Source organism: Chelmon rostratus, chromosome 18 (assembly GCF_017976325.1).
Source record: "Chelmon rostratus isolate fCheRos1 chromosome 18, fCheRos1.pri, whole genome shotgun sequence".
Taxonomy (NCBI): domain Eukaryota; kingdom Metazoa; phylum Chordata; class Actinopteri; order Chaetodontiformes; family Chaetodontidae; genus Chelmon; species Chelmon rostratus.
The window spans coordinates 16,430,735-16,502,823 of NC_055675.1; the positions used below are offsets into that span (position 1 = coordinate 16,430,735).

At 41.0% G+C, this 72,089-nt stretch overlaps 2 protein-coding genes across 3 annotated transcripts; both read left to right on the forward strand.

Moving 5' to 3' along the window:
• The first annotated feature begins 7,824 nt into the window (after positions 1-7,824).
• slc35f6 (solute carrier family 35 member F6) lies at positions 7,825-15,314 on the forward strand. The gene is made up of 6 exons (XM_041958829.1): positions 7,825-7,983; positions 10,263-10,335; positions 11,026-11,197; positions 11,564-11,779; positions 11,951-12,061; positions 12,861-15,314. The coding sequence occupies exons 1-6, from the start codon at positions 7,907-7,909 to the stop codon at positions 13,346-13,348; spliced, it is 1,137 nt and encodes a 378-aa protein (XP_041814763.1). The 5' UTR covers positions 7,825-7,906; the 3' UTR covers positions 13,349-15,314.
• An 8,001-nt stretch (positions 15,315-23,315) lies between these two features.
• On the forward strand, positions 23,316-27,154 carry hlx1 (H2.0-like homeo box 1 (Drosophila)). 2 transcript variants are annotated; one of them, XM_041958969.1, is made up of 4 exons: positions 23,316-23,869; positions 24,375-24,563; positions 24,728-24,912; positions 26,303-27,154. In XM_041958969.1, the coding sequence occupies exons 1-4, from the start codon at positions 23,425-23,427 to the stop codon at positions 26,627-26,629; spliced, it is 1,146 nt and encodes a 381-aa protein (XP_041814903.1). In that variant the 5' UTR covers positions 23,316-23,424; the 3' UTR covers positions 26,630-27,154. The 2 variants fall into 2 exon arrangements, with proteins under 2 accessions (XP_041814903.1, XP_041814904.1); XM_041958970.1 differs by lacking the exon at positions 24,375-24,563.
• The last annotated feature ends 44,935 nt before the right edge of the window (positions 27,155-72,089 follow it).

The window sequence follows — 72,089 nt, forward strand, 5'->3', positions numbered from 1 at the left end:
ACCTCACTTGTGTTGCTGCAAGCTGCACTCTGTCATGGAACAATGGAGAATAATATCTCAAGCATTTGAAATTCAAACTTCCATAGAAAAATGTGAGTTTTCCGTTCATCCTTTGGCCACAGATTTGCAACCTTTTGAACTTGATTCCTGCATTAGTTCTGTCTTAATTTAATCTCTCAAATGGAAAGAATGATATTTAAAGCAATAGCTCTTCCTGGAAGTCTTGCTTTGTGTCCGCAGAATTCATGGTAGCTGTTGTTTATTCTATTAGGGTATTTACAGCTCATGCAATAAATTTCAGCCCATTAAAATGACATAAACAATGGCAGTAATGGTGCCAGTAAATGTGGCAGTTTTTCAGCAGGGCAGGCCATACTGCCGTCACAGGATGACTGCAAACATCTGAACGGTTCCACAAATCACACAACTGACAGTTACTCATCCTGAACTACAGTGGATTCCCAACCAGGACAGTTTAAATAGCTAAATGCGTGGATTAACACTTGAAATCATTGGCTAAAGGTAGTGGGGAAACAGTTGAAATGATAAAAATTCTGTTTAAAAAGTTAAAATAAATACAGTAAAGTGTTCCAATAGTTAGTTAGAAGTAATGGACAAATAATTAAAATTGTTAGCTAAACATATTGTATGGATAAACAGTTGTAATAGTGAGATAAAAATAACAGATAAAGAGTTGAAATAATAAATATTCATTTATCACAGTAACCTATAGGTTCTAAAAATGGAAAAGAGCTGAAATTACTAAAAAAGTAATGAACCAATCATTTATATTGTCAGTGGAAAGTATGAAAACAGTTGAAAATATTAGCTAAAAGTACTGGATAAACAACTGAAATAGGCTAATGAATATTATGTTAAAACAGACGTACAGTAAACAGTTAAATTGTATGCTGAAAATAACGTACAATTTAAATTGTTATTTTGAAGTAACTAAAATTATTAATCTTGCCACGACATAAAAATACTCAAACATAAAAGTCCTGCATTCAAAAAAGGACAAAACACTAGCAGCAAAAGTAGCAAACGTAAAAGCAGGCAATAGAATTCCAAAATATTATAAATTATATTACCGGATTATGACGATTGATGCATTACTGTATTCATCACTTTAATGTTGCAGCTGGTAAAGGCGGCGTTCATTTGAATTACTTTTTGTACTGTGAGGTAGTACAAATATAATTACTGTGGCATGTGGTCAGGTGTGGGGGGATGTTTTAAGTATGGGGAGCTGCTAGCTAAATATACAATTCCAACAGCCCAGGAGCGGGCCATTGGAGAATTTATCATTGTTTGTTTTTCTTGCCGTCCATTTAAACAAAAGCCATTTTGCGTTAATATAAATATTATACACCGTTGGAAAGCTAAGAATTTCAAGATACAATCACAACTGGAGCCACAATAAACGCCAGCAGCAGACAGACAACCGTTATTAAAATTCAGGCAACAATGAGGCTAACTCACCGGCGAAGTCTCTGAGTTATTCACAGATTGATAATACTCCTACAAAAACGGTCTGGTAACATCGACAAAGGTCCACACGATCCATCGCAGTTAAAATATTTAGCCCAAAACATGATAATAATCTGGAGAAAGATGTTTTCTCCTTTCAAATTAACAGGTGAAGTGCTTGTCTTCTGTGTGTCAATGTTTTCAAACTCACAACTTTCGGAAACAGACCGGCACAGTCGTTGACTAATTATGATCTGCCAGGTGTAGCCTAGCAACCAGAGAAGCCAATTACAGTCTCAGTTGAAGAGGAGGGGCTCCTTCCCTTCTTCCATGTGAAGATTGAGCCAATCGCAATCGGGTTTGCAGATGACTGACACCTCGAATAGCCAATGAATTTCTGAGCACGCCAACATGTCTTTATGTTTACATACAAACATTAATTTTTCCGGTTTCTAGTTGCTTTATTTCTACTGTAAATTAGCTATCATAAGATGAGTTTGAGGGTAGGTTAAAAGTTTGGTTTTGTTGCCAGGAGATCTTCTTTCATATGGGGAAAGTAAAGATGTACTGTCTGTTTTTCCATTACTATCATTTGATTGCTTAATGGACAATAAGTATCATTGCTACTGTTGCAGCAGACAAAATGACCACTGGATCAATACATGATTCAATCATAACTTCAACAAAGTGGTCAGTTGCTGGCAATCAAATGAGACAGCAGCTGGCGTCATGGCATATTTCATTCTTATAACCCCCAAAATAACAGCACATACTGGTTAAAATAAAGCAATAGCAGCAATTTGTATCATTATTATTATCTCATATTTCTCTTGGGACCTTCACTAGTGGCCAAGTTACATAAGACCTGCAGAATCAAAGTCGTTGAAAAGGTGTTAAAAATAAAGAAAAAACAAACTGGCAAAAAAAGACATTTTTGTGTCGTTGTTATTGATTGCATCTTCTTGTCTTTAGACGTTAAAGGTTATTGCTCCTAATGGATAATATTGCACAACCGATGATCCTGCTGATCATAATGATAAATTAACTTATTTGCTCTTAATCAATATGGCTGCAGCTCTCCAGTGACCTCCAGATAATCCCGTCCAGAGTGGTGAGATGATTATTACATAACCATGTCAGAATCATGTCTGTTTAATGTAGCAGCATGAACATAAACCGTAGGGTGCTTTGGTGCTGTTGCATGGTGCCAATGTTCAGCAGCAGAACAAATGCAAACATGTGGTATTTCTTCTGTTTTTAGATAAAAATGGACTTTAAAGATGGAGCCAAACGTAGAAAAAAAAAACAGGAACAGAGTGCTACCACCAGTCACTTACTAAACATATAAAACTGTACCAAGCTCCTGTCAATGTACTGCAGTGCATGTGATTTTCCACTACAACTCATAGGCTCTACCCTGAAGCTTAATTCAACCACAAATCTGTATTTAACATGCATGGTACCCTAATTTCAATCTTTTTCAATTGAATGGAATAGGCTTTGTTGGGTTTTGCAGAGTTTCTCAGGTACCAATTAAATAGAGTACATTAAAATAAAATGGAAAACAACCATACAAATTAAATAAAGCCCATATACATTTCAATGACAGTTGTAAAGAATTTCTGTAGTATTGCTGTGGGAGTGTTCATATTTAGGTGAGATAAAAGATAGGACCTCAAAGTAAATATAAAGCAGAAAGCAATTTATGTTATAATACAAAACAAATGTAATATTGATTACAGAGGCTAGAAAAGTCATCAAACAGGTCTGGTAAGAGGTACAGTAGCTTAGCAACAGAGTTGATTAGGTTTTGTCCTCCTGTGTGTGTGTGCATGAGACACTCAACGACAAACAGCCCCAGAGCAGGGAACCTTTAAAAGTGCAGTGTGTAAGATTTAGTGGCATCTAGTGGTGAGGTTGCATATTGCGAACAATGGAATACCCCTCTCCTCAACCTCCTCTTCTACGCGTTTTGTCCGTTTTGGACAAATTGTGGCAGCTATGAACTTGAAAAACGTAAAATGCGCTCTTAAGAGCCTGTGTTTGGTTTGTCCATTTTGAGCTACCATAGAAAATGTGGAAGAGGAGCTCATTCAAAGGTAACAAAAACACAGTGATTCTTATTTTCAGGTGATTATACAGTCATGAAAACATAATTATTGAACATTATATTCCATTTCTGCCAATAGATCCCCTTAAATCCTATGCACTGGTCATTTAATTGCCATCTGCTTGCACACACTCAAGACCAGTTGTGACAGGTGATTTTGAGGGTCTCATTAGCTATTGATTGGAATGCTTGCAGTCTCTACAAGCCAAATAGGCCTCCGCTTCCCAGGTGTGCCACTCGAGCTTGATTTATTGACTCGGTGCAATCAGTATGAAGGTTTGGGATAGCTTGTTAGAGGATAAAACAACATCAGGATTGCATAAGCAACAATAAACCTTCAAATCAAGTGGTTAGACATATGTCTTTAAATTGTTGATGTGCTGAGGTGGTACTGCACTGCCCTAATAACACACATCATTGTAATACCTTATTTTTAGCATGAATGAGTCGTTTATAGGCAGTAAAATGGTTTCTAAGACACTATGGAGTTGTAAGCACATATAAGGTCATTTGAAGCATGCAGTAATGCATCTATCAACAACTACCCCTCATCATTTGCTCTTGTGTGTTATCATACTGTACAATCATTATTTATGGGTACAGCTATGTAATACTGTGCAAATGTGAAATTTTTACATGCAAAATGGTTCTCCACATGTGATAAACATAGTTGCTGATGACAGATTAATGAAAAAATGTGTTAGAAACATCTATTAATGGTTTATAAACTATTTGTAAATGCTAATAAGAGGCTAAGAGAAACTGTTGCCGGGTAGCTTTGACTCAGAACTTCTAGATATTATTCTAATACAATCAACATTATAATGATTTTAAATAAATGTGATTTTCGCTGTATTGCTCTTATTTGCAAGAAGAAAAATAATTCTGGGATATATATAGCTTCCGTAATCACAGAACACAACATTTTCCAATAAAGAAAAACAATCTAAATGTTTTCGGCTTCAAATCATTTACAAGTTATTAAAGAGAAGCAGTAAAAGGCAGAGATTTAGAGCCTTGCAGTGAATTACATCACTGATTGAGTTTGTCAGCAGGTGATGTTTGATCTGAACAGCCCTGTGTTTTGCTCTGCACGGAGCAGATGTACATGTTATATAACAGTAGGGAGTCACGGGGTCACCAGTGATATCCTGAGATATCCTGACATCGCCGAGCGGTGGTCATGAATAATTCTGCGCTCAGTTCGGTCTGGACTGTTCAGCTGCAGTGCAGGGAGGTGGACGTGAGGCTTTCCAGCAAGCTGTGGCCGACCTGCTCAGCTGACCACGTGACCTTTCAGTGGCCTCAGATGGGCTGCGCGCTCCCCCGTCACCTTTCCCTTCCCGCAGGTCCAACCTCACACCACTGGAGGTTGGCTGTCAATCAAATGTTTCCAGGCCATTCGGCGTGAAAGGATAAGTGGCTCCTCTCTACTCATATTTTTTTCATGGCTGCCACAGTTGTGACTCTTGAAGGACTCATTTTTAAGAAGCACAGGTTCACTGTAAATGATGTTTAGCTGCAGTACAAGCATTTAAAGGATGGTTATTGTAGCATTTAGCTGACCCTTACCTTACTTTTGTCTGCTATGGTGTCTGTGGACGATACCAAAAAAATATGGTTTTGATCTGATTCCAAGTAATGCCAGAATCATTAATATTGATGCTGATGCTTTTTATTATTTAAAGCGGCTGATGAATGTGGAGCAGAACAACGTGTCATTTTGGAGGTAGGTGCTTCATAAATAGGCTACTTATGCTGACAGTTTCATTGCTATTCTTTGTGAATCCTTCATGCAAAACAAAACTAGTGATGGAAAATAACCACGTACATTTACTCAAGTTCAGTACTTAAGTACAATTCTGAGGCATCATTATTTGCCATGAAATTGCTTCTTGATATTCATGATGCTGAATCTTAATGTTTTAAACTTTCTCTTTGAAATATTAAAATCCAATGGCCATATGAATTCTAAGGATGAACCTTTTCCTTCTCTAACACTATTTAGGATTTTGTAACACCACCCTCAGGTCAAAATGTGAACTTCGCTCTCATGATTGCTCCTAATCTGATCAAATTTCCATTAAATTTGCTGTCTGCATTCAAGCTCCAAAGAAGATAAACCATTTTTCAAAGGACGGTCATTGGTCTGTTGGTTTGTCCATCCACCACTTTGGTCCAGACTAAAATATCTCATCATCTATGGATGCAAATTCTGACGTTTTGACGTTCATGGTCCATAGAAGATGAATCCTGATAATGTGTGTTTTTGTTTTTGACTGAAATGTCGTGACAACTATTAGACTAATAACCAAATAAACTGATACAGACATCCATTATGCCCATTATATGTACGAAGTCTGCAGACCTAAATAATTTCTTATTGTGGTGTGTAATGCCAAATGCAATATCTGGACCCTATGAACTTTTAAATTATGGTTTCATATGTTTAATTTTATATGTTACATCCTTTGAAGTACTGATATAAACATCTGGCATTTTGTTTCATATATATGTTTCACAACCTGCTGCAGTAAAATGACCCAGTACTTTAAAGAGTCTAACTTCAAGGTATCTTCATTTCAAGTGCGACCCAATTCTATGAGACATGCACGTAGGAACTGCAGTCACAAGAACATCCAAGTCATGATAGTTAAATGTTAAGTGATGGTTTCCACAAGGTTTTCCAGCTGTCTGCAGGGAGAGGAAACACTTCGCAAAGAGTCACTGAGCAGATGATTCCTTGATCTCATCAACATTTTGGGAGGTCACCAAGAATCCCGTAAGCACCTGTAACACCAGAGGAGTGAAACAAGGAGAGGAGCTCATAATATGTCTCCAGCAGGGAAAAATCTCTGCACGATATCTTAGTTTCCTCCACTTTAGTGTGTGCAGTGCCACAGAGGATTAAAGGTATCAGAACACTGGAGTTAATTTTAATATCTTCTTTTTTCCCCCCTTCATGTTCTTGTGGTAACATTTATCTCGTTAACTTGAAATCTCGGTTTTCTTTCACTTTTCATTTGTAGGTTTTGAGAAGCCCGAAATTGACCTCATAAGTGCTGAGGGAGAGCATCCTCATGGAAAGTGGAGTGCATGTTCTAATTTTAAGCAACGTGAGGCCACAGAGGGGAAAATTTACTGTGGTCCCACTTTCAAATCCAAGATGGTCTATCTGGTCTTTGACTCCCCCTGGTGTTTGTCCATTATGCATGTAATGCTGCCTTTAACTACCCCTCGTAAACTGGAACTGCAGAAGGAAGCGATCACTAGTAGTATATTTTTCCACATCAGTTGTAAACTGATCAAAAAGTTTCGACTTAGATGGTTTTATCTAATTCGGATTTAATGTGGTTATGATCTGGGTAAGGATCTGGTAGGGGCTTAGTCCTGATCCAAAGCAGCGATAATGATTTTTACAGGCATAATAAACCAATTTTCTGCATATAACTCATCAAATTCGCAAATAATACACTAGTAATACTCACAGTTTCCACTGTGTCCATTTATTGGCTATTCTAGAGGTTTTAATCACGATCTTAGTCAGCAGATGGAGTTTGTCATGGAAATGTAGATCTCCAATTTTCCACTTCTTTCTGAGCTCTTTCAGAAGTTGATCGAAGTTAAAGAAATCAATTGAAATTAGTTTAACATCTACACATAAATATTTGATTTACTTATATACTGAACTCACACATGCTTAGTATTTTTTTTTTATTAAACTAACAATTGTTGTCCTAGTTCTAACACAATCACTAATTTCATTTAAATTTTTTACTAAAAGTTTCAACCATTGTTCATTTTACAAAACTATTTACAACTTAGACAGGAAGTACAGGCACACCAGAAGAGCAAAGGTATGATAAAATATATCAGTTAACACAAAGGCTGTAAATAAGATTAGAGTTTTCATAGCATTAAGATTTTTGGACGACTTTGTTGTATCATACCGTCCAGGTACTTGTTCAAATACAGGAATGAGGACAGCATTTGCTGAATTTACACTTTTGTACGAATAATGTGGCCATTAAAAATATTAACTATAAAATTCTACTTCCACCTACTTTTCATCTACCTCTTATAAATAGATCTTTAGTGTGTCTCTGAAATTTCACTCATACCCTCCTTGGGCTTGGTCGATCGTGTTACTTCCGACAGGACGTGAAGGCAGCGCGAGGAGTGCGTTGCAGTCAGCTGACTCTGAGCTGTCATGTGGCGTTTACAGGCAGAGGAGCGTCTGTGAATAACAACCTGGGTGTTAAAGTACAATAACACAAGTTGGTGGTCGTCTGTGCCCCTTTTCTTTGTCCCATTCACACGTTCAGCATGGCGTGGACGAAGTACCAGCTGTTCCTTGCGGGACTTATGCTCACAACTGGCTCCATCAACACATTATCGGCAAAGTGAGTAGATTTAATTATGTTTCTCTACTGGAGTCATGGGTTTATAGTTACTTTCAATTTGGGAAAATCACTGTGTGCTAAAACAGAGTTGGACCAGTGTTTTCATTAAAAATGTGAATAACCGTTAGCTGTAGTGCTTATTAGCAAATCAGTTAGCTATTTTATCGAGCTAAGTCGCTTATTACGTTTTTGTTTCACATTATTAGCATGTAACTAGTCCACATGTAGCTGTAGCTGCTTTATCTACTCGTAACGTTAGCTAGCTAAATAACAAGCTAATGCCTTGCTAGCTTGTTAGCTATACGATCGGCTCATTCAAACATCCTCATCCGCTTGGAGAAGCTGCTTTTTCCTGCTTGTCAGGAAGCTAATTTGTATGTGATAACACACATTTCAATGTTATTGACAAACTTGATAAGACTGCCGACAGGAAGCAACTTTTAATGCCTCTACAAACAGGTTTATCTAATGTAAAATGACACAGTTATCCTAAATAAACGGACTCGGCACCTGCATAGTGTCCTTATCATGAGCTATCTTTGATGGGACATGACTTAGATGTTCATGTTCACCGAGAGGTTAATTAATGGCCTAGTTCAGCCTGCTTTGTAGGTCTCAGGTAAATACAGTAGCTGTCATAAATAGTTAGTCGTTATATACTTTAGGGCTGCAACTAACCACAGTTTCCATTGCCATGTGGTCTTGAAAGCATCAGAAAATATAACAATCAGTCGTCCAAAATCCAAATATATTTAATTTGCAATGTTAGAAAAATTACAAAGCAACAAATCCTCATATCTGAGTGGCAGGAAACAGTGAAAGTTTAGCATATTCCCTTGAAAAGTGACAAATCGATTTCCCAGATATTTCAGGGCTGCAACCAACAACTATTTCCCCTCTTGATCAACCTGCAGATTATTTTTTCAACAAAATGATCTTTTGGGCTTTAAAACATCAGAAAATAGAGAAAATTGCCATTTAATAGCTTTAAATTGGTTGTTTTTATTAACCAACAGTCCTAAATCCAAACATTTTAATTTTACAATTATGGAAAACTGTAAAAATCATCACATTTGGCAGCTGGAACTGCGTAACATCTGTTTTTTTTTTTTTCCTTGACAGCTAAATTATGAATGAGCAGCTGATTCAGCACAAATGCATTCAAGTGCTCTTCTGTCATTGTCATGATGGGAAGAGGTTTCAGAAGTCCATCTTTTTTCTTCTTTTTTACTACTTCTCCAATAATCTGTGATGTCAGGTGTCTACTGCCTGACACACACTTCTCTGTCTTTCTGCGGGTTTGGTCAGCTGATCATTGTGTAGTGCTGATATGTCAGAATAAAACAGGCTGTGTCATGTTGCTCGAGAACGCAGCAACTAACGGGTTAAGTTTCACCACAGCGCTGCCTCGCTGGTTTTGAAGTCCTACAGCTGAGATCAGTTGCAGCATGTAGGTTGACAGTTTTGGTGCAAGTTCCTTCTTTCCTTTCATAGCTAAGCATGCACCGTACGAAGATATTTAATCCCAAACACAATCACACTCTAAAATAAGCGGGATAGGCTTGGCTCAGTCAACAGGCCCAGCTCGAGTTTCTCTCTCGTATTCATGAGCTCAGAAGTTGTTGCGTTTGAGGGAACTGCTGTGTCATCACCTTCACAGACCACATTCCCTTGTCTTGCTTTTTTAAATGCAGACAGGACACTCACATGCCGGTCATGCTTTCCCTGACTGTCTGACTTTAAAAGTCAGTGCACTTAATTACTCATTTACTTCATAGAAGTAGCCTCATCAAATCATGTGACTGTACAGTAGTAGAAGTATATGGGGCAGTGAATCAACTGCACCTTCAGTGTATTTAGTCAGAGAAACTCCTCACGCCAGCATTGAAATAATAAGAGAAAGAGGTTTGGTGCACAACAAAACTCAGTTCTAAACCCACAAAGTTGATAAAATAAGTAGACATATGGAGTGGGTATGGAGCTAATGGTAAGATTTGCAACTTAAAATTATTTTCATTGTCAATTAATCTGCTGATTTTAGTCTTGATTAATTAGTTACTTGTTTATGGGGCTGAACAATTAATCAAAGCATTATCAAAATCAGGATATGGCCTTGTGTAAATCGCAGCAGCTTCAGTTTTTTGATAAAGGTAAAATGTGTCAGAACACAATATAAATGAGGCATTGTGGTCCTACAGACACGACCCAGCCAATAAATCATATTCTCCAGATGTAAGGGGTCCATAATTAAGTTGTAATAACGTTCTCTTGTCTAACAGATGGGCTGACATGTTCTCAGCGAAGGGCTGCAATGATGACCCTGACCATGCCTTCTCTCACCCTTTTGTACAGGTAAAGTACACATGACTGTATTGGCCAAGATATGTCTGTAACACAATTGTCAAATGCTGTTAAGTACCAAAAACTGACCCAGTAATGATCTTGACTTATTTTTTCATCAAATAGTTGATAGTAGTATTTCCAAGCCCTGTTAACCAAAGGCCATAGATATGCACATGTGTGACTTTGCACTTTAAAGCTGGGTTTGGTAACGTTGGAGACACCAACAAGCGGAAGCTAGATTTTAAAAGTATGCAACCGAAAAATCCCATCCACTCCCTCCAAAGCCACTAGCCCAAAACACCAGAACACACACTTCCTGACTACAGCTGGAGGACGAGCCCACGAGAGAGGAGTGATGATGGGAAGACCAGTTCTTTTAATAAACACACAAATAAAGGACTCTGTTAAATGCCACAGTGATATAAACTATATATAATACTGCTCACTGCTGTGGGTGGATGCTTTGTGCTGCTGTGTTAACCGCTGAACGACAGCCTGGTCGCTAACTTAGCTGTTTACTGGAGCGCAGTGCATCATCATCATCGCTAACCACGCCCAATTATCATGCAACTATCTTATCATAATGAACATAGTCAGGCTAGCATGTTAGCATTGGCTGCCGTTCTTGTGTGACTATGAGTCAAAAAGTAAATGATACCATTGTCATTGTTTCCTGTCTCTCTCTGTCCACCTGTCCAGGCGGTGGGTATGTTTCTGGGTGAGTTAAGCTGTCTTGCAGTCTTCTACATCTTACTTTGCCACGACAGACGAAGCCCAGAGCCCAAGATGAACCCGGGCCAGAGCTTCAACCCTCTCCTCTTCTTCCCGCCCGCCATGTGTGACATGACGGCCACCTCCATCATGTATGTTGGTAAGTGACCTTTCGCCTTTGCCTGCAGGATGCTCAGGAACCTCGGCAGGCAGAAAACGTTTCTTGTGAGGCCTGTTGTTTTTGTGGTGTTTATGGTAGACGTGAGCTTTTGAAATCTTATGTGATGATCTATTCTGCCCCTCAAAGGTCAACTGTAGTGACTTAAGTGCAGCAAAGCAGAATGTTTATCTTCTGTTTACAGAATCCTTTCATCAGGAAAAGAGATAATGAGTCAAAGATAATCCTGTTTTTCTCAGTGTTTTGCAGCCACTGCCTTTCACCTTCATTAGGCAGCATGAGCTGTTTATGTGTCATGAAAAAGGAAGCAAACCAAACAAGTTAACCTGTTTCTTTGTTTGTTTCCAGCTCTCAACATGACCAGCGCCTCCAGCTTCCAGATGCTGCGCGGAGCCGTCATCATCTTCACCGGCCTGCTCTCTGTGGCGTTCCTGGGGCGGCGCCTGGTAGCCAGTCAGTGGCTCGGCATCCTCACCACCATCCTGGGCCTGGTGATCGTGGGCCTCGCCGACTTCTTCAGTGGGCACCGCGACGACACGCACAAACTCAGCGACGTCATCACGGGTAAGGTGGACTTCAGGTCTTGTGTGCATTGTTTTCTGCTGCATCCGGTCCACGGTGTCGCAGGACCGCAACATTAACTGCAACCTCAGTGCAACACGAACCTACATTAAAAATGCTGCGTATTTCCCTTAAGAAAGGAATCAGTTATACATACTCTCTTCTGTCCTGCAGGAGACCTTCTGATCATCATGGCTCAGATCATTGTTTCAGTGCAGATGGTCCTGGAGGAGAAGTTTGTCTACAAACATGACGTCCACCCTCTTCGGGCTGTTGGCACTGAAGGTACAGCGCCCGTTGTCCGTCTGCAAGAACAGCAACAGGAGAATTTTGACATAAGATCCTTTTGGTATTGGTGATGAACCTTTGGAGGTTGGATTTGTAGCCCTTCAACGTGCAAACACACAAAAGTCAATGTTAAAAGAAGTAAATCATGAGGAAGGCAAAGGTCAAACGTCAAAAAAACAACAGATAGGTGGTTTTATCATTGTTTTCCAACAGATACAGATGGAAATATCTATAAGAGAATCGTCACCTAAATGTGCGTTTCCTCTCAGCTCAACATGGCTTTTCAGCATGTTTCAGTCCATTCTTTGAGCTGTTTTGCTTCACTCTCAACGCTCAGTGGACGGTTTTAATGAGAAAAACCAACTGTAGCTAAATGCTCAGCACCAAGCGGCACATTGACAAATTTGTCAAGCAGCTGGTGAACACCTGAGCTGCTAAATGAGACCAAACCAGAGCTACTTTTATTCTGTGTCAGCTTCATGAGCAAATTTCTGCTTAAACAACCTCATATGGTAATAAGCCATGAAAAATCAATCAGTGCAGCTTGAAGTCGGAATATTATTGATTATAAACATTTAGATATGTTTGGCTATTATTAGTTTAAGCTTTTTTTCTTTTACTACTTTGTTTGGACATTTTATTTTTTTGTGACTGTCTTTAATGAAAATCTGCCATTTCTTTTATGTTATTGTCTGGATTTATAGGTCAGTGGTTCCCAGCCTGGGGGTTGAGACCCCAAGCTAAAACGGTCAGGAATCACTGTTGTGGGTCATTAAATTCTGTTCTCCATTTCCAGGTTTCTTCGGGTTCTTAGTCCTGTCGCTCCTCCTCATCCCCATGTACTTCATCCACGTGGGCAACTTCAGCGACAACCCTCGCCACGTCCTGGAGGACGCGCTGGACGCCTTCTGTCAGATCGGCCACCAGCCCCTCATCCTGTTGGCTCTGCTGGGCAACACCGTCAGCATCGCCTTCTTCAACTTCGCCGGCATCAGCGTCACCAAAGAGATCAGCGCCACCACCCGCATGGTGCTGGACAGCCTGCGTACGCTGGTCATCTGGGTGGTGAGCCTGGCGCTGGGTTGGGAGCAGTTTCACGGCCTGCAGGTGCTGGGCTTCCTGGTCCTGCTGGTGGGCGCGGCGCTCTACAACGGACTGCACCGCCCCCTGCTGGCCAGGATGCCGTGCTGCGCCGCGATGGTGAACGCAGGGGAGGAGAACAGCCCGGCTGAAAGGGAGAGACTGCTGGGTGACGGCAGCGTGCAGGCTGGTGACGAGAACTAGAGGTAACAGTGAACTGGACTGTCCTCCAGAGGCGCTGCACCTTTCACGTACGCTGTCACCGATAGTCTCTTTTTAAGTACTGTTTTTGTTCACACCTCAGATTTTAACTGACCTCACACAGTGTTGAAAGATGCGGGAGTGTGCAAGAACTGTTAAAGGAGTAGTTCCACATTTTGGGAAAATGGACACGAGTTCAAACAAGTTCCCAGATTGTTCAGTTATTCCTTCAATTAAACAGCTGGTAGTTTAGAAACAAAGCAGGAAATAACCTAAAGCCAGTGTCAACATTTACTCCTGACTCTCTTGTATATTTTTTATTTTTTAAAAAGGAACTTGAACTGACTTAGTGCTAAATCACGAAAGCAAAATATGAGAATGTACATATTACATCCTTTTGAAGGTTTATGCAGATTTTCTTAAATTGATGGATTAATGTCTTGAATGATTTTAGTGTCTGTTCAAATGGTCGTGGATGCAAACTTAATGGCTGGTTTCATTTTGTATGATTGTGCCAAAGTGTTTTCAGTGTGTGCACCGTGTGCCAGTTCACTGCCTTGTGAAGGCACGGCTATAGTTCAGCATTTGCTTTGTCATCAAACTGCATTTTTTCTTAATCTCACTGTAGGTGGACATCTCCTGTGAGCAGATTTTAAAGAACGCGTCTGTATATTTGCTCTCTGATTCGTGTGGATTTATTCGCACAGATGGACGTGTGTGAAAAGGTCAGAGCTCCTACATCCAGTGATTCACACTTGTTGTTGTAAATCCTGCTTCTCCTTCTCTATTTAGTAGTTTCAGGCGTCGGCTGTAACGCACAGTGAGAAAAAAAAAGGGAACTGTCATTAAATCTCGCTCGGTGCAGTGAAACCTGAGTTGACCTGCTGAAAACCACAGTGGATGTTCTGTAATCACAAAAATGAACGTTTTTTTTAAACCAATACACTTCTGCAACATCCCACAAAGTCTTAAAGTCTGTTCTGCATGATTTAGTTGGTACGATGTTGTGTTTCGAGCTGAATAACGTGTCCGTGGATGGATCAGTTGTCGTCACAGTTGTTAGTGGAAGCAAATAAGGTGAATATTCTGTTTCCAGCTTCTCAAATGGGAAGATTTGCTGCTTTCCTGTGATTTATGTCATTCTAGAGTGAATATCTTTGGGTTTTGGTGATTGTGCAACAAAAGATATTTCACAGGTTAATGTTTTTTACCATTTTATGACATTTTACGCTCTACAAGATTAATCTTTTAATTGAAAAAACAAACAACAGTTTAATTTGTATTGCAAGTGATCATTAGTAGTTTTTTAGGCGCCGATGTTTGCTTCTTAATACAGTTTGGATGGACAAAAAATGAGACTGTGATATATATGAACACCACAAAATTCTGTTTTTTAAATGCAAATATGTTAATCACACAAAACCTTCAGCTAACACCATTTCCTTACAGCCACTCTGGTTCCTATAAAGTGAAAAATCATGTGATGAAAATATGACAAAAGTCGGACTTTGAAGTTCAGAAAACGCCAGCTCAGCGCCGTGAGCAGCCAGTCAGGGCTCCATTGTCGGCAGGCCCCACTGCAGCAGCTGACACCTGCCTTCACTTCCTGAACCGGCCCACCATCCTCCCTGAAGACCGGTGTCATGCTTTCCTGGAGGTCGGAGGTTAAACCCAGGAGTCCCCCGAGATCTGCGCGCATGACCCCGTCCAGGAACAGGAGCTGGATGAAGGAAAATGTGTTAATTGAGCAAATACACGTTGATTTATGGATGTTAATTAACCACATGTACACGTTGATTTAGAGGCTGCAGATTTACTGATAATTGTTTTCTTTAATTGATGGGCCTGTTTAAAGAAAGAGTTGCTGCCTTCATTACAGGCATTTTGACGCAGAGCTTCAAGTTATTTTAACAAAACAAAAAGGCTCACCATATTCTTAAATATGTAATGCAGGTATTTCATTCGATAAAAAGGGGGCTGTTGGCTGCATAGATGGCAACCGTTGTGAGTTCTTGTTAATTTTATTTATTTATTTTCTTTTTGTTGTTTTTTTTTTTGTTGTTGTTTTTTTTTTTTACCCAAAAAGCAGCTGTTTTTCAATTGGGGACGCAGCTTTTGTTCCTAATCGAACAAGTTGTCCCCAATTAACTGACCTTTATTCTGAAATTTGTGCCAGAAAATATCGTATCAGACTCACACACGCTCACACACGCTCACACAGTCTCACACACGCACACACACTCACACACACAGCAGACCGGCTGTGAGTCTGTCACAGTGAAACACGACTTGGCCGCTAGATGGCAGCGTTCTGCTAGAAAATGACACCTCGGCCTCCAGTGCGTGTGTGTGGCTGGTTCTGGTTGAGGGCTGCTGTCTGGTCAAAAAAGACATCACATGATGTTGTCTACAGTAACACTATGGTCATAATGAAGAATGACTGTAAATATGTTTAAATTGGATATTAGTATATTAGAGTCTAAATGACTTGGAGGTAAACATGAAATATGTTGGGACAAACAAGGTTTACTACTATATGTGATGTTAAAGGAACATATAGAAACAGGACAGAGTCTCTATAACTGCATGATTAGGTCGCTTAATACAGAACCACATAAAAATATTATAACATTATACTGGCATTTTCTTTTCTTTTAGGGACATTTTAAATTGAAAAGGTAGTACGCAAATGTTGTTTATGGGGCAGACAGTTGGATCGTGATCTGCAGCCTCTGACATGAAAAATAGATAAATAAATAAAATAAGCCAAAGCAGAGCAGAAGGCACTCCTGGGACCGAGCGGAAAAACATTTCCAGTAGCTGTTTTCTGGACAAATTTGTCCCGAAGTGATCTGTCCTCCCCTGAGACAAGCTCATCTGCAGCAAAAATAAAGCCTGTGAGATAGATAGATAGATAGATAGATAGATAGATAGATAGATAGATTATTTTTTGTTATTTCTCTGCTACAATCTGCTTTTTTAAAAACATTTATTACACAATAATTACGCTGCATTGACTATAATCTTCCTCCTACCTTCATGTTTCCAGGAGACTTTCTCTGCTGTTCACCTTCAGACTTGCAGCTGTTTAGAGCCTCTCAGCTGATGAATCGTGTTTTTCCACCGCCGCAGTTAAACAGCAGTGGATTGATTTGGCCGAGATGTGAACCATTAGAGCGGCAGGCTGAGATGCTCTGCTCTGCATCAGCCTGTGCTGTGAACAAACCGACCTGAACGCATCTCCTGAAACATTCACACTCGTTTTTGTAGCTCTTATTTTTCAGAATAAAGGTGTTTTTTAAACCAGGTCTTTGATGCAGAACAAGTGCTTGAAATGCTTGTTTTTCCTGCCACAATTTAAAAGTAATAATACTATTCAATTCTCTTGTTAAATGGCTGCAAACTCCTCAATTATTCAGACAATAATTGGCGATAAGTGGAAGAAAACAGGCTAACTTTTTCACCCAATTAAAAAAAGATATTTCAAACATATCTGACATAAATGACTTGTGTTTGGATATATTTTTTGCAGCGGTTTGTGCTCTTCATGGCGGCTTTCCAGCAGCCCTAATGGTTTGTTATTATGACCTTTTGTGTTTCCATTAGTCTCTCCTGCTGCAGTATTTAGCTTACAGTATGTGATTTAACCGTGTGTACATTTACACACTGGAGCTGTAGACGGGGCCCTGAACCTGCCGCACAAGAGATGACTTTAATTTGTTTTAATGTAAACAGATGGTTTTGCTCAAAGGCACTGAGTCACCATCATATTTAAAAGCTTCCATTAAAGCAGCTCCTTCAGGTTGTTTACAGCAGAGGGCAGGCCGGGGTGAGTGTGATTAGTCTACCACTCCAATGTCCGGCTAATGACCACTTAATGTTTGAAACCCTGACTGTGCAGAGCGACGAGTAAAAAAAGAAGCTGCTACCACAAAAGGAAACACAAGGCTGTGAAGGGTTTATTCTCCTCAGTCACTCAGTCACATGATGTGAGTCAGTGGAGTCATTTTAAGTGTAATATTGGACCTTATGTTGAAGTGGAGTTAAAGAAAAGTTTTGTTGTTTGGGTAGATTAAATAATTTATCCTAGTAGTGGAATGCAATTAAATTAATTTACTCAAGTATTGTGCTGAAGTACAGCTGTGAAGTACTTGCACTTTATTTTATGCCACTTTTTACTCCAATTCATTTATTTGACAGCTAAAGTAATTAGTTTTCACATATTTAGAGTTGACATTAAAAATCACATATAAGCTTCTGAAATACAATAAACTGTTTAAAGATTTAACCTATGTTTGACCTTTTAGGCTCGCGACCTCTTAGTTGTTGCACCAAAGAGACATTTGACTTTAAAACTTGAAGAATTTAATAATTCATTTCATTTTAATAGCTGTTCGAGGTCCAAAAATCCTCCAATAGTGTACATAAAGAGAGCAAAGATGAGAGAAACGTCCAGAAAATGAACAGAAAATCAGCAGATCTTCAAGTTTTTGTTCTCACGTAAATCATCTCATGGCCCCCCAGATTTATTTGGAGACCCTTAGGAGCGGTCTGACCCCTAGGTTGGGGACCACTGGACTAAAATTTATAAAGTAGTAAAAAGTAGTTCCACCTCAACCAGCTATAACTGCAAAATGCTACATAATGCATCAGTATTACAGTATTAGTATTATATATAACTATACATCAGTCTCAGAGACCATTTTTCTGCAGAGTGAGTACTTTTACTTTTGCTGATTATAATGAATTAATAAATTAGGACAGTGATTTTGTCCCCACAGGCTACTCTCTGTTTATATTTACAATTACTTTGTTGCGTAATTGTAGATTTATTTGTCGTTTGTTTCAGTCCAAGTGAAAAGTACGGCTGTAAAAAATGAGAGGGTTTTGTCACTGGGGGGAGCTGCTTGTACATTTAGTGTCTTCATGAGCTCATTAATGTTTTTTTGGGAATAATCAGCGCTCTGTTTAACTGCACTGATGCTGCGTGAAAAATATGCATTTAATACGTATAGACTTAAAAAAAATATGCAGAGTTTTCAGTATGTGTTCTTTACTTGAGTTTTACTATTATATGGTACTTCATTCCATTTCAGAGGGAAATATTGTACCTTTACTCCACTATTTTACTATACAATTTCGCAGCTTTAGTTATTTTGTGTATTAAGATTTGAGTTTTTTTCTACGTTTTTTTAATATCTCCTCTCCAGTTTCTCTAATATCTCATTGTTTTTGATTTACTTCACAGAAATAGTTATTTTTCTTTCTCAACTGTGTGAACATGAATTCCCCTCAAATCTTTTCTTACAAAGAAAAACTTAATTTCTACTTAAACACAGAGAATGATGCATTGTTGCATCTTGTTACATCTTAAACTACGAGTATGAGGCTATGAAGTAGGTAAAATTAGCTCCACCACAACAATAAAATTTTGCTCAAAATGGTAAAAATATTGAGGTCATCTCCTGAATAATGGGCGCTCCTGCTTTTGGTGCATTTTCCTGATCAAACTTCTGCACTTTTACTTCTAATAGAGCATTTGTACATTGTGGTTTTTGTTATTTTTACAGATGTAAAATATATGAATTCTACCATAGTGCAGAATAAAACTAAACAGAACAAAGAGCTTTGTAATATGATTTATATTTTACTGCTTAGAGCATATAGTCAGGCATGTTTTTCATAAGAAATAAACAGAGTAGAAGAAGATAGATGGCAGGACCGTGCAGCCACGATTAATGTCCTACATGCATATTAAAAATCACCTCATCTCCACCTCAGAGAGGGAAATATATTGACTGCATTCAGGATCATATAAACGAGACGGTCTTGTTTTGAATTGACTTTAGACAACATCCCTCAGCTCTTTTTTACCCTCCCTCCCCTCTGTGTGGAGATGATGGCAGAGTGCCATACAGAAGGCTGTGTACAATGGCCCAGGTCCCATTAAATCTGCGAAAGTTCCTTCCTGAGGCAAACATTGCCAGAAATAGTAATCTTGGCTTAGAGCTGGAGTCTTACAGAGGGGGAGCAATAATTCTCAGTGTAATAATGGAAATCATTTAATTCTGTCCTGCAGCCTCTGATCCAGCGGCGCTCCAGCCTGAGGTGCTCCTTCAGCTTTCCTCCGCCTGATAAGGCTTCCTGAAAAACACACAGCGAGCAATCAGGCGACAACAATAGGCTCCGTCAAACGCTTTAAACTTCAGGTAGTCAACAGTGCACAGCAGCAGCAGCTTTGTGTTCATCCACAGCGAGCATGTGACTCCTAAATGCTTTGACTTTTCATTTCCACGCTGTTTGTTTGAGCATTGATTACTGCAGAGGGTCTGGACTGTTCAATCTGAGCTGATTAGTCAACCGATCAGTCCTTTTTATCACGTTTTAACAGGGAGGTGGCTGTTTGCTATTAGTGGAGAACAATGATTGCATCTCTTTCGCAACAAAAATGTCCATAAATGTGAATTTGTCGACAGGTTGGTGTAGATTTTAAGTACAGCACAACAATGCAAAGCTAATCCATTACAAGCATGTATGCATTCAAAAGTGGAGAAGTATCATCAGCAAAATGTACTTCAAGTATCACATTAAAAGTGGCTAACCTGCAGAAAATTGTCCCCTTTGAATGATAAATTGACAAATTAGATTATTAATTCTGACTGATCAATGCATAAACAGCGTTTTACTGTTGTAGCTTGTTGAGGATGAGCTGCTTTTAACTGCTTTTAGTGCAGCGGCTCCTGGCGATCGTTTTGAGGCCTCTCCAGCAGGTCACAGCATAAATGAGATGATGAAATGTTGCAGAATAAGAAAGTTCTGCCTCACATGCTTGTATTAGTCTTGTTACTTATCTATGAAAAATTGGATCCTTTTACCTTTTTTGGGCCTAAAACTGCAATTTAAATAAAACCATACTAGAAGTTTGGCTGGAAAATGTGAAAATGATTGACCCTTTATCAATGTAATTTATACCCTTATGATGTTTTTCTTATGGAAAATCTTAATCTGAAAAGTAACTGGTAACCATATCTGTCAAATAAATGTACTTTCCACTGCTGAACTGCAGTGCATGAATGTGCTCCTGCATGAAGGGACAGTAATACTGGAAAAACACAGTCATAAAAAGACTATGAGGTGACTAACAATTTATTATGACGATATTCTGTTTCCAAACTACTTCAGGAGAAGAGAATCGGACAGATTTAGGCTGAATGTTCCTGAGGACAGCTTCAAGTCTGGCAGTCCTTAAACCAGAGACAGGAGTCGCTGGCACTGGCAGTGGTCCCACCTGCCATCAGTTATACAGCTCCGCAGAGGGCCGCCTCGGAAAAGGGAAATAAAGGTGAATAATAGTATCCAGCAGGGCTCCGGCTGAAAAAGTAATATTTCAGTTTTCGCAGGTGATTTGTGGATCAAATGTGCGCTTTTTAGAATATTAAAGTTTCAGACTTGAACTTCCACAGTGTGCATTGAAGGGAAGTCAGGCGCAAGTCTCAGGTTTGTTATTATGTGCATTGGAAAACTGCACTTTGTGCTGCAGGTTCTGATGCAATGAAATGCCTCTCTCCTCTAAGGAGCATCCATAAAACACACACACACACACACACACACACACACACACACACACACACACACACACGAAACAGTGTGATCACACTGCACGATCAGCGCACAGCTTCTGTTGAAAACTGTCTCTGTAGCCGCTCGTGAGAAATTCTGATGTTTTCATGAGCACAATTCTTCATCCTCACGCGCCCGCAGTCTTCACTTCACCCTGCCCCGAGGAGCAGATCATGTGTCCGAGCCGGACAACCCTCCAGCTCGCTTTCTTTCTGTGCGTAAATACTTTTCTGGGTATTAGATTTCAGCCACTCTGCGATTATTTGAACCTTAATGCGGTTTATAAAGTGAAGGAAATTGCACCATTTGCAGCAAGAAGCAAGACGATGTTTGTTCCATTGATGTCGGGATAAAGTTTGTGTTATGACATCGAGTCACACACTTTGTCCGTGTTGTATTGTTAAAATCCTGTGTGTGTGTGTGTGTGTGTGTGTGTGTGTGTGTGTGTGTGTGTGTGTGCCAGGGGACACTGAAGTAAACGAAAAGGTGCAGAACTTTTAGAGAAATGAGGACGCGCGCGCTCCTCTGTTGCCTTTATAAAATCTTAATAAATGGAATAAACGCTTTGCCCTTGTGTGCTTTTCTTTCTTTCTCGTTTAAAACACAATTTCTACAATTTTATATCATTCTTTGACAAGATGAACAAAGCAAATGCACACTGATGTATACGTTCAAAATGGAAATAAAAATGTTTTTCATTGTTTTATGATTGCAAACAGCTGAACTTAAATCACACTGTAGCTGCAAAAAAAAAAAAAAAAGCTTAAGGCTAAATTTATCCGGTGTCCCCACTTTCCCTGCAGCTTGTCACGGTCCTATTACTGTTCCTGTGCGTAAAAGCTGATCTGAGGCCTGTTTTATTTTGTTGTGTTTTTTCTTTAAATGCTTCCCACTGAAAAGCTCATCAGCACCTGAAATAACTCGAGGCGTGCTGCGTCCGCTGCATCCTCTTCCCTGGATTGTTTTGACTGCGTGATGGAGGGCAAGCGTTAAAAAAGCCTCATTTCTAATTTTAACCCGGAAAAGTGTCACTCGAAAACAGCATGATAGGAGGCAGCCAGGGTCATCGGCCCTTCCGCGCGCATGGATCAAGAGTGGATGAATCGCGCGGGCCTCAGAAGCCATTGTTTCAACGCATGCAAAGGGACATGCGATCGGAGAGAGGGTGGGGGGGGTCCAAACTGAGTGAAGGCACGACAGGAGGAGTTCATCTTAATTGACAGTTAAAGAAGAATGGACAGTTAACTTGCGCGCATGGATGCTATTATAAAAGCTGCTTATTAATGCAAATATTTAAAACATGTTGTTTCAGTTCAGTTTGATTTAATTCACGTTGCTGCATGAAAAAAAAATATTATAATTTTTTACAATTTAAATCCTTGAGGGGCCTTGCGGATGAGATATCGCCTCTGAAGTTAATTGTGTTTTCGCTTTGGTGTGTGTGTGTGTGTGTGTGTGTGTGTGTGTGTGTGTGTGTGTGTGTGTGTGTTGGGGGGTTGGGGGGGCAGGTTTCCTCTGTTTATTATGAGCATGGGGACGGATTTGCGTCAGCGTGCAACTTGCAGGTCGAGATAAAGTTGCACAAATATTGAAAAAGGGAAGTTCTAACAGTCATTATAAAGTCCCCCCCTCTGCTCCGGAAGAAATAAGGATTTCTGCTGTATCCTAAAATACTAAAACAGGTTCTATTCTGGGGGCAAATCGAGCAGGAATATCCGCTCATTTAACGCGAATCACTGGCCATCAAAAACAGGATGAGCTGCGGCTAATAGAGGCTCTCCTGGGTTATATGATGCGTGTATTGTCTGAACACTTAATTATTTAATATGTGTTATTATTATTAATATTATTGTTATTATTATTTTACCATTTCGCGTATCTGTGTGGCTTGTTTTCCGGTTTGATTTTTGTAATTTTTTTGCAGAGCATTATGGATGTTTTGTGTTGAGAACCGATAGATCAAAGACTTCCCTGAAAATATTTGTCCTCCCGCTCGTCTGTTCTCGCCTCTGGAATAAAACATCATTTATTTTCATGAAGAAGAATCGAAATGAGCGCGAGCGTTAATGGGTGTGATGCTTTTGTGCGCGCTGATGGGTGAAGGTTCTCTTTAAGTGATCAATCCATCATCTCAGGCTCAAAATTACCCCGAAGTGTCCCGGTCATGTGTGTGTGTGCGTGTGTGCGTGTGTGTGTGTTACACATCATCCTCATTTACAAGGGCGTGATGTGAGCAAATGCAAAACGTCCATTGGCTCAGACGGCGACCAATCAGTGTCAGCGGAGGAACTTCAGAGTGGAACTGCAGGGTTTGGATTTCAGAGTTGGGAGAGCGATTTTGGCACCGACGCAAAGAGGACGGTCATCTATCCCCCTAAAACGCTCTCCCCGCTTTTTTTACATGCCTGTCCGCTTGTGCCCTCTTCTGAGCAACAATAAGACGCATTAGAGGCTGCGGGATGTACACGGCCGGGCTCAACCCGTTTTACGCATCGAATTTTAGCCTCTGGTCCGCGTACTGCGCTGGGGGCTTCGCTGTGGATACGATGAAGAAACCCTCGTTTTGCATCGCAGACATTTTGCAGGCCGGGGACGCGGAGAACATCCCGGGGTCGTCGGCCCTCATGGTGCATATGGGACACCACCACCGTGCGCAGCAGGCGCACTCTGGCGGCTCGCCGCTGCGCCCCGCTCCTGTCGCGCCGGAGCCGTCGGTGTACGGCGCGCGGATGAGTCCGGCGTCCCCTTACCACAGACACGGACTACAGCTCACATCAGTCCCCAGAACTGCTTTGAACTCCCAACAGGCTCCCCCGCCTTCAAGCAAAGACCTCAAATTCGGAATTGATCGGATATTGTCGACGGACTTTGATCCAAAAGGCAGAGAAAAGTCGTCGTTAAGAGGTGAGAGGAGATATTTTGAATTTCCAAAGTGATGCGTGGTGTTTAGAGAAGCTCCCCCTCCTGTCAGCCAAAGAAAACTATAACTCTGGGCGTGTTTAAGGCCAGAAAGTTCTGTATTTTAATCATTAAATGCCGGCAAGATATGTCCAAATTTAGAAACTGAAAGCAACCAACTAGAAACAGCTACTGAGTGTTCTATCAGTCATCTGCCAGTTTTATAACAGTGACACACTTGTTCACAGAGCAGCAAGAGCGCAAATGGCCTCATAATGTGCACTTTAAGGAGTCCTGTGGGGAAATCCTCTCCTCTTTTGCCCCCTAAACCAGAGAGGTCAGAGGTCAGGATCAGCTACACGCAGCGGCAACGTGTTTAATGAAAGAGTCACACATGAACCCAGGCTATGAGTTTACAGGATGGTCTCTCTAAACACTAGACCATCTTTGCCCCCCCACCCCCCGCCCAGGTTGTGTCACTGATAACTCCTCATCTCTCGCTCTGTGACAGATCTCACGTCCATCGTTAGCTCGAACCGTCAGTCAGGGATCCACATCCCCGTTCAGCCTCCGGCCAGCCAGTACTTCTCCTCCATAGACCCCGGGATGAGCGACGCGTCCTCCATGATGAGTTCACTAGGCAGCAGCAGCAGCAGCAGCAGGCAATCAGGCCAGCATCAGTTTCAGGACACCTTCCCAGGTAGCCACCGCATGTAGGCCTGTGACAGACAGGAAGCTGGCCCGCTCCGGCTCTCTGTTTGGAGGTGCGAGACACCTGCAAGTGAATGTTCTCTCTGGTTTCTCTTCTCCTTTTTTTTTTTTTTTTTTTTGGTTTAAACCTCGTGTCCTCTCGGTGTCTTCCAGGTCCGTACGCCGTCCTCACCAAAGACACGATGCCGCAGACGTACAAGAGGAAAAGGTCGTGGTCGAGGGCGGTGTTTTCAAACCTGCAGCGGAAGGGCCTCGAGAAGAGGTTCGAGATCCAGAAGTACGTGACGAAGCCGGACCGGAAGCAGCTGGCTGCGATGCTCGGCCTGACAGACGCGCAGGTAGGACGCGGCGCGCGCTCCAGGGGGGATTAAACGCGCCACGTGCGAGACAGAGTCGAGGTTTTATTAGTTCTGCAGCAAAGCACAGCAACAAAAAGATGGTTTGAGAAACAGCTGAGAAGGTTAATCTGCAAAATAAACGTAAAATTAAATTCTTTGCAGTAATGTGAGATTATTCATGTTATTATTAATAAAATAGTTACATTTTAAAGTTTATCATCTCATTTTATTGCTAGATGCTATTCACTATTTATTTACTGTATGATGAGCATTTGTTGATTATGTGGACCCCAGGAAGAGTAAATGAACAATGAGACAATAAAACAACAGGGCCGTAGCCAGGATGTAAGGTTAATACTGAGGTTAGGAGCCCCCCTACCCCCCAACCTGAAAACTGAGCAGACACCAAAAAGAAGTTTTTTCTTATCGTTTCAATTTCATAATTTTTAGCTGCTCAGTTTTGTAAATTATATTTTCTGTGTATGCTTATTTCCCTGCATGGCATGCCAGGTCTAAATGCTGCCTCCTTCACTCCTCCAGCTTCTGGAAATGTTTGAAACGAAATGTTTGACCCCCCAAACAACCCTAAAATCCTCGAAAAAAAAAAAATCTGGGGACAAACCTCAGCTGGTAGCTCAGGCCCAGACAAACCAACCAGACGATGTGAAATGAAGATTTGCGCTTCCACAGTTTAAAGTCACACCCTGAAATATGCTGAAAATGAATTCACGATAACTGACAAAAGAAGCTCATCATCATCCGCTGAAGCTGCCAAAGCGGCCTCGTGACCGCACGGTGCAGCCTGATTGGCTGCGAGACGTCAGAGTGGATGACAGATCTCGCCACACACTGAGTCACACTTTGTGCAGATGTTGTTTGCGTTTCATCACCCTGCAGGTTGCATCAGTGGGTGTCAGAGCAAATGTCAACATGCATGAAAACTGACACAGATTACCTTATTTTACTGCCATTTCTGACTAATAACACTTACATTTGTTGTTGTCTGCTAGTGCTTGAAATGTATTTACACCTTTTATGTCTTGGCCACCTTCAAATAAATTGAATATTCCTGGTATTTATTAGCTTTTTGTAGTCTTAAAATTATTAAGTGGGTTACTTACTATACATGCACATAATGCCTATTTTTCTTTATTATAAGGGAGAGGAATTTATAATAAAACAGCAGTTTTGGAAGGATTATATACAAGATATAAGATTGTGTGGTTTAGATTTAAAGTACCAAGTTTCCTATAATAAGGCCTTTATTTTAAAAATGTTAACTAGAAATTTAAGGACATTTAGAGGAAATGCAGAGATTATGCAAAAAGCCTGCAGCTGCATGTCACTGAGTTATGCACGGGACAGAAGTCTAAGAAACGTGTGTTTTCAGGTGAAAGTGTGGTTCCAGAACAGACGCATGAAGTGGAGGCACTCCAAGGAGGCGCAGGCTCAGAAGGACAAGGAGAAAGAGCAGCCGGACAAGAGTGCGTCCGAGTCCGGCGGCGGGGAGCCCAAAGAGCCGGCGGAGTCCGAGTGCGAGAGCGAGGGCGGCAGCGAGTGTGAGTCCGACGAGGCTCAGGAGGAAACCTCCGACGGACAACTGGACGTTTCTGAGCTCAACAAGACCAGCGTGATCATGAGCGGGAGCGCGCCGGCGAGCAGCGCGCAGGCTGCGTCCACGGCGCCGGACACGCCGGCCTCACAGATACTAATATGAAGATTTTATGAACTGTAATTATTTTTGACAGAAGAGCGACAGCGATATTAAAACGCATCCGGATTCGCGGCGTTTATGCAGTAACACATGAGGTTTGGCGAGGGCTGCAGCAAGTAGTCAGGCCCCGACGTCTAATTCCTGGGAACAAGTGGAGCAGCAACACAGTATTATTTAACGTGACATGGTGTTTTAGCCCGGACACAAGCAGCATAGGTCCCAATTAATAGTCAGTTTTGTTAATTTTATTCCCTCAGTTTTCCAGGTTCTTTATAAAGATAAAAAGCCAAAGCTGTTTAAATTGAATCTGTGACTTCCAGCCGCCTCCAGCGCCTCATTTCTGTCGGTTTCCTCTCAAGAGCTTTCGTGTGCATCATGTTTTCCTCATCTGGAGGAAATCTGCGGTTGTGAATTTTAATTCTAGGTTATGAACCACTCGTTTCACGTGTTCATGTAGCCATTGTTTTTGTGCTATTTTGTTAATAATAATTTGCACTGAAAATACTGTAAATAAAATGTTTCTTACTTTGAAAAAACGTATTATTATTATTATTACTACTACTATTATTATTATTAAATTTGCAAATTGCTAGTTCATGTCATGTCAGTCAATTATTTTTTGTAATTTCAGGTTTTAAAAATAGCCATTTTAAAAAAAAATTGCTTTTTATTTAAAGTGGGTCTTATAAAAGCCGCAACTACAATACAATTAATCAGGAATCAAATAAGTGTGCTGCAAATACGCTTTAAAATAAATAAGCAAAAATGCAAAATCATTGGTAGTAGCTGTGTCCAAATTGGGTGGTTTAGTCCACAAAGATAAATAACACGAGTCGTTTGCATGTCTGCAGATAATTAGATAAGTATAATTTGAAAGCGCTCTGGTGTGCAGTGAACTGATTTTTAGTTTCACTAACAGAATAAAAAAACAGCAGATTATTGTTTTGAGAACAGCAACAAAATGAAAAATAGTTCATTAATAAAAATTAAAATGAGTCCCATCTTTTTTTTTTAGATTTGTCTCAGCTGACAAACAGTTTGAATGGTTGACGGGACCAAATAATTCCTCCATGATAAATGCATACATCTTCTTCTCCTATAAGCACATAAATGTGACTCAGTGACCCAGATGTGTCCTGAGCACGTTGCAGCTCTGGCAGAGCAGAAAGCCAGAGAGAAGAGGAAGAAGAAGAAGAAGAAGAGGGTAATTTATAGTCTGTGTACATTTACTGGCTCCAGATAGCAGCGATGACCCGGATGAGTATATTTTATGTATCCAGCCACAGATACAATGAACGTCTCCTCCATTTATAGCACCAAGAGTCCAGCCAACCAACAAGAACATCATGCCACTCATAGACAAACAAGAGGGGAGGGTGGTGTTGAAATCCTTATCATGATGGCAAACTGTGACTGCTGGAGATCCATGAGATAGAAGAAATGCTGCATCTAAACCCACACGCAGCACCATTAAACCTGTTTAATGACATGATGTAAGGATACGCTCCCTCCCTTTACATGTCTGTACCTGTGTCTGTCAGAGTAATTATCTTTTACAGGAAGCCCCATAAATCTGGAGTAAGCCATGATGACTTGTGCTCAAGAGCAAATTTTCATTGTCATTCCTCAAACTCCACTGATGCTAACACACAGTATCAATATTCATCCCATGTCCTCATCACAACTGTCAGATTCAGTACTTTTGGGGCAAAAACATGATGACTTGTACTGAATGAGGAGCTGCAGCCCAGAGGTTTGAGTCAGGCTGTTGTTTGTTAATGTGTGTATGTATATGTGTGCAGAATATCATGCATCAGTTTTGGTTGGATCTGTAACAGTCCGGCCACGCCGAGGCTTGTTGGTGGAGGAGTCGGCCTGATGGAGTTTGCTGCAGCTTTCACTCAAGTTCAGCTTTACATAAAATAAACATTTCACAGCTTCACACTTCATCCCAAACAGCGGTGGTGGAAGACGCTTGAACCTCAGTAAAAGCAGCAGTGCTACACTGTAAAAAAAAAAAAAGGAAAAAAAAAACTCCATTACAATAATAAGATGAGATAAGATAAAACTTTATTTATCCCCAGCCGGGGAACTTAGTCATGCATTCATATCTTTACTTTCATAAAAGTATAAAAGTACTGGTTTAAGTTCAAAAACTAAAATTACTCATGATGCAGAGCTGGTCCTGTCAGCAGGGCTGTAAGCAGGATTTTAGAAATACTGAGGTCAGGAGTCCACCACTGCAACCATTCAGAACACCAAACCAATTAATGTGATTTAGTTAACTGGTCAGTTACATTTATTAACATTTCCTCTCCATTTTTTCCCAGCATGAAGGTCTAAATGCTGTAATGCTGTTTCAAAGCATCCTCCACATTCATCCTCTTATATATTATTATTCTGAAATTAGACATTTTCTGCACAATGAGTATCTTTAAGTACATTCTAATGCTACTTCTGTAAGCAAGATTTTAAATACAGGACTTTGACTTGTACATGTCGGTATTGGGACTTTTTCCTCAGTAAAAGATCTGAGTACTTCCTCCACCACCAAGTTTAATAAGATCAGTGTGACCTAAACAAACATTTCACAGCCTCTCAAGGAAGGAGCGTGCAGAGCATTAACTTCTGTCAAAGCAACATTACTGCACTATAAAAATATTCCAAAATAAAGGTGAAATAAAAGTAAGTTCTTAAAGTTGGTCAAAGTGGAGCTAATTTTTACTATTTCATACAATTGTTGGTATTTTTTATATTAATTGATCACATATTAAAAACACAGCACGTGTTTTTAATGCAAAAATCTTAAAATGAAAAGTAATAGCAACTACAGCTTAATGTAGTGTGAGAAGTATGATATTTCTCTCTGAAATGTATGAAGTAAAAGTATAAAGTAGCACAAAATGGAAAATCTTACTTTTGTGCAGTACTTGAGTGAATGTGCTTTCTGATTTTGCACCATTCAGCTGTGAAATAATCTTATTTCTTACATTTCCTCTGCTTAACATAAACATGCGGCGCACCATGATGCTGAATAAAGCCCCGTGCTTTACATAGCTTTATATCTCAGTCAGGAAACTCAAAGCCCCACTGGTATTTGTTGTCATGTTAGCAGTAACATCATAGTGAGTGACCCAAAAACCCAGACCACCGCAAACCCTCTCCACTATGGGGTCCACTTTCCTCTCCTCCGGAAAGAGGACTGACCCCCAGAGAGCTGCAGTTTTTCCGTTTTAGCTTAGCATCTTGAATTTCACTTTTCATTTTCCCCTCTCCTGGCTGCACAGCATACCTGCTGCTGCAGCCGCCGCGCAGGAGACATTTCAGCCCCAAACTCCAGCGCCGGCTCGTGACAGTTAACGATGGCACTCGTCGGCTTCATCTCCACCTTTAATTCATGCTGCATGAAAAGCTGTCAGAGTTATGATAGCCAGTTTCCATGGAAGGCAGTAAAAGGCCCGGGCACTTTATCAAGCCAATATTAACCGTTAAACGCGCACATATTAAATGTCTGGGTGGGTTGAGTCTCGAATTATGCCCGAAAAGCTATAAATTACGTTAGTATTTGCAAATGTACAATAACAATAACAATCCAAACGCTTAACATAATACTGAGAGGCCTTGATTTGTGAACTGTCCTAAGAACTTTTATGAGCAGGATAGGAGAAAGTCCATCTGGCCTGTATTTTATGTCAGCCTTTCCCCCTCTGTTAAAAGCTGTCCTATACGTCCCTCTTGGCAACCCCGGACAGGGCAACCCATAAAACAAACCAGCCTTTGCAGATTTCGCCAATATTTAACGCTTTGAAAAAGTAACTGTGTAAAACAAATTAGGTCTGTGAGAGCAGAGAGGGGGTTTCTGTCTGCAGCGTCTGAGGGATTAACGTGACTAAAAGCTGTGACGTCTCCGGCGCTTTGAGGCATTATCTGTGAACTTGTTTGATAGGCTGATGGAGATTTCTCCTCCGTCGTGGTAATGCATCAGAGTCTGTGGGTGGGGGAGGGGCGGGGGAGCACCACCATAACTCAGCAAGTGTTCGAGAGACTGCAGCCGATGAATGTGGCGTGCAAAAAAGGTGGAGGCTTGGTTTAGTAACTCTGCTTCTTCCTCTTTTTGGGGGACAATGACGATGACGGTGTCAGTAATTGTCATGATGATAATGGTGATGCGAACATCTCAACAATATGAACGCAGGAGAAGTAGAAGTAGAGGTATTATCAGCCAAATGTGCTTTGAGTAACAGATCATCAGATATGTTATTGTTTGTCATATTAATGGTTCATGATGCACATATGAGGCCTAAATGTAGTGGAGTAAAACAATATCTGCCTCTGTGATGTTGTGGAGTAGACATAGTATGAAGTGCAGTACTTAAGTGTAATATAATATAATATATATATAGTATAATACTCCATTGCAACATACGTGCAAAATTCTACTTAAGTAAAAGTAAGAAAGTATCATAAGCACAATGTACTTTAAGTATTAAAAGTAAAAGTTAGACTGAATTACATGTTATTTTATCATAAATTACATTATTGGTGTATTATTTCTAATTCGTTCAGATGTGAGCAGCAGTTTAATGTTGCAGCAGGTCAAGGTGCAGCTAATTTTTCCTAAACTTCACTGTTTGCAGCCCCAGCAGGTTGTTCTGACCCAGCGTTGCTTTTTTTTTCTAATATTAGTGGGTTTCAAATGAAAATGTGCTTATTTTGATCCAGTGTCAGACACGAAAAGCTCATCTTTTACCTAAAAAATGCTTAATAAAACAAAGCAGCACACATATTATTAAATACAACCTTACACAGTTATTGCATTGGTGCTACATTCACCTGCTAACTCTGTGCTGTGTAGTTTACACTGCTGGGTAGTTTAACTTATAACAATCCATCACTTTTTGCAAGCTGATCGCATGTTTTGTATGTAAAGTCAATGCAGCTGGCAAACAGTGCAGTAAAAAGGGCATTTTTCTATCAAGCAGCAGATCATGGAAATGCTCAAGTAAAGTACAAGTACCTACAATTGTAAAGTTACTTAGTTATATTGTTGCGTTTCGAAATGAAACCATATTTGCCAACAATATTCAATCTCTCTGACATAAACTAATGTTTTATGGCACCCGCTGCAAACAGAGGTGTTAACCTTTGGCTAATGTGCATCGCGCTGCAAAGCCAGAGAATGTGTTCATCATCAGCGGAGCATTTTATTCAGACATTGTAAGTGCACGGTTGAGTGCCGACGCTCTGGAGGTGGCTCGGTTTCCTTCAGAGGTATGTTTGTTCCATCAAACACTGATTTATGACATCAGCTGGATGCTCTTTTCCTAAATGAGCTCTGAATCACGAGCATGAGAGATGGCTTCCTCCTGAGACTAGCAAAATATTATTACATGGTAAGAACCTTTAATTTGATAGCAGGCCAAAATGTTTCCAGCCACCCCCGTCGTTTTCGTCCAATCCACTGGAATAACCAGTATCAAGTCTTTTATTTATGGCCTTTTATTCCGAACACAGTTGGGACGTTTCTCCCTGGATGGGATCAGAGGAGAGTGTGTCTGAGGTTGATATGGAGAAACAGTTAAACGCACGCAAGAGAGTTTGTGTTTTCCACGCAGGAAACTGAAACATCAGCAAAACAATCTGCATATTTATTTCCTTACACCTCATATTAACCTTCAGCAAACAGACCTTCCGGTGTTTTTCTGAACGGAGGACTGCTCTGCAGCTGCACACGCGCACCAAACATGTTCACCAACGCTGAAAGCTGAGCCCCTCGTACAGAAGCTGTCGCCACATTTCCAAAAAGCCACATTATTGAGTGCTTTTTTAACATGGTCGCAGTTTCCTAGCATCTTGGCCTCGCTCTCAGAGCCAGGCCCTCGCCAACAGTTGGGAGTGGAAGAAAAAAAAAAAAAGACATCTCAAGTTAAATTTAAAGATGTGTTTCTCTTGGAAGCCTGGCTGCGCTGCCATAAACCAAGGGAGACATTTTCATGCTCCACATTTTTCATGGTTTCTCTCCGAGTTTCCTCCCTTCCTTTCTCACTCCACCTTGGCTCCAGAGTTACCTACTGCTGCACTGGCTGCGGACCACAGCCAGCGGGGCACTGTGGGGTGGCCGGTTCCTCCCTGTCGGCCCCGAACAGAAGCCCTCCCCTCCCCCAACAACCAAAAAAAGCTCTCCAGGTTGTCCTTGGATGGCTCTCACTAGTGGAGGATCCCTCAGAGAATCCACCACCTGGACGGCACTACTTAAGCTCTCTTTCACCACCCTCCTCAAATAATACACTGCCTACACACTCGGAGCTGATGGCCAACAGTAATCAGTTATAAGCTTAAAGTCCTCCGACCTACCGCCCTGTTTTTTAATGTGGCCATGAAGGAACCGTTTTATTGCGAGCTGCAGACTGTTGTCTTGAGCCAACCCCGTGTGGTATACGCTGTAATTTGTGAAGGGTACAGAGGTTTGGTATTAATTAGGGCTGTGAAATGGCAGCGGTCCGACCGCCTGCCCGTTTCCATAGAGGCTGAATTCACTGAGTGATGTACACACTGGGAGGGGGATTATGGCCGAGCTCTGGCTGCCCGCTGAGATGCAAACACAAAAGAGAGGATGTAAAAAGCACTTTCATTTCACATGACCTGTCATCAGCAGCAAATTTTCAGTCTGCTCCCTGCAACCGGGGTGAACTGCCTGCGGCTTTCAGACCAAATGACGTTCGGTCCAAGCATCAGATCGAGTTGACGTTATGTGCGTGCAAATGAGAGAGCTGCTCGCATGTTCAACCTCAGCGCTGGCTTGCAGGAGCATGAAACTGTTATTCCCCTCGGTGATGAGAATATCATATTATGAGGTTAAATTTTTAGGTTTTATGTAGAAATTTCAGAGCGGGGACACCTCACATTGGGCTGTATTCAGAGTACACTGTAAAACTGTTTGAGCTGGTACAACTTATGTTGCTGCCCTAAAAATCTGACTTAACTGAAGTTTGCTAATTATTTCAAAGTCATGTCACATGTTGCAAAAATCTAAAACTAACCAGCTTAAGTTCACTGAATTTGAAAAACAAGCTCATTTGTTGAAAGTAAAGCCAATGCTGAAGTGCCAAAAGCAGCAGTTCCATGAATGGCCACTCGAGGCAGGCTCCGACAGCGAGGCAATCCCCATAGACCCCCATATTAAATTGGCCAACTTCACAGGAAAAGTGAGCATGTTTCTATCTGCAGTTCTATTGTTAATTACGACAAGGGGCGAATTCTCAATTCTTGTAGGTGAAGTCTATAATGCGCTGATCGTGATTCTTTAGAAACGTAACTGAATGAGTTCAGTGAACTCTCTGCAGCGCTTTGATTCAACTCATCATTTTGAAGTTTTGAATTTGTCTGAAAATGAAAACTAGAAATTTTAAGTTGAACTTCCTGCACACTGTTGATGACTTGAGCTCATTTTATCAATTAGGATTCAGTCCTCAGACCTCCATCAGGCAAAATGAGTGTAAACAACATGCAGCGTATGTTAATATAAACAGACTGTAGACTCTCACCTGGAAAAACCCACCAATCAGAGGACACCAGCAGCACTTTAGAGTATGGGTAGGGCTGATTCGCTTCTCATTGTAAAAACATGATCTTGACCTTTTCCATTTGTAAACACACATCTTAACTTCACCATTATTACAGAAAGTAGGTTCACATCAAACTAACATTAGATAAAAACATATTTCAACACATCAGTGTCATGTTTACACAATGTAGCCTGTACTTTTCAAAAGGTAGATAAAGACACTAGTTACAATACTCCAAAATCATATCAACAAGGAAAAATACAAGAATACCATTTTAAATATTACAAGAACAAGACATCAAGAAGAAAAGTGTAGCTTAAGGACACTTTAAATGTACCCGATGTTTTTCTCCAGTCAAGAGTTGGCTTTATGGTGCGCAAGAAGTTGAAATGAATAATATCTATCTGTTTACATGAAGTTAATGATAAAAATAATAGCAGATTCTTCAGGGTACATCACAAACAAGCTGTGTTACAGTTAGGCAGAACCTGACACATGATGCAACTCAGATCACCTGCGTGGCCTCTCTGAAGACACATTTTAACTCCGCTGAGTATAGTTTGAGGTTTCCTCATTTCCCCTTTTTTTGGTGCTTATCGCGGCTCACAGATGCCGTTTTATGGAGAACAGCTAAAACGAAACACCACTCAGTGAGTAACAAGATGAACTACATGTCTGCTTATCATGATGTCAAATGACTAGCAAGGTTTTTGTCTCTTTATTCAGCAAATGACAAGGCACCTAAACATGTTCTCTCTTTATCAGTTCAGATGGTATCGTTTAAAGGGAAAGCTGCAAGCTAAAGGCCAATAAGCCTTAATGTCACCAGCGTCCTGCTATGCTAAATATCGCAGTTTAAAGTGCCGTGGTAATAAAAAGTAACATATTTTACACAGTAGTTCTGCAGAATGCTTTATGCACATATTGAGAATGTCAAAAGAAGAAATGAGGGTGGAGAGCAGCCATGCAAGTATGCGGACAGAAAGGTATTTTTACCATTAAAATACTCTGAAGAACCACATCTGAGTTATGTGTCCTTATGTGTGAGACCACCAGCAGACCACCCCAGGGACCAATCACAATCAAGCATGTCACTCGGCTCATTGCTCATTCCCTTTTATCTGATAGTGCCCCTTATTATCTGACTCTGTGTTGTAGCATTAGACCTGCTCACACTCCATCATGTATCTGTGTGTGTGTGTGCGCGCGGTGTCAACACTCCAGAGAACACACACTTTAGACTGATACTGATGGATCATGGAGGAATTCTTCTCCTCACGACTCTGCTTGTTAAGGGGAGGAGAGGGCAAGAGCGGGAAAATAAATAAGACGTCACTTCGGTTTATCTTGTTCTTGTTCCAAAATAAACAGAGCGATGGCGGAGCGAGCTGCAGGGGCCGAGCGTTACACAGCTCCTCTGATCAAAACAATTTGGATCGAGAGAGCGCCACACGCGTGTCGCCACGGCAACGACATGCAAGTGAGAGTGAACAGGTGATTTATAGAAAGCGCTGCTCAGTTTCACGTTTTTTCCCACTTCCTCATAACTGATTCAGCATACAGATTTAGATGCGGGTGAGAGATCATAATTGCCGTCCTTCTTTGCATCGATGTGGCCACAGCCTTCTGAGCCTGCAGCCTTAATACAGTTTAACAGAGAATATGATTTACGCTGCTTCAACAAGGGTCACATAGTCTAAGCTTTCATGCAAGCCAGCGAGTGCACTGTGACTTTCCTGTTCTGGTGTGTGTGTGTGTGTGTGCGTAATGTTTGCACATATTTAAGTGCATGAACAAGAGCGTGAGTGCGAGCCCTGTAACCCATATGTGCAAGGGGTGAGAGTTCAGTTCCTGCAGGGTTTGTTTAGGAATATATGACACTGCACAGCTGGCCTAATCATCTGTGCATATCTGACTATAAAACTTTACTGAGCGTCACCAGAGCCAGCTGCCTTTATCAGTGGAGATGGAGTTATTCCCACTCCGGACGGACGGAGGCCTCAACCCCAGATCTGCTGCTGCTCTCCCAGTGGCCCTCATCAGGAACAGCCCTGCCGGCTCTGCTCGAGGAGCACTCAGAGGGCCGTTCGTGTGCTCACATGTGCGCAGATGTAACGGCCGCTTCAGTTAAACTGCACTCAGTCAAATCGAGAGAATCGCTCATGATGAGATAAAAAGCTCCTGTGAGTGAAAACACATCCAGAATTTAAAGTTGAATGGACACAAAGTCACATTTACACACTGTAAACATACAGACATGTGCATATGCACATGCACACATCTGTTATGTTGATTCTATCATGAAATGCTTTTATTTTTTGGTTTGTTTCATTGCTTTAACTTTAATTTGAAGGGATGTTTATCTTTGTTGTCCAGAGAGAGAGAAAGCACGGTGCTGTTAATGTCCTCTATCCTACTCACTTTAAAGTGCCAATGTGGGTCTTATTTTCCTAGTTTTGGCTGAAATCTCTGAAAGTCTCTATAAGTCCAGTTGGGCAAGAAACAGAGTCAGTCACATGATCATGCAGGTTTTAAACAAACCTCCAGCGTAGTCCAACTTATTTGCAAGTGGAAACAGGCAAATGGTAAAATGAATGCCAAAACTGTCAATCAGAAGCATTCATCATTGTTTCCAGACAGAATTCCTGCAACTTTGACCCGTACTCACCGTCATGTGAAAGTATGCACACACAGCTTTCCTGTGTAGTGAGGAATTATTACACTTCTGGTGCATGCGCATTCAGTTTTACCTCCAGATGAAGTATCTTAGATAATCTGTTTTAACTATTGTCTGTGAGCAGGTGCTCCCGTAGCAATGTGCATTGGAAAATCTCAGCAATCACACTGGTGAGCACTATGTCACCGCAACTAATAGAAATAACAGCAAAGGCTTCAAAAGTAAGAACTAAGTTGTACGTTTCAAATCTGCTGCTCTCTGTGCAGCTGTTATTAGTGGCTGCTCTGTCTTCCGTGTTGGATCGGCGCAGCAGGTTAGACGGGGCTGCACAAACGCTAATAAAAGCCAGGTTTAATGGCGAGCGTGCATTTCAACGGCTTTTGGCCAGGCAGATAAAAGTCTCCTTAACGTATTCAGGTGGATTCACTGTGTTTGGATCAGCTCGTTAAAGAGCTAATCCATTTGGAAGTCGATATTTAAAACTTTGCCTGATATCCTGGGACACATGGTAGAAGCTGACTGGAAAGAGGCAAAACATCCCACTTATCCCACACTACATGTAAACCAAAGACGTTACGCAACACCTTGAAGTGGAAAAACTCAAATTCACTCCATCTCATCGTTGATTATGGAAATAAATATTACATTATACTAAATGTGAGTAAGAAAATGTAACGACGCGTTATACCTTGGTTCATATTTATATGTACCTATTGTTTCTATGTGTCTATGTATGTAAATTCTGCATTGTTTTTGTAATATTTTGTAATATTTGTACTCAGTGCTTCCTGTTTGTTTGGCAACTAAAATGCAAATAAAAAGATATTAAAATAAAGAGGTAATCCAAACTTTCTGCTCTGTTCTAAGCTTTGGATCCATCTTTAGCACTAAGCACTCTTTAATAATAAAGCACTTGTGTTTTGTGCTGTGTGTGTGCTGCAAAAATCTCTAAACCAGCCTTTGTTTCTTGGTGATATGCTAGTTTAACAACATTAAATGTGTCAGAGCTTTTGTTTCCAAAAAAAAAAAAAAAGGCCCACCAGACATCAAGAGTAGAGAGCAGCAAATGGAAACTCTGCTCATTCCCTGAGGCGTTACGTGAGCCATCAAATAAAGTTGTGTTCAAGGTTTTTTCACGTTACAGTAGACTGAGACATCCTGGCCATGCGAAGCTGCCCGTCACTCTACTTCCCTCTGCTCTCCTCTGACACACGTTTGACCTCAGGCTCGCGACATCCATCAGGTGATCATTACAAGCTGGAGGTCACGACCCGCACACTCCAATTGCCACACCTCCGAGCCTTCCTGCACTAACCCCGAGCTGCATGCATACCCTTCGCTTCCCCTGGCGCTGAAAAAAACCCGCCTCATAATGCTTCCCCCGGCACAAGCTCGTGGATTGAGATATAAAGCGATCCTGTCTGACCGCAGGAAGCAGTCACAGGAAATGGAGATGCACTGCGTCACTTTGAGTGCCACTTTGGGTTATTTATTTGGACGGATTTTTCCTTTTTTTTTTCCCTGGGAATCCCCCTCCCTCCATCTCTCTTGGAATCCCAGAGTCCATGTCTGGGAGCTGGAGGAACAAGCCTGCAGTGTCATGTAGCTTGTTGAGGCTACGGGGAGGGATCGCTTCCCTTCCCTCCTCCTCCACCTCCTCCTCCTCCTCCTCCAAACAAAAACTCATGTGGGGAATCCAATTAGTTAATCTCACTCTTGACACACTTGCACTTGTTTGCAGCACAGAGACACCATTCCTCCGCTGATCCTCTCGTAAGAAGCTGTCGAAGAGGAGGGAGAGGGAGCGAAAGTCAGAGTGAGGCTATTGATTATGAGCCATGAGCCTCAAACAGACAGGGAGACATCTGGCTTCCATTACGGCCTGTGATGGGATGCAGGGCTCCTCGGCAGCCGGCAGCACAGGCCACACGACGTACAGGCACATGCTACGCAGCCTGTAATTACTGCCTATGGGATGGTCTGGGGGAGCAGGAGTATGTCATCTGAAGCTGAAACAGGTTTATTGTGGATTTTCCATTATTCACAGGAGCTTGACTGTTCAATTTATCTTGATCTGTCCAACTGGTGAAGGACTTAATTTGGTCATTATGAAACATGGGTGTGTGCTGTATATAGTAGGACTAAAACAAAATCTTATTTTCATCTTCGATCGATCTTATTTAAATTGACTGATTGTTTGAATTGCAAAATGTCAGGAAATAAATGATGAATGCCTGTCTCAGTGTCCCAGAGTCGAATTGATTCAGTTGTTTCAGAGTAAAACCTGCTGATATGCAATTTACTGAAATAAAAGACTACAGAAACTGGTAAATATTCACATGTGAGAAGCTGAAACCAGAGAGTGTTGGAGATTGTTGATGGAAATGACCTGAACAATTAATGTTTTAATCAAAATAGTTACAGGTAATTTTCTGTCAATCAACTAATCAGCTTGTTGTTTTTAGCTCAAGAGTCTGAAACTGAATTTAGAATATTTCCGAAAGGTTGTTATCTATAGAAATACCGCTTAATGGAATCACAAGGTGGAAGTCACAGATCAAATGAAGCAGGGAAACACTGTATTTCACTGAATAAGACTAAAAATATCATCAGCATTTCATCCGAAACCCTTAAGAGGAGGTGGTCTCAGTCCGGTTGTTTGGGTTTGATTGACAGCTTTCCCACCAGCCTAAACGAACCAGGCGAACGCCCCAGAGTTCATTTTAACTGAACCAAAGAGGTTAGGCATGAAAGCATCCTGAAAGTAAAAATCCCTCAATTGAAACATATAGTAAAATAATTTGGGTTTTCTCCACCAGAATTGCATTCCTGCCATTGAAACAGCATCTAGTCAGTCGAGTAGAGAAATAAAATCTGCCCATAAAAGGATAAAATGTGGGATGAGTACTTCTCAGGGAGGGTTACACTGAGGGACTTGAGAGACTCTTGACCTCCGTATTACTAAAATTACGGCTATGGCCTCTTGTTTATTGTCATTTGTCTCTAATTTGGAATCACAATCATTGAATTTCTTTTCACAATTCAAAGACTGACTGTCTTCAGCCTTTTTAAGAATAATATTTAGAGCTGTGCACCAAACGAGGGCAGAGTTTCAGTTCTGTAGCATAGAGCGTCTTCAAATTTTAAATTAACGCAGATTTTAAAGGAGGTTTGGTTTGAAACACACCACACGGTGACTGTGCATCGCAGTTATTGGAGTTCTCACGTATATATTAAGCATGTAGATGTTTAACCTTTAAGAAAAAGCTGTACTGTCTGCATCTTTATCTCGTCTCATCACATTGCTCCTGTGGCCAGTTAGTGAAGTGTATTTGCAGGGTGAGGAAAGACTTCCTTTTACTGCTTATTAACCACGATTGTGTAACTGTCCGCATTCTCTCTTAGCAGCAGCAACTTGTGAAGTTCCTCGCGCTCCTGTCGCCGTCATCTTAGAGCTCAGACTGTTCATCTTTTCCATTTGTAATTCTGACATTGTCTTCAGTGAGCATGAACAAAAAAAAAAAGGTGAACAGCAATTTCCCACATTGTTCTTTCAACTTTCAAGGGTATTTCTCCCTCAGGGCCAATTACTCAGAACACATGGTCCGGCTGATGGTTTTGCTATAAGAAAACTCAACCTGCCACAGTGAAGTAATGACAAAGAGTCCCCCTGCAATATCACTTATCACTGTGGCGAGATGGAGATTATTGACTTAACTGATCTAAACATCAACAATGAGTGATTTAAGGCGCCCTCTCAGCGTCTGAGATTTGTGTATTTTACTTAACCGGAGCTGGGAGAGAAAAGATATCATTATTTATTCTTTTAAAGCAAAGATGCAGGCCGTCAGCCGCGCAATCGCGTCGTGTCATCTCCACCGGACGAGACGAAAGACTGTTGTGACTTTAATGTGCTTGTTTGGGGTTGCGGGGGCGCGTTGATGAGGTGGGAGCGGGTCATGTCATGGTAGTGAGTAACACTAACAGCACTAAATCACTTTTAAAGTTAAACTAATCAGACAGACATACGGTGTGTGTGTGTGGGTGAGTGTGTGTGTGTGTGCAGAAGATAAGTTTTTTGGAGTGTTTGTGCAATGAGAGAGGCCCAGATTCAAGCTCTCGTACAGTGTGTGCATTCATGCAGGAATTTAACATTATAAGCTTTTCAAGATTAGTGTCTGCTGCAGGTTTTTTTGCATTATATTCTACAGGTGTTGCTTTTATGTGATCTTGAGCCGCACTGAGCTACTCCACCATGTATCAGACTCCTGGTTTTACTACAATGTCTCATCTCATCTATCAGCTCTCCCATAAATAAATATACCAAGCAGGTGAGTGCGCGCGCATACATGTGTGCGTACCCGTGTGACACTGAAGGTAAACCAAAAGGCAATAATTTACTAATGCACTCCTTAGCCGTGCTCCCTGGGCCTGTCTGCGGTTCCTGATGGATGCCGACGGCTGCAGAGATGGACTGCTGCTGATAGGGAGTGACCAGAGAGGAGCCTGATTAAAAGTGGTGGAGCACGGCGGAGGGCGATAACCCCAATCCAGCGGTGATGAATCCACTCTGGACAGGCTGCTGTCTCATTAGGGTCTAACCTCAGCCAGGCACTGTGTGTCCAAATAAACTTTGAAACAAGCCTGCTTTTATCAGCAGGATTACGCTTGTTTTCCTTTCCACGGCTTTCCTTGTGTGGGCTCATATAGCGCATCCTCCCCCTCTGTCTGTCTCTATAAACTCAAGGTGTGATTCACCAGCCCTGACTTCACCGTGTTTACACAATTCTGGGTCTATCTTCTTGAATTAATGAGCCCAACAGCACCATTAGACAACTATTTGCCTGACTGGCCAATATGAAATAGTGAGAAAAAGTTGAAATAATCTGCCCTTTATTTGTGATAACATAAACAGTGGGGTTGTTTTAAAGGATGATAACATTAAATATTGGGCCTGGGGAGGGGGACAGAAAGAGGTAGTTTACATTCTCACTGGAGTAGTCTTGATAACAGGCCAGGGGGAATATGAGCCCCTTTAAATGTGTGCATTAGTGTAATTTATTGGGCTTCCCTCTCAGCCCTGCTGTTCCTCCAGCTCCTTTTTCCCAAACAAAAGACAGGCCAAGGCTCCACAATGGATGGGAGTGAAAAATCATTCACAGTTGATAATCACATAAAACAACGCCATATTTGCTGCCTAATAAGCACAAAACGTTCCTTCGGCCTCCCCCCCTTCAATCAGGATTAGGCGACTCCTCCGAGCAGACCCGTGTGATTTACGCCCGGCGATTTGGAAATGCTTTGGTTTTGGAGTGGGTACGGGGAGAGCCAGGGAGGGTGGGGTAAGGCCAGAGATTTCATAATTCTTTGTGTATGTCTGGAAGTCATCCACGCGTTCCGATTTTTAACCAATTTATGTCCGAACGGAATGACCCTGGGAATTAATGAGGCTCTGGCCGTGAGTTCCAGCACTGCAAGGTCAAGTAAATCATGCTTTAGGGCTCCAGTCCTCCCCACTCTGCTCCCTCATTCTCCCCGACTCCACATCCTGCGATAACGGAAAGACAAGGGGCCTGAGAAATACCACCTCATCGACACTTGTGTCCATCCAGTAGAACATATTTTAGAGTGCAAGCGCCAACCAGCTGTAAAGCTGCTTTTAGTGGAGACGAGAAGCTGATGAATGGGAGTGGGGCAAGAGCAGCGGGACCAGAGGTCACTTTCTTCATTTCACATTTCACAGCAGATTGTTGATGTTATGCACATTTCTCTCTCCAGAGGTGACTTTTTTCTATCCGGGCCGGTGTTTTATTGGGGCATTATAAAGAGTTTATACTTGATTTAGCTGCGCCGTTTCCCTTTGAATGAATATGTGAGCACATTCGCATGAGGGAAAAGTTGACATCATTAGACATAATACCATGAAACCTAATAGAGTAACACCTAAGTAACGAGCGCTGCAAATCAATCAGCGCTTTTTATGCAGAAAAATAATTTGTCCTTTCGTTTCATAGCTGGTAAAATGCTATAATTTTTACATGTGTTTAGTGTTTCATATTCAAGAGGAAAAAGGGTGACAACATTGTCAAACAAGCATGAAACTGGAGCACAGTTCACCACTCATGGAACATTGAGGAGAAGGACTGCCAAGTCCTGCTTGGCTGTGTTTTTTGTCCTACTGTAACCAACGAGACAATATTTATCACCTAAATTAATTCCCCCAGAACGAATAGTCTGCAAGCAGATTCCCAGTTTTCTTTTTTTTTTCAAAAACGAACCCTCAACAGGGGATCTGACCAAAAGTTTCCATATCTTATTTTTTGTCAATGGCATCCTCTCCGCCATCACACTCCTGTCTGATCAAAGCAGACATTTCTTAAGACACCGATTAAACCTGATTTTCTGCATCTATATAAGAAAATGTGTGTTTGCAGTCAGTAAATGCAGCATATGGATGTAATCTGATCCTCGTGAATCCAACCATAAAGCAAAATAACCATAAATTTTGTACATACTGTGCATCAGTATGGATGGAACTGGACGGTTGCCAGTTCAAAGCTCTGGACTGGCTCAGAGAGTCCAGCAGGGAGAGTGAATGACTGATGCTTTGTCCTGCCTGCAGTGCTACCAACAGGCTGCCCTTGAGCAAGGTACTAAACCTCCAACACCCAACCAACCATGCACACTCAACACATCCTCTCCTGAAAAACTAACATCCATCCTGTCAGGTTTTTGCTGTTAGTTTTAACATCTTTTTCCTGTTGATAAGTAGAAAGTTATGCAGATAAAACAGTTGTTTCTTGATTTCTTTTCTTTTTCTCAACAATATGCTGAAATAAACCAGATCAGACCTTTTATACAAAAACAAAATCAAAAAAATCTCATTTTCTTTTTCTTTTGTTTTAAACAATTTTACTCAATGCCATGAGACATTGAATGTATATAATAATATTTTGCAGCTTTAACAGACACCTGTAAGGTTTGACTTAAGTATTAAGACAAAAATAGTCAGCAGTTAAAAAGGAAGTCAAGCAATTTAGTACTGCACTTTCATAAAACTTGGTGGTGTAAAAATCAAAGCAGCAGAGGATGTGTTGATTTTTTGGCCCTCGTGTGGGTCAAGCCCCCAGAGATCCTACATTTCCCATGATGCAACTGAAAACAGCCTTTCATTAGACTGTCTCTGCCTCATAAATGCCCCCTCCTTTCAAACCCCACAACTTCAGTTTGTAACACAGGTTGAGATAACCCAGTAACCTTCCTCCAGAGTCACAGGCGACATTAGAGCAGAGTTTTACTCACGACAAGTAAACTGAGCTTCACGCGTAAAATCACTGCGTGCATGTACCCGTGTATCATTGATATGATTTCAGACGCAGAACTCCCCTCATGACCATTTCACAACCTAAGTTTATCCACACATTCCTTCCTCCGGCTAAAACTTTACCTTGTTTATAAAATTACCCTCCCAGTAACAGTTAACTTAATGTATGAATTAGTTCGGGGCGACGACTTGGAATAAATCTGGCCTGTCCGCGATTATCGCCATTACATACTTCAGGCTCTGTTAAAACAAACGGAGCGGGGATGTCAGAAGTCCATGTCGGAGCAGCTGAGGAGAAGCAGCCTCCACACTCTTGGCTGATGGCTCCAGACAAGCACCTTGATTGCTGTAATTACTGTCATGTTCCGAAAGAGATGAGAGATACCAGAGGGCCGAATAAAACCTAAAACGGTTTTGATATGATGGATTTCTCCGACTTTGTTTAAAAATTCCTCGAGCTATCTGTCTGGATTCTCGAGGAGATGATGGCTCGAGCGCTACAGCCGGTCCATTCACCTCCTCAGCGCCCAAAAAGCTTGATAGTGTTTAAATCAATGCGGCGGGTGAGATTCGAGGTTTGCACGCCGTTTCCTTTGCCGCCTGTTTGCTCGGCGGGTAAGTATGCAGACTGGTTTCAGTAAATGTCTGCTGTGGGTGTTTACATTCTAACTAATGCACTCAGATGACACTGAATCTAAACACATTCACACAGAGAGTCTGCACTGCTCAGCTTTACTAGCACATTCCACGTAGGTCCGTCTTTATGAGTCCAGCTGTCTTTAAGCTGAAGCTTCTCACTGCTCAGCATCTAAACATGAGCAGCCGCTCGCTACATCAACAAAGATTTGAATTATGTTGAGTTTTAAAACAAGGAGTTTTTATTGTTTCAGTGTGTAGCTGTGGTGGACCTTTTGTATATAAAGTTAAATGCTCTGTTACAAGGAAAAGTCCTGCATTAAAAATATAGTAAAAAGTGCATAAGTACTATTAAAAACGCACTTTATGTATCCGAAGTAAAAGTACTCAGTGATGTTCTACCATTATATATTATATTATTAGATCAGTAACACTTTCTGTTGCAGGTTGTTGAAATGGTGCTAATTTTAGCTATTTCATATTAGGTAGGCCTCAACATTAATCATGTTTTATGTTACTTGGAAACTGTAATTCATCAAATGATTAGATATTATGCACATGCTTTTAATTTATGTTTTTAATTTTTAATTTAGCAAGTAGTGAGCCAGCAGTTTGGAGGAGGTATTTACTGACCATTATCCGCTAGCTTAACGTTAGCCACTGTGATTGCAAGCTGCAGGTTCACACCCCCTCCAACTAAGTCCTGAGAGGAGGTTTACCAACATTAACAAGACCGCTAAGGACACACAACATAGAAATAAGACAACTTTTTCCATCGTTCTCACCCGATGGACACAGCTGCACACAGCATGAGTCGGTGAAGAGCAGGGCACAGCGAGAGGAGCTTGTTATCTCGTTCAGAAGTTGGAGGTGTGCAGCCTGTCGCCTGCATCTCTTCACCTAAGCTGCTCCTGCTTGTTCCATTACTCCCTGCAACGTTTCAAACTGATCCGCTGTCAAAAAAAAGAGCAGAAAATGTCTTGTTTTGCAGACGTATTATTGATTAATGGTAGCAGTAAGTGCTCAGGTCACAGACAAAGACATTGCATTCTTATGACTGTTTCAAAATAAAAGTCAACTTGTGTTGTGTCAGTTGAATGTTTTTAATGTGAAGCTGCAGCAGTGGGAAAGGGTCGGTTTGCATTAGCAGTTAATGAATACAGCATTTGTTTCTGGGAAACCCAGCTCATAACAAGACAAATGTAAAAACATTACAATACTTTCACCAGTCGGCACCATTGTGTTGCCTCATTCAGAGATAGATAGCGACTTAACAGACATTTATTTCAAAGAAAATCTTGTAGACTATAACTATAAGTACACAATCTAGCAGTGTTCAAACTACTCTCCTTTTGAATTTTCATTTTTCTGCTCAACCCATTACCCCTCTTATGATCCCTATCACCTCTGCCCTTATTATGCCTTACAGTTGTGTTCTGATAGTCTCCAGTTCAGTAAATGCGTCACAGTAGGAGCTGCCACATCCTCGCAGTGAGCATGCCAGAAACTTAAAAATGAATGACTCCAGCAATCACTTGAGGTTTCACAGGCAGTTTCTCCCTCCCTCTGCACTGCCAGGACTTAACACACCGGGGAGATAAAAATCTAATTTTGCAAATGGGATTAAGGCACATACAATAACAAAAAGAGGAATGAATGGTCTTACTGTGTTAAACAAAAGATGTACCTGATAGTCCCTGTGTGGTTTCTGCTCAACATATTTCGACAAATGGTGGAGATGCCTTGAACGCACACCCATCAAGCTCTGAAGGAGGATCAGCCATTCGTGAGACAAGCTACTGTTTGAAATTGTCAGAATAAAAGTCTCTATTTTGAGGCAGGAGCACCCACAATGGGTGAAGTATTTTGAGGGAATACAGTTTGCACGGGCATACAACATGCAGCTTTTGTGCATATACCGATAGCTAACCACACAACTTTAAATTGTGCATCAAATATCTACCTCAGCATTACTTTTACATGGACAGGCTCATATATTGTGCGGCTGCTGAAGTGCAAAAGGGCAAAAATATCTCTCACGTCCTTGAAATTCCTCCAACACTCGTGAATCAGGAAAAAGCCAAAGGAATTAAAATTTGCTGAAATATATTGTTTTCATGTTTTTATTTTAAATTTTAGTTGTCCTTTTCTTGCAAAAATAAAAGCATCTGCCGCAATAATGCGCAGTCTAAAGCCTAAAGAAAACGCACAGCAAACCGAAGCCTCGAGCACGCCTCTAACAGCCTCCCTGACCTTGCTGTTAAACCTCGTGTGTCTGTCTTATATTGAGTTGAGAGGGGAATACTCTGTGCCTCCTCTGCTCAAGATGAAGGGCAAAGGGTGTTATGAGTTGCCAGTTCTCACCGCAGTTTCCTCTCTTAAGTAGCTCTGATGCTGCAATAACACAAACGTGCCAAAAACAAGACGATACTAAAGGAAAGGATAAAAGACACTCTCAACTTGTCCAGACCTTTTTAAAACTTGAACCCAAACGTCACATGCCTGAATCTCAATTGCATTTCAGGACTCCATCATGGGCATGTGCTGCATTGTAAGTGACAAGCGTAATCTTTCGGATAACTAGACGGATTAGCAGATAGAGAGAAGGGCAGACAATGAGCAGACCGTCATGAATTGCAGAGAAAAAAGAAAAGAGACCCATCGGCCCTTCCTAAACCACAGGTATGATTTACACAGAAGGGTTGGTCGCCTGCGTAAAATTAATAATAGGAAATGCAAGGGTAGTCCGGTGACTTGTCCAAGATATACTTTCCCTGGCTCTCCAGACCCCTGGAAAACCTGGGTGGCCTGCAACCGGGCTTCCTCTGGTTTCTGATGTTAATGTCATTGCTTTTGCTGGTATGACAGGAGCTTCACCACAAGCGTGGTTTGGGTCAGACAAAAGGGACAAGCTGTGATAGCAGGATACAGCTCCATATTTCAGGCCCAGAGAAAGAGAAAAAAGAAGAAGCTCGCTCGGCTGTTTACGGCGGTATTTCTGTCCCACGGTGGAGTTTGTTGCCACAGAGAGGGAAGGAATGAAGAGGAGGATGAAATTCTTCAAATCCGATTGTTTTAAAGTACTTCACTTTTCCAGAAATCAGAAACCACACGGTGTATTATGGTTAGTGGATGTTTTGAATTACTTCAGCTACTTAATGGTTCCTCCTTACCCAGCCCACAGAATTGTTTCATAGTGGTTATAAAACTTTGCTTAAGTCACTGAGTTGGATGTTGAGTAATCTGCTTTCTAAATCTACACTTCACTCTGAAGTGCGAAGGTTGTTCACGGTGTTTTGAAGCGACAGCGTATTTAGTACAATGTCAAATTAAGAGCGAACAAAACCAAAACATGGTACATCATTAGGTAGTTTTGGAGAATTTGAATTTGAAAAGATAGCTTTGTTTTTAACTTTGATGGGATTTTCGCACGTTTCCGGTGGAGTTTTTAATGATAACACGCAGAGGTTTAAACATTTTCACAGCCTAAGGAGGGGTGTTTAATTTTCATAGAGATGAAAATGTGAAACTCAGTGTGTACATATATTTTACAAGGGTCATAAATAAGTTTAAATTAAGCTCAGAATGTTTTGCTCGCCTTACAAAAAGTGCAGTGTGTCCTCAAAATCCTGGCTGTCAGAGTAAGCGAGAGCAGCCCTGCTGGTGCTGGTCTCCGTGTTAACCCCGCTCATGTTGGCACCATTTTGAGAATCCCCTGTTTTCTGAAATAACAGAGGATCTAAGGCCCATTACTCTATATACAGAGTATTGTAAAGAGGTAAGTGGAGGCGGGTGGAACATTTTGTAAATCTTGTGTCACCAAAACCACCGCAAGCAGGATGAATGCGTTCACTTCGCCAACAGGATATCCCTTCAGACTTGCTCACTGCGTCGCTGATGAGGATAACAGAGGGGGCATTATTTTTGCTCAACAGCTCGGGAAGGTGATAAAGGGCTCCCAGATCCTCTCACAGGGGTGCAGCGGTACACACACATCCATTTACATTGATGCAACATTTCATCCCCGGGACTACAAGGGGAGGGTTCTCTGGATTTAACCCCTAAAACAGGGCCATGGCCAGAACTGACTGGGGTCAGGAGGAAAAGGTTTCTAAACACACAGCTGCTTAGCAACATCCCTTATAAAAATGCCTTCATCATAACATAATTTGGCAAAAGTTAGGGATGCAGTGGGAGTTCTTACTAGTGCTTAATCATACTTAATAGCACTGAATATCAAATGTGTCTGAATTTTCCATTTGCACTGATGTTCTTGTAACACTGACCGCAAAGTTTCCTGGTTATAGAGAACAAAGGTCAATTCTTATGAATCGCTATTTACTGAGTGTACAGTACAACATGATAACTCTCAGTGCAACTGTGTTGGTTGTGTGTGTGTGTGTGTGTGTGTGTGTGTGTGTGTGTGTGGCCATCCTCCACGGTCCCATTGTTTTCACAACTTTATTGAATTCACATGCTGTTCAACTTTATTGAAGTAATTTGCAATGGTAATTTTGCATTGCAAATCAGAGTTGGCTATAAATGCTGTGGTGTGCCGGACTGGTTCATACATGCTTCCATTCATCCAGCTATTATTTATCACCGCTCACCCTGGAGGGTTGCAGTGGGGCTGCAACCGATTCCAGCTTACATTAGGTTCACACCGGTTAGGTCAAAAGTTCATCACAGGGCTGACACATAGAGACAAACAACCATCAACACTCACATTCAGACCTACGGGTAATTTAGAGTCACCAGTTAACCTGACGTTGCCATGCCATATACTTGTCCACATACAAATAAACATCAAATAAATAACATAAGTTCATACAATGGAACTGGAAGAGCTTATTTCAAAGTCAAATACTGTTCATCACAACATGCAGCAGATTAAGGAATTATCAACAGAAGGTGTAAATATACACACACACACATACATATATGTATATATATACAGTACTTTATTTGTTTTCATGATGAGGTTAACGGAAATCTAACATTGCAGCCAATTACAATAAAAAAAATTAAAAGTAAAGTTTGAAACAATCAGGCGGACATTTGACAGCCATGGTCCCAGTAATTAAAAGTTACTGATTGGCTGGGGGGCCAGAGGCGAGTCTAGGTACGAACAGGTGTGTGAGAGGCTAACCATCAAAAATAGCAGCCCATGTGCGGAGGAAAAATAACGCTGCGGAAAACTTGTCACGCTGAGATTAACGTCAGTATTTTCCCGACTGTTCGGAGTAACTATTTTTGTAGTTTCCGAGCGAAGCTAGCAGTCTAAGCTAGCGCTACTGCCAAACTAGCGCCGTTAAGCTAACGCTAACGTTGCTAACGTTAAGCTAGCGCGTTGCTATGGATATCGATGACAGAGGGCGGATCCAGTGCACCGGGTGACGGGGGACATCACAGGCGACCTGGATGTCTCTACACCTTTGCGAAGGAGCTGTTTGTAAGCTAGCCGTTTGTTAGCTAGCTGCTATTTCCAGCCTCCAGGGAGTGTGAGAAACAGATCTTCTGTTAGGTGAGTCACATACTTTGTATTGACGTTTAATGAAATACAGCCATCATTAATTCTGGTCCTCAGTTATAAAGTGTATTGCGTTGTTGCTGAACTCGTTTTATTGCTTTAGATAGTATTGTTTTAGGTGTTTTCTGGTGGGTTTAAATGATATTAGGAGTGAAATTTTAAAAAGTATTTTGTTAGCAGAGGATGCAAACTGTGCAGGTATTTTGTCAGGGTATACTGAGCTACCTCAGAGAGTGAAAGGTGAATCGACCTGCCAGGCGGAATATTTCATTTTCATGTTGGCTGAGCTTCATTTTACTTTTGATTTCATAAAAAAACTTTCTTTTTGGAGTCATTATATGGTTTGTTATTGTTGTTGAGTAATTCAAGGCAGTCTACACAGAGCCTACACAGTGAGAGAGATTTCCAGCCAGTAATTTATTACCAACTCAGTCTTTAGAGTAGTGAAAACAAAAGGTCTAATGCAATTTAGATGCATACTGTTATTGAATTGACAAAGTGAGGGTGCTGCTCATACGGCCGGCGAGAGCAGGAACTGAGCCTCTTTCTGTTGTGTCAGTATGGGCTGTGAAAGTCTGAACATTTTCAAACTGTCTCAGTACCAATGACAACAAGACAAACTCTATTGTCTCTTGTGCTTGGTGATTAAAATGAATGATTCCTGTTATGACTAGGAGCCCCGTTTTACTTCCCTTCTGTCCACTAACAAGTGCAAATACTTTCATTGTCAGGAGCGGTTCTCAGTCTTGACTGGTGCTGGATGCATGCAGATTTACAGCACCTGAACTTCTGAAGAAATGTTTTTGTCTTTTTTGCTTATGGTCAAGATTATATGCTATGTCAAATGAGTCACTTAGAATAGGCCTCTGCTGGTGCAGGTTTAATTTGATTAAATGCTAGTGGAACTAAGAGGAAGCTGTATGTATGAACTCATGGTTTCTCAGACACTTTTTTCACAAAACGTATTGCAGATCTTCATGTTCTTGGTCCATGTTAGTGAGCTACTCAAACCATGTTGCTGCTTTAAGCTATGGATTCTGGTTGTGTTAGGTTTGATTATTTTGAAATGTAATTTATTAAGACACACTGTATTTCTATTTCTTTCTCTGACTGTGCCAATAGTCTACATCTATCCATGTCATGTGTTACAAGTTCATGCTTAACACTCAGTGAGAAGGGGATAAAGAGATGGCTCAGCCAATGTTGGGCAATAGCCTGGCAAGCTAGAGGAGGTCAGTAAAAGATGGAACAGAGCGAAGATGTAACTGTGGGTCTCAGGCTGGGTTTGAGTCTGAAATATTTGCAGTAACACACAGGTTTAGTCGGATGTGAAAGACAGGAGTACAGGCAAAGTTCAGGTCTGAATTTTAGGTAGGCACAGAACCCGTTAGCTGTTGTAAGTACCTATCAAGTTCTAATGAGCATCACTGGTACAGTAAGAATTACAGCTGCATTCAAAATCTGGATTCACTCTCCTGAAGTTGTGGAATTCAGGTCAAGGTTTACTCAAGAAGCAAGTTGGCTTATATGGTTTGAATGGCCTCTATTGTCTTTAAGCATTAGGCTAATTGCTAATTACACATTGTCTGCATGGACATTCCACCTACAAGTCCACACGTCTCTGCTACGTGTCTTATCTTGAAAATCATACTTTCCTTCCACAGTGCAAGCAACTCTGTGACTGTACAGGCACAATTAATCACACTGAATGTCTTCACTGAACATTGAGCACTTTCTACATTTTCAAATTACTCAACTGTAGAAACGTCAGCACTGATTTACTAAAAGTTCAATAATGAGGCCTCTCCATCATTGCTATAACTCGAATGACTTGTTGAAGGGAGCTGCTCTCAATTACAGTGAAGGTGGTAGAACATAACGCTTCCTTTATAGCTCTGAAATCATTTCACAGGCTCTGGTAGCGCTGGCATAATTTTAAAACGCTTGGGTCTGAGGTAGCCCATTTAAAATACTCATAAACATTAATTTAGCCAGTGGGATGTGAGATTGTGTTACCTTCTTGGCAGAAATGTGTATGAAATATGTGGTTTTGCATTGGCCAAAATAGTTCCCAGCCTTCGCTTCCTTTGAAAAGTGTATAATCTAGACTCTGACTGTTTGTCAACTCTGTCTGAAGAAATTGGACGCAACCCAGTCACCAGTTGCCTTGTCATGATCGTGGTGGTGGCGGTCATGTCAACATAAAGCCTCGCGAACCTGAGGGACGTTACTAAGTCTGAGAAATGTGCTGACCGATTAGTGCAGCATATTTCATGCATACGAAACCCAAAAGATAAATAAAACTGAAGTGATGAGGGGTAGAAAGTTACTGAGACGTCTCCAGTACAATGACCTGTTTGAATATGGTTTCCAACCATTATTGTTTTAGGTTTTGGCTTTTGAGAACTTTCTTACAATGGAAATTCCTAATGAAAATATCCTTCTGTCCCCCACATTAATCTAATATCCACAGTTACTTGAAAAACAGTAAGAAGAACAGTTTTGCATGTAAGGCAGACACTTTTCCCTTAATCCCAAGAAAAGTTAAACAGATAAACGTAGCCTGGTTCCAGACCATCAAACCACCACCAACATCACAGATTTGTTGAGTTAGTCAAATATGTCTGATGTTGTACTCATTGACAGTTATTTCAGCCATTTGGAAAAACAGTCAGACCAACCAATCAGAATGCTGTAGGCAGCAAGCAAGCATTTTCTCTGTTTGGGCCTCATGTTCACATGCAAATGGTGTTTTATGTCACTAAAACTGAGATTTGCTCATGCCCATCATTGCTTTGGGTCATGAGCATGTGTCTAAAACAACAGCAATGGGGGACTACTGTTTAATTTACTTTTGGTCAGCACTGCAAGGCTGTGTGCTGTGTGAGAAGTATTAAATAAGTACATAACATACATAACATAACATAAATGATTTGCTTCTATTGTTTGTGTTTTTAAGCTTCGACCACCAAACGAAAATAAGATCACTACACATGCTCAGAAAGTTCTTCCCCAGTGTTTGACATGTCTTTGGCATGGACGTTATTGCCACCTACTTGCGTGCCATACTTGTTTGAGTGTTTGGATTTGTTATCCCGTTCTCAAGGGTCTGGAGATATTTTGTAAATCGAAGAGTGTGTGGTCCTACATTTTCTTTTTATACAGAGGGGAGAAATGTTTTTTAAAAATATCCATATACATGGGGACAGGGCCTAAGAATGCACAATATCCTCTTGCATAGCCAGCTAGCCATCTAGATACGTCCATTCAAAATAGTGATGGAAAAATTGGCCATAAGAAATGGCAAGCGCTGTTTGGACTAATGTGGCTGTACAGTTTGTTCTAAGCCCACTGACATAACAGCTCATGAATACACATATGTATTTGATTGTCTGAAAAACATTACTTTGACTGCCACTGGCCATAAGTACATGTCAACTGAAAATGACATTGGCGGATTGGCACCAATGTATCATGATAAATTTGACAAAGACACGTTGAAATGTTATGTTTTGTTTTCAGCATTTCACCGCAATCTGAAAATACACTTCGTAATTTCAATTTCAGGTGCTGTGACCATGTGGAGAGTGGGTTAGGATGATGTGAGGAGTCAGATATATGAGCAGTTCTGTGGTAAAAGGGGCTTGGCTTCCTGGCACACACTAGGTACACCCTATTGATGCTCAGCCAGCAGCCTGACCTACACCCGGTCAAATTTATGGGTAGATATTTAGCTTGTCTCTGCCACTCTGTAGGGCAGAAAGAATAACACTGTGTGTCTTCGATGGCTGAGCTTCAAGCCTGGTGATGTTTCCCCTCAGAGGAACCAGCCTGGCTGCACATCACAGACCTGCTGAGAGTAAACTGAAAATGTCAGAAACACTCTCTTATTCAAAGTTAGCGTGTGGTCTGTAGCCTCATTTTATCATTAGGTTTGCAGTTTGGTTTCAAGATCTGAATTTTAATGTTGGTTGTTGACATCATGCTCATCCCTCTGATCAAACCAGCGAAATTATTTCCATATACGTCTGTAGAATCAAAATGACCTTTTACTAAGAATTTTTATATTTCAGTGAGACAAAGTGTCATGGTATTTAAGTGAACTTTTCTGGGTTATTTACATTCATCTTTCTTTGTAAGACCTTGCAGCCTGTAACGCTGATGATAATACAACAGGAAACGGTCCCAATGTGTCATTGTCAGAATGAGGAAGTAAAGATGCTGCGGTATCAATATAGTTTTCTAGAGAAATTATGAGTTACTAGTCACCACCTAAATGACCTTAAGAATGATCCCATTTTATTGCCAACAGAGGAAGACACAGAGTGCTTAAACAAGCACTTGAAAATACTGAGACACATCATTACTAACTCTCAGCATATTATAGATCATACCTCCACCATCCACCTTTTTTTTATTTAGTATGGAATCACATATAGTATAAAAATGGGGAAGTACCGTTTTTATTTTCCTGTTACATGAACCTTGGAACATGCTGCCTTCCAGCTGCTCCAGCAGCTCAACCCCAAAATGTAGTTTCACTTCTCTATGGCTCAAGTTTTTCGTTTAAGTTGCAAAATACCGAGTGAGCTTGTTGGTCCAATCACTCTCTCCTAAACCACATGTTGCTCTGACTGTTGGACTTGAAATCACTGACATGAGGGATCTGGCTGAATTACTTGCAAAGAACTTCAGTTTTACTGTTCTTTACTAAACTATTGTTTACTCTGAGTTGCACCGCGTCATTACAATTACCTGTAATACCTAAAGTGGAAATCCTCAATTCCTCAATTATGAGTAATACATAAAGTGGAAATCTCTTTTTGTTAAGCACTTACTGCTCCTGCTGTTGTGTTTTTCCACTTCATTTCCTAGAGTGAACACCTACTGTGTCCAGATCTTAAGATCATCAGGGTGGACGTTGCAGCTTAAAAAAAATGCCAAAATTAATTCTGTTTTAACTGTCGTACTCCTAAGGTCCTCAGTCTGCTTCTATTAAAATTCTTGGCAGATTATCTAACAGCGTATGAAACTCCCTCCCCCCACACCTGTCTGACGTTGGACTTGCAGACTCTGTAGCCAACAATCACTCAGAAATGGAGGTGCAACTGTCCACAATTGTGTGCCATTGTCTCTGATTTGGCAAGTGTTGTGTTTCGCCCCTGTCTCTGAGAGCAGGCTTTTGAACCCGACCTTCATGTGTGTCCAGTCAGAACAGCTAAAAACAAGCATACCCCCGCCTTAAGACCGCCATTGCATTGGCACGGTAAGGGTGCAGAAGCAGAGGACTCCAGCAAAGAAATAAATGGGTGTCCATAACACCACAATTATCGCAACAGAGAATAAAATCAAAAATTCTTCCTTGTAGTATTATTAACTGCTGTGCAGTGTCTTTAAACTCATGGATCTGTCACCCGAACTGGCCTTCCTGGATTGTATTTCATTCTGTCACCATTACCTGAAACAACAAACCTCCACCGACGCAGCCTTGCGGTTTTCTGCCTGAATGCCTGGTAACCATAATTTCCCCACCAGCAAAAAAAACAAACAATGAAACCAGCCTTTAAGTGCTTCCCATCCACAAAGGGTCTGCTATCTCAAATCCTAGTTCATGATGTGTGATAAAAATGCGTGCCCACACACTCAAAAGTAACCAAATATTGCTCACAAAACTCGGCTAAGGTTGGTTTTCAGCATGCTTCTAAATCAGTCAGCATATGAAGTTGAGTTTAATTCATACTTGCTCACTTGACGCATGACAGCTGTCTCTCAACAATAGATATTGTGTTGCACAACACTCTGCATTTGTACTTTGGCAACAGTAAGTGGATTGACAGATAGTTGATTAACTGGAGCGATCACACACAGGACCTCTGTTACCCTGCTTCATCTGCCAAGTGCATTGCATTTAAGCTGTGTGCGTATATGTGTGCTTATGTGTGTGTGTGGGGTGGTTAAGGTGTCCGTCCTGGGAAGGTAGGCAAAAACAGAGAGCTTGGGAACCGCCGGGCTTCTGCAGAGTCCAAACAGCACATTTGTCAATGTCACAGAGCATACTAATTTGTAGTACAGCTGTTTCCCTCTATGATGTGTTGAAACACTCGATCAGAAAAATTTGGCCGGACCAGCTCGTGTCTCCAGTTCATAATAATGCCCCATTGACAAGGTAACCAGCCTGGGCCGGGCCTCCTATGGCAGCGGCGGCCTGTGTGAAGTAGCAGTAAACCTCAGCTGCTATAATTTGTAAACTAGGCGAGAGAAAAAGGGCTCGGAGAGTGTGTGTGTGGCACTGGATACGGTGGAGGCGACGGGCAGGAGAGGGCTAGCCCTGCAAGAAACACCATATGTTCCTGATTGACGATGATTGAATCAAGTGCAGTAGCAGAGAGGTGTTTTCCAGCCAGTGAGAAATCTGTACACTCTGAGGCATTTGACAGAGGGACAGGGGGTTCTCACTGGAGCTTAAACAGGCAGGACAAATCGATTAGTGATGACCCATTACTCCAAAGAGTGTGTGGCTCCTACATTTTCAAATGCACTATTGCTCTCCTGGAAAACACTCTTGACACGGAAATATATAAATCTCACCATGCATGACTTTGTCTCAAGTTTTTATTCTGAAGGAAGAGTCATTTTTATATTGGTGTCATAAAAATATGACTAAAAAAAACAGCTTCTGTGATGCCTTTGAGCAGGCAACAAAATCTGATCCTCTTCAATGTCAAGGCCACAGAAAGATATGAAAGAGAAATTTGGGTGAAAAAACTCAACCTTGAAGTTCCCCAAAATGCTGCCCTGTGACATGATGGCCTCTAGTGGTACACTGGCGATTGACACAGACAGCTCAATCATTTTCTTATAGGCGTGTGCTGCCAGGTCCAGCTGGCTTTGACATTAACACCAGGCTCTGACTGACAGAGGCCCTGGCCTTGGGCTGGGCTCCCGGGGCCTCCACAGTACATTCAGCTCTCCTTTTAGCCTGTTGATTTACTGTCCCCGGTGGCTGCTCGTTGATCCATTTCCCCTCTCAGTTTGCTCACAGGGCACCCCGAAAACCGTCCTCCAGCAATATATTTGCTTTATGATTTCCTGAGGAGCCAATGAAGAAAAACAAGCCCCCGCTCACTGCACCTGTTCCAGTTAATGTGCAGCAGGCCGATCGGCCTCCTCTGGTCTCGGCGACTGGGGAAAAGCAGAGGGCCGCGGTGTCACAAGCTCCATGTGGATCTTCCATTTCCCCGAACCGGCCCAGTTGGGACCGAGCAGCGTGGGGAACAGAGGGGATAGATGGCGTATTATATGTGTGTCAGTTTAACACACGCAGGTCAAATGGGGCCCACGTAGAGTCTTGCTGCGTGTGCATTATTAACATGTGTGTGGGTGTTTATGTAGCTCAGCGCCCAACATGGAGCTGACATTAATAAGGGAAAGTGATGGGAACTTGCTTACATCATTTTGGACGACATGCAGATGTGACCGAATGGAAGGTCTCGGCCATCTTCCATTTGCGCGATGATGTGACCAACATGGTATTCACATATTCCAAAATAGAAAAAATAAAAATAAAACAATAAAATCACCAGATTTATTTGCCTGCAAGTGAGTTTTATAATAAAAACCACTGCCCTGTGATCCAAGTTGAAATGAAAAGTAACATGGAAGTGTGTTTTGGAAAGGCAGGAGTCGTGCGATTCAGGGTAGCGGGTGAAGACAGCAGGGTGAAGGCCTTCTGGGTAACATCCAGTGATTCAGGGGTACAGCATTCATTTAATAGCAGGGAACAGGCTTCCTGCATCGTTCCTCTAGTGTTAATGGATACTTGAGCTATTTCCTGACCCCTGTTTGACCTTTGCCACTGTCTAAACTCATATACGCTGTACTGTCAGTAGTAAAAAAAAAGTAAAAATGTGATATATCTAATACAGTGGGCAGAGTTTTTTACTCATTATATCAACTTCTTAAGTGGAAGACCAGGCAGAATTCCCCCAGCCTGAAAATGTAATCCATTTATTTCACGGTCTGATATTTCCATTGATAGAAATGACTGATATATATTTTCCAAGTCAGAAAAGAGTCAATGTTATTGTCAATTGCCAGAAAATCCAAACTCATAATTCAGACAAATTCCTTTTTTATAGTTAAAGGTCAGTTCTTGTTTTGGGTCAACCCCTTTTCCCCCCCTTCACCGCTGTTATTAGCTGACAGCAAGAAAATTTGGTTTGACAATTATGAGGCTCATGTCTGGGTAATTGCATTCTGCAGAGTGGGAACAGCCCTCACTTCCTAAGTCTCTGAACATGGTAGATATCACCAATAGTCCATCTGAAAGCTGTCAACCGCCTCGCTGGCCCAGTTCTTCCTGTTTCCTTGGAAGTGGCCCAGTGGTGAAGTGGCCCAGTGGCTTTTAGGTCAAGAAGAGAGGTGAACAGAATTATGAGAGGAAGCATGCATGTGGAAGTGTCTGCTTTTCTCAGTCGTGTGTGTGTTTAAGTAGTAACCTGACATAGTAAATGTATTCCAGGACACCGCCAGGACACCCCCCCCCCCTCACGTTGTCTTCCTGATGGCAGATGCATTGGAGCTCACCCTTGCGTGTAGTTGGTGAGTGTGTGTGAGTCCTTGTGCTTTTCCTTATGTTGTTTTTTTTTACCCCCCTCCCCCTTTTTTTTTTCTCCGGGCTTAAACAGAGTGTTAACCACCAGATCCCATCGCTATCAATCTTAATGGTGGTGGGTCAGTGTAAACGCACACATGTGTAGGCTCTTTCTGCAAAGCCACAGTTTAAGAATAATTCCCCTCAAAAAAGAGAGAGGGAAAATATTCTAGCCCCATTAACAAAATAGGTGCTCAGAAAACACCCCTGCCGGCCCAGAGTGATGGCTACTTCCTCAGCTTTTCCACTTCATTGATGGTTATGTGAGTTAAAACAACGGGCTTAATGGAGACTCCGGGCCCTCAAGGGACTAATCATAGCCACGTGACTTCCTCCGGGGCTTCCATGAAAATAACTCCATTACAATGGCCTGTGATATTAATATCGGCTTTGGGAAAGTCAGGCACGGGATCCACAGGGAGGGCTCCATATGAGCAAACAAAGAGGAATGCACGGCATTCGAGGGAGCGAGGGAGGGAAGAAGAAAATGAGAAAAAGAGCAAAAGACGGAGAGAATGAAAATAGCGAGCCATTTGTGATGAGTGATAGCATATTGCACAGTCATGATGTTCGTTTTCTCTTTTTGTGAGCTTCTGTACTGTTTTTCCAAGCTGAAAAAACTGGTAGAAACTAATCAGCAGTTCCTGTCTCACTTGTGCAGACAGATCATCATTTCCTTAACTGGACCAAATTAAACACATACTAACTCTCTCTCCAAATATAGACAGTTGGTTAAATAACATTTCCTCAATACTTAAGTACTTCTTATTTGGGGAAACTTTGTACACAGCTGTACTTAATTTGTTATCTTAAAGATTTTACATGCAAAATAAGCTCAGAAATATGATGCAACATGTGCTCATATCTAAATGGATAATTTGCTTGCCAATGACTCCAAAAACAACATATCTGACCTTTGGAGAGTACCAGCGATAGGTGTACCGCATCGTGCCATCACGTGGTGAACGTCACATTTTGCTTGGGTTTAGGCACCAAAACAACTTTTTTTCACGTGGGACACAAACAGCGCCCTTAAGGGTGGAAGTCCTGTGTTTGTTTGACTCATCGGTCCACCCCACCCTCCACCATATGCAGACTTTCTTGCTCATTATCTGTCACCTGACTTCCATATATGCTCCCGTCATAATTACTACGGCCACTAGAGGTCCGTGAATATGGATCGTAAAACTGTAAACTGTATAACTGCACGGATGGCCAAAAACAATATCGATGTTTGAGAGTTTTAAAAATCTGATCATCAAGCAATTTTTGTTTTTTGTTTGTTTTTACTTAAGCACATTACATAAACTAATTTGTTTTTTAGAATCCTTTCAATTGGGTTTGTTAAAGAACTGTGGTAACTATATGGACTTTTGCATTTCCGTCCTGACATGTCTTGCTACTTATCGTCCGACATGGTACAAAGTACAAAAGAAAAATCAGATAGCCCCTTCAGTGGTGTAAGACGATGCAGGCACACAGAGACAGAAACAGAACCAATCCATCTTCCCATGTAGTTGTGAAGCAAATTGAAGCCAAAATGTTGCCAAAAAGAGAGAAGCAGAACAGAGAGTGCTAATTAGACATGTTTCTATCAACTGGTTTGGAGCAAATAAACAAAACCTAGTTTTGTTAAAAGTCAGGCTACATTACACATGGCTGTAATAAACAGAGTAAATGAAAGAGAGGTCACAAACTAGAAAACCAAATGTTTGCCAACCACCAATAAACTTAGAAGAAGAAGAAACGAAACCAGTCGCCTTCACCATATACGAGAAGAAAATGGTGAGAGGTCATCAGGAATTCTTTGACAGCAGAAACAGCTTCTTCTTCTCTCTGAGCGGAAACAGCTGATCCATCATATGAGTTCAATGGTCACTTCATCAAGAACTCATTCGGAAAATGTGTTTCCATCTCCCATTTGGAACAGCTAAAAACTACCTCCAGCGAGCATAAAAACTTTTCTGCAAAATTGAGGAACTTCTTTTGCATTTTCCATCAACCTTTTCTAATTCAGTCCTTCCAAATGTGCATAAAAATATGTTGAAGGAAGCATTTCCTGATTCTTGGGACAAATATCTCAAGCACAAATCATATTAAAATTATCTGCATGGCTAGATACCATGAAAGGTCCAGTAACTATGTAGTTATAATTTAAGTGTTTAAATGAATAATCTAAAGGTAATTTCATTTTGTGCCCCTTGTAGTAAATCCAGTTTTGAATAAAAATATTTAACCATCATGTCATATAGTACCTGTCTAAAACACGCATATGAAATATTAGACAGTAATGGGGACATTTAACAATGAGAGAAGGGAAGTGTTTCAAAGACATGTCAGATAGTCCCTGCAGATGACTTTTTTTATCGTCCTCTCCTCCCCCCTGTAAACCTGCCATGCTGTCATTCTCCTGTCTGTACAGGCAGTAACTCGCCTCCAGCTGCATTCAGAACAATTAAACCTCAATGATCGCAGCGAGGAGAAGTCGCCCACCTCAGAGTTCAGTACCCGCTGAAGACTCCCAGGCCTCCCTTGCTTCCTCCCATTCAAACAGACACGTGCGTCAGCTCCTCCAACCAAACGGGACATCTTATAGAGCAGCTGAACTCTTGTATAAGCCATCACTTGTAAAGAAATACTTGAGTTCACTAGATCATGAGCCAGACACTTTTTTCTCCAGTTCCTCCTGTTGTGGGAGATTTATTGAATGAAATAACACTGGCTTCACTTTTACCCCTGCTTTTATGAACATATATATTGTTTAAACAGCACTTTTAAATTCCTCCTACACTCCCGTTAGGGTCACGGCGAGGCCTTCATCTCTTTGAGGATTCAAAATGATAAAAGATTTCAAACATTATCATAAACTATTTGTCCTGGACAGACCCCTGCATTTTCTGCTGAAGTATGGAAATGATACGGGCAAGAGAAATACTGAAGTGTATAGAAAGTGTAAATGTTAAAGTCTTGTGCTGATGTTGTATGCGCTCAAATTAGTCTTTTTAGAGTTTACAGGTATGTCTTCTTATACCTTAAAATTATTTACATCTTGTAAAGCAAAGTTAGAAAGCATTTTTAATGGCTCTCTTTGGAAATTGAATAGCTTTGGGGTTTAGACTGTTTGTAAGACAAAAACAAGACACTTAAAGAGTCAGTGTAACTCCAGGAAATTCACTATTTGCTGACATTAAATAGACCAAACAATGAGTTGGTGAATAGAGAAAATACTTGTCCCCCCTGTTACATTACATTTAATCCTGACAGTAATCAGCAATTTTTGGCAAAAATTCAGCCATATTAAACAATGCAAGCAAACTGTATATTTTTAAATCCTTTCCTCATACTGTTGTAATATAAAGTAATTTACGGATCTACTTCAGATTCTAATTCGGGGCATTTTACAGTTTAGTCATTAGCTTCAGTGAGACGCCACTGACACCAGTATGGTTCGAGGAAGTGGTTTATGATCCACATTTATCAAAGATTTCAGAATAAGTAGTCAGTAAAAAAAAAACAACTTATCCGACATACAATTGTAGATTTATGTCTAGAATTAGAAGATAATGTCCAATAATTGTACTCCATAGAGTTTTTTTAAAATTAATGTTAATTAGTAGAATTACAGCGAGTGAAGAATACATTTGCAAGAATTTCCAGCAGCGTACTTACACCACAAGGAGTGATATGGCTTTCACATCTTTCAAGTGAAATATTAGATGGCAGTAGCCAAGCCAAAGAAAAGGTCCTCCTCCAGGGTCCAAATAATTATAAGAGTGCCATAACAGATCAAACATTATTTCCTTGACCTTGTCTCCAGCTTGAGGAACAGCTCAGACGTTTTGGCTGAATGCTCCGGCAGCAAAAATCTCTCTGTCTGCAGGAGCTCTCGCTACGCGGACCTGACGTTTACACAGGATTAGAGATTCATTCACCATTAAGTAAATGACCCTCTGCTGGCCAGGAGCAACACTTCTCTGGCTGTTTGGATTCTGTGCTTCAGAATTCACACAGGGATTAGTTTTGAGCATAAATCAGCCGCTTTGGCAAAGTTAGAATATTACAAGCCAAAAGATTCCTCGCTTAAGTGAGTTAATGTCAGCTACCTGAGAAAATATATTTATTTTTTTTCCACCGTCAAGTTCTTTGAAGCGTCAGCTATGTTGATGGAGTTGCTTTTCGTCGACATTTGGGGATGTAGGATATTGCATATTTCAGATAACAATGTGTTTTTCAGCTGCACAGATGCACTGTGGGCTGCACAACACATCTGAGAAAACACTGATTGTTGTCTCACGTCCATTTTAATAGAATCCAAGGAAGTTAAAGCAAGTCGATGAAAGCCAACATCATGACTTTAGGTTATATTTTCAGGGCATGATGTAACTTTGCTTTAAAGGGGTAACAATGTCACTTTCAAGTTTTAAAAAATGGAACCAAAATCAAACAGCTGAATTTTAAAAAAAAAAAAAAAAAAAAAAGGTTGCTGGGAGCGCAGCCACAAGTCTTTTGTTTTGTTGTTGAGTCAGTTGCCTCAGGCCTTCCTGTCAGGTGTGACCTCACCAGCTCTATTGCATGTAATGACTTAATTTCAGGAAATGCAGTCTGTTAAGAATGCAAAAGTCCTAATTGTTGATCCCTCCCTTCTTAGAAAGTTTTTAGTGTGGGAAGTGAAAACGAGCCGTATAAATCAGCCTGGTGCAACCCACTAACTTGGTTTAAACAGGCCGATGAATTTTCCCATGTGGCCTTTAGGCAATCACACCCTCTGCCACTCAACGAAAGGTCCTTTGAGACCACGAAGAGAAGCATAAACCTTGGATGAAGGTTGAAGCTGGATGAAACAGTCCATATTATCGGGATGCATAGATTCTTTGTCTTATTTAGATAAAACATTTAGATTTTTTTTTATGTTGGTGAAAAGGTCAAATATCTCAGATCTGAGAATGAGTGCCAGGACACCATTGTAAGGTTGCAACTAACCATTACTTTCATTCTTGATTATTCTTTCCATTGTGTTTACAATTAATCATTTAGTCTTTAAAACATCACAAAAAGTCCAAGGTGATGTGATGTCCCTAACCCTAACCCAGAGACCAGCCAGACATTTGGTGGAATATATTATATAAAGCTGAGATCAACACATTTTGTGTTTTATACTATTGTGCCCAATTCTCAAATGTGATATAAGAATTAAAAACTGTACAGTACAGTATGGTTTAGTTTGGTTTCTGCAGTACTGTAATGTATATTTGGGTTTCTAAATATACTTCATGGTTGTGATTTATAGTTAAAGATCTTAAACGTGCAGATATTCCTCTATGATCCTTTACCAATAGTGCTTGACACTAACATAAACTTAAACCATGAGCCATTATAAAGCTGCTCAGTGTACAGTGTCACAATGTTCTGTTTTGCATATGGCTCCCACAACTCCATCATCACTTCAGCCACCTGTCAGCTGAGCACCATCAGCATCTGAACTTGGCTCACAAATAACTCCCTCATTCACTGGGGATATGACAGATGCGTGCTTTAATGTTGATGCTGATACATAGTTGTCCCATGCAGGCTTGCGGCCGTTCAGTGTTCAATATTAACAGCCAAAACTCTGGAGAAAAGGCAGAGAAGCCTGTGGTGTTATGGCGAGTGATTTAGGATGGAGTGAAGGCTCGCTCTATTTCTTCCTTTTTTTTGAAATGAGAGCTTTTCTTTTGTGCCACCCTTTAGAGTTGGGGTTTAATTGTCAGGAAGGGGATAGATTTATTTCCCCATAAATTACACAAGTTTTCTGTGGTAGGACCGAGAGCATAATGTAATCTACACATGTGCACATGTGTGTATTGTGAGGGTGGGTGAGGTTGCTGCTCTGTTTCTCCTCATTCCATTCAGCTGAACTAAAATGTTTTTTTTTTGTTGTTTAAGTCTCTATTTAAGCATTTGCCTTAATTTGCAAGAAATCGCTCTTCATAAAAGGGTAGAATTCATCTTTGTTTTGATCATCATCTTTCATTTGATATAAAATACTAACAATTCATCTTCATGTTTTGTGTTTTTCAGTTACATTCTGTACAACTAAGCATGAATTAAGTACAATAACTATAGCAAGCAATGCTTTATCTTTTCTAAAATGTGAAGGGATTCATCTTATATAGTGACCCACGCTGTCCTGTTACAAAAGAAACGTTTATCCCTCTATGTCTTCAATTCCCAATTCAGAATCTGCACAAAATTTATAACATTTCCCAGTAATTACAGCAAAGAGAGCAAGAGGCTTGATATATGCTCCATATGAAACTGAATTGCGGACGTTTTGCCAGGGTTTTTGGCATATCCCCCCCCCCCCTTTTTTTTTCCTCCAAATTGGTTGGTTTTCCTCCCTGACCTTACAGAGTCGCCACTCTGCATCGTGAGGAAGCTTCTGCAGGGAGCCATAACTACCGCCAAAGGCCTTTTAAATCCTCGATTTGATGGCTTGAGGATTCGGCAGGAGGATTCGAAAAGGATGAAGAGAAGAAAATTGCACATCCTTAAGAAAACAAAGAGCATTTCCTTCCCTGTGTCAGGATGAAAAAGGGAGAAGAAAAAAGTAGAAATACATACTAATTCATCATTGGTTTTACTGCTCCTTGATGGTCCATAACTCACTCTGACCATGATTCCCTTTTCCCCTTCATACTGTCGGATTCACAATCCACTACGCCATGTTTTAATGACCTTATTATAGGCAACTCTACACTGTCCAATAAAAGGTTTACACTTTGAACTGTGATCCATAGTATGACTAACATATTTTATAATATTTCATGAATTATACAGTAATGGAATAATGGAGGAAAGAGCCCAAAAGTCATTGAAGTGGAGAGAATGAGGAGATCACACACTGCCTGAGTGACGAAATGACTCGACTCTGTCCTCAAATCCCAAAAGGATCGCTCTGGTCGTCTCAATTGTTCTGTCCGTCGTCTTATATTAACCAAATGCATGAAGGTTTTATCAAAGTTTTAACCGCAATCCAATGTAGCTGATAGACATGACATATGAGTTCATGCTGTAACCTGTCTCGAGGCAACATTTAAGCACCACTGCCATATGGCAACTCGATTTTGGAAGCGCTGCTTCAGTGGATTCCTGAAAGTTGTCTGGTACTGTCATTGCTCATCCTACAGACAGGGGAGAGTATCTTCCCAACCTCTATTCCTTGTGGACAGTATGGAATTGACTGAATAGACAGGCAGAGCAGCAGATAGATGCATAAATGCATGCATTCGTTGTATTCATACTCCACATACAGGCTTCAATATTTATATTCTAAAACTTCAGTGAAAGGTTGAATCATAAATCAAAATCTGAAACAATGGTAGCATTTACAACCATTTTCGTAGAGATGAACTTCACTGGCAGTATCCTTTGGAAACTGGAGCCATAAATTTTATTACTATTAAATGTTTCTAAAGGGAGTTGACAAATAGTTGAATGGAGTTGATTTTCCCCTCCTGCTCTTGGCAGGGCTGCGGGGAGGAAAATTCCCTGTCTTGAAAAGAAAAAAATGCACTCACATCAGTGCTGCCAATCCATTCATCTTGATGCTGTTTGAGTGTAATTTAAGCCTTTTTAAAACGCCTGCTGAAAATACAATGTGCTTAAGGGCAGTTGCGAGCATTTTATGAGCACAATAAAATTGTCACTGCATATGGATTAGATGAATGTTGATATACGGGTATGACGTTTTTCATGTGCATGGGTGTTTACAGCTGAGTGTTAATATGTCTGCTGCTGAAGGAGTAACTGTAGGCTGAAATGACTCAGATTTAGCCCTCATTGGCATTAATCATATCCTCTGATTTAAAAAGCAGCAATAACCCTAACGTATAATTGAGGTTAAACATTTTCTGTTAAATCCCCAATGCAGGTCTCAAAAGTAAACTGTGAGGATTAAAACAGTACATACTCTAATTGTGTGTTCGCTAGTTGCTAATATAGCAACAGTAACCAAGCACGGCAGGTCTGCCAAGTGATATTTGGTAGGCTATTTTAATAGTTTTAAATTTCCCTTCCAAAACCAACAAACATAACAGCAACAGTGGATACAGTGAATTAAACTCTCCAACATTAGCTACAAACATTAGCATATAGCTAACTCACTTTCTAGCTAGAGTAGTGACCTAGTATAGCTTCCAAGGTCAAAGATAGAATTAGTTAACTATGTTATTGTTTGGGTTTACAGGTTAGATCACAAAAAAACACATTCAGGACTGACGTATTTACTGTGTTGGTACCAAAATATTATTAAATTATTTAACTTAGAGTAACATGAATGGCTCCTTATTGGGTTTAGGCAGGTTTATAGTGTAGCAACTCAAGCTAATCTACCCCAGATATCATTAGGTTTGTAGTCCTAATTCTCAATGCTCTTCTCTTATGTAAATAAAACATAATGTTTGAAAATATGAAAAAACAAAGCAAAAGTCTAAACATTTGTGTTGCTCGTCCAAGTTTGTTTTTCTATATTAAAACAACAGAAGGAACAGGCTGTACTCGTCTTCATATTAAGTCTCTTTAAGTGCTTTAGGGTGCTACCAGCTGCTGAATTAACATGTCTACATGAATAAATCATCTGGAGAGGATGATGGCGTTTTGCCAAGGACATGAAGCATTAACTTTAGTCTCAATCTTTTAGCATTATATCATGACTGTAACTCTCCAGTGCAAGATGGAGTTTAGCTTTTTATTAGCTAGCTAGTGACAGGTGCCATTTTTGTGGACAAAGTGATCTGTTATTAGATAGAAATGAGAAGCTTGCTATTGTCCCCGTTATTTCACAAATGACGAATGCTGCATCCAAAATTCCATAGTAACATGCTATTTAGTACGCTAAAACAGAAAGCAAGCTGGACACTACACTGGCATAAATATCCCACAATGCAATACAGTAGTGACAACAACAACAACATACACACAATGGCAGACAACGACCAAGGCAGCTGTGGCATAACATAAATAATGCTTCAGTTAAGTGTAAATAAAGTTTCATTTTGCTTTTGGTGTAATATATTTTTAAATTAGTTCATCTTTGGTACAGGTTAACACAGTTGTGTGTCTCCAGCTGGCGAGGAAGCTATCAGGAAGTGACGTGATACATGAGTAGTGCTTACAAAAACATAACTAGGACTGTCTATTCAAACAAAAGCATGTTGAATGATACATATTGGGTATGTAGTGTGTATTATGCGATTTCGGAAGCAGCGTAAGAATTTTGACACCATTATGGTGTCTAAACTGTGAGCTTGGCGGGCATAGCAACTGTAACTAAGGGGCAGAGCCTAGCGAAGCAAGCGTAAGTTGCTTGAAGACTTCCAATTTTTCCAGTAAGCAGGGATACAGCAATGTATCTCAAGGCTGAAACTGGTCAACATCAGAACATTTTTATCTTGTCATAGCACAGTCCATCTGTCTTGTCAAAAACTTTTTTCACTTGCCATTTTCACTAAATAACAGTAAAAGCTGACTATGGTCCTCTGTGCTAGCATTTGGCAGACCTAGCTACCGTGGGTGGACGAGTCGTGACAGCTGTTGTTATTGATGCCAAAAGTGATATACCATATTTAAATTCAGTTATGAATTTAAACCTGTATCTCCATGGATTTTCTGTTGTAAATCATTCAATCTGTGTCTTTTGTGAGGGGGGGGGGGGGTGTAACATTTTTAACCACAATCCACGTGTGCACCACTGTAATGGCACATTTGTAACCATTCTCTGACAAAATGTGATATGAAATTACACCCAGCAGTCACTCTCCAGGTTGTAAAGAAACCCAGGTGTGCAACCGGTGAATTTCAGGTAGAGCTGGCAGAAAAACGGTCGTCACATACTTTTCTATAAACTAATGGTTTGCTTGTTTGAAAAAATGCATAATTACTTGCAAGGTCACTGAAAGGACAAGCCCTCATAATTCATACAGACCAAACATCAAGGGAATAGCCTTAACATCATCCTGCCGCCAGCCCTGTACTCATCCAACCACAAGATGATTTTGTGGAGAGACTTTTCCTACCATCACTTTGGGTCAGTGTGATTTACGCACATGTTTACTGATGTCTTTCAGATGGTCCCTCTCGCTGGTTATTGTCTTCCACTATTAGTTCCCAGATGAATCACCAGTGGACAAATTGGGGGATGTCTCTGCAGATTTGTGATATTTATTGAGGTTACGCATCACTGTGGACCTCTCCATTGGCTTCCTAATGTAACAAGGGAAAAACAGATGGTCCGCGGTCATGGCATGTTTGGACATTGAAACACTTACGTTTCATGGTGCTTTTTATGCATTTCCGAACATTTGTTTTACATCTTGTTCAGAGATTATGGCAGGCCTTCTTTTGTTCTTCAGGATGTGAAACATATATTGTAATATTGTTTTTGTGAACTTTCGTAAGACGTCTGTTCCCTCCTGTTCTGTGAGCGCTCTGAATCATGATCTATTTGACCCCAAAATCACTGATATATAACATCCTCCTGAAGATATCTAAATACAGTACATTGCTCTCTGCAGTTACTTGCTGTCAGATGTATTTGGGTAGAAATTCCTCATACCAAAGCAATTCACTCTTTCTGAGTTTACACTGTGGTTTTTTTTTATTCCCTGTTCTATTAGACAGCTGTTCATACTCCAGCATGTTTATTGTAATAGAGTTAAAATAAATGAACCGCAATGATTAAAGCAGATATGTGAATATCGTGCTGTGCAGTTCGCAGAGCAGGGAGCCTCACTGATTACCTCTAAGTAAAGAATAATGAACTCAGCTCAAAGTCAACATGACAATGAAACTATTCTATCAATGCATCTGAGCACAGGTCTGCTTTGCAGCGACTTACAGACTGTTCTGAGTTTCACTTTTTATAAGTTTGCATACCACTGCAGTGACAAAAGTTAACAAGTTTGCTGCAATACACAAATATTTTATACAGTTTTCATCAAATAAAATTGAGCTTTTTCGTAAAGTGCAAGTGACTCATTGGAAATTGCCTGTTAGATCAACAGCACTAGTCTGAGACAGCGCACTTTTATCTATTTATTACACTGTCAGCTAGATTCTAAGTTGATGACTCCATAAGCCACTCACTGATGTTTTGGATACCATCGACACACTACTACTCTTGTATTCATCTTAGCATGACAAGTACTTGGAGCAGAGCAGAGACCTCTCAGACACACCCTGGTAGTGATTACTAACCAACAGCATGACTGTCTTAGAAACACAATAACACAGAGCTGTGGAGAGAAAGCCCTTGAGATCTGTAAGGAGCATGGCATATAATTTTCAAATGCATGGTTGTCAGTGAGAACATAAGCATTTGTTTTATTTCCAAATCACTTTTAATTCTATGCTTTTCCCCAAATGCATGTTTCTCTCCAGCATGTTAAATCGGGGCAGTTTAAAGTGAAAACAAATGTAGCAAAAAAAAAAAAAAAAAAAAAGCGGAAAAACACACCAACTTGACCGTTTTTAAATGGCGATACCGGAGTTTAGTTCAAATCTTGAAAACATATGGAAACCCCTTTGAAGCGCACTGGGAGCAGCTGAGGCGGCTGCAGAACTTCTCATTGTTTACCTTTCAACCCCCAACCTCCTTCCTCCAAATAAAAAGGTAAAACGTTAAACCTTATACGGGTGCACATCGGCTCAGTTCATTATACCCGGCTAAGTGAAGACTTCCTAATTCACCTACCACCCCACAACCCCCCAGAGTATCTCCTGTGAGGTTTCAAGTGTTCCCAGTTACTTTCTCCCAATTAAATGCTGCAAATTGGCCTGAAAACCCAGATACCTCCATCACCCGACAGGGTTATCTAAAAAACAGCCAGCAGTCTATAACATGTAATGCAAGTTTTTAATCAAAATGAATTATGTTTTCAAAAGTAGGTAAGTGTTATTTCATCGTTATAGCTTCCTCTCCTGCTAAATTTAAACCAAACGCATGTGCCATTATATTGTGTGGCTGGGAGATGACCCTCTGGAGAGAAACACTACGGGCGAGGGGGCCTGGATGTATTTATCTTCCAGTTTTTCACCTGTCTTCAGATGCCGTTTCCTTTTTAAGTCGAGCAGTAGGGATTTACTGGGCTGCTTCCTTCCGGGACCCAGTGGAATACAACATTAAACTGCAGGGAGGAGAGAAAACCTGTAGTGCACTAAAATAAAGTTATGTCAAAACCATTCTGCTCTTCCTGTAGTCTTTCCTCAACCTTGCAAGTATCCTCCAAGGGCCTGAGAACATTACAAGCCATTCAGTTTATATGAATGGGCACTAACAGACTTTTTCGCCATTTTGATATGTTTAAATTTTGCAGGCATATCCTGTGGTCCATCAGGCACAGCCTTAGTTTCAATTTAGTGTCTCCCGGTGGACCCCTGTCTTCCTATTTCATGTGGAAATTGTATAGAGTTTTTATCCCTGTGCACTTTCAGCTGCTTCAAAGCCGGGGATCATTTTTTTTCACCAGGGAGATGTACAAGCTAGCATTTTAATGTTTGGAGAAGATTGGCAAATCATTCACAAACAGCAAGGAAAGGACTTGGAGTGGATGTCCTAACGTTGTCTGTCACCCCAGCCACATCTGTCTAAGAATAAATAAATGATATATCACTGTTTATCTGTAATTGAACAGAAGTCTGCAAAAGTCTTTGAAAGAGGAGGAAAAGCACCTGTATTTTTATTAGGGCAGGCTCGCCTAATACTACTCTATAAAGTTTAGACACTGTCATGGGAATCATTTCTGATGATCTTTAGAACAGCAGTGTGCCCTACTTCACACAAACTTGGCCCGAAAGGATTGTACCCGGAAGAAATGTTTGAAAATGATGTCAATGAAAAGAATTCATTTGATAGGGCAATTAGGGGTCGTTATTTTATTTCATAGAGATTCTCTGCAATGGCCCTTTAACGAAAATATCCCTCGTTTCGCTTTGAAATGTGTTAACCATAATAAATGTTTTATCCACTTAGCGGTCCCAAGTGACATGTATCAGTGAACATTCACAGGTTTCTAAAAGCAGGAAGAGAATAATCCAGCGAAAA

Coding starts and splice junctions, on each gene's coding strand:
- hlx1 (XM_041958969.1), top strand. CDS start 23,425: ATGTACACGGCCGGGCTCAACCCGTTTTACGCATCGAATTTTAGCCTC. Junction 23,870..24,374: donor AGAAAAGTCGTCGTTAAGAG/GTGAGAGGAGAT, acceptor GCTCTGTGACAG/ATCTCACGTCCATCGTTAGC. Junction 24,913..26,302: donor TCGGCCTGACAGACGCGCAG/GTAGGACGCGGC, acceptor GTGTGTTTTCAG/GTGAAAGTGTGGTTCCAGAA.
- slc35f6 (XM_041958829.1), top strand. CDS start 7,907: ATGGCGTGGACGAAGTACCAGCTGTTCCTTGCGGGACTTATGCTCACA. Junction 7,984..10,262: donor ATCAACACATTATCGGCAAA/GTGAGTAGATTT, acceptor CTTGTCTAACAG/ATGGGCTGACATGTTCTCAG. Junction 11,198..11,563: donor CACCTCCATCATGTATGTTG/GTAAGTGACCTT, acceptor GTTTGTTTCCAG/CTCTCAACATGACCAGCGCC.